We start from the raw sequence: 72,089 nt of genomic DNA on the forward strand, positions 1-72,089 counted from the left end.
TTTAATTTTTTGCTACTAAGTCAACATAGTCAGACTACAAATTAATTGATAGTGAATTAAGATTTACCTACAAGTTAGTAATTACTAATTTTCTTTTTCGCTCAAATACAAATTTAGAAAGCTCTAGTGATAAGCATATTTGTAGAGTTAAAGAAATTTATAGTGTCTAAAAAATAATAAACATTTTAGTCAGGTTTTATGAATATACAAGAAAGTTTAAGATATTAATTAAACTCTAAACAAATTATTATCAAAAAAAAATGTTTAATAGTCTAACATTATTTTTTTTGGAAGCCTACTTATATCTACAAAAATGTCAGCAATTACTTTTAGGTTTAAACAATATAAATTTTATTTAACTAGGTAAAGTTATATTTTAATTACATTTATTAAAAAAATAGAAACTGTATTTTTAGAATTAAGTATTTTCAACAAATTTTAAGCATAATCTAAGGCTTATATTATGTGTTCTTTAGCACTATTAGTGGTTTAGAAACAGCTAAATTTTAAAATTATTGTACATATTTTTCAATTTTGACTACTCAGAAGAAAATTTTATATCTAAGTAAAAAGTTATATGCGTCTCACAAAAACAATTTAGTAGCAAAAAAATATTTTAAAGCTTTGTTTACAACAAAACTTGTTCAAAAAAGAAATCACAGATTACCTATTTGATAAATGTCGCATACTAAAGATACCTTTAACGTCTCTTCTCGTAAATAAAACAAATATATAGCTAAACTATTCATGCATTGTTCTTTGGCGTTAGAAAACATTTTTATTTCAATTTTTTTATTTTGCTGTGACAAAGTGATTCTAATACAGAACCTCAATTAATGTTAAATAAAAATAAACCAAAAATACTCTAGTTAATCAAACATTGTAGTTTGAATTTAGATTGAAGTTTTACAAATAACTTGATATTAAACATATATTTGATTAACATTTTTTGATATATGTTTTTTTTTAATTTTCGATGAACTTTGACGAAATAAAATCTTTACGATAAAAACCCAATAAGAGTTATAAACACACCATATATATCAAATAAAAACACACCATTAAAATAAATAAACTTTTTAATCCTAACTATAAATAGACTTATGCAAATTAGATACTTTATTCGCGACCGGTTTCGGTGGCAAAAAATTGCGACTTTTTCAAGCAAAAATAAAATATCAAACTGCAGATACCAAGTTAGTTATATTTGTTGGAACATAAGTGACCAGTAAATATACAGTAAGTTACACAAGACACACAATTTCAAAAGCAGTAAATATATTTCGAGCAATTCTCTTCAGTAGAGTACAATGCTAACATATAACAAGATTTTACACACTTATAAAGTAACCAAGTAATCAAGTAATCATAATTATGATTATTAATCTCTTGATTATTTTATGATTACTTGATTACTTGGTTACTATATAAGTGTTAAAAATCTTGTTATTTGTTAGCATTGTACTCTACTGAAGAGAGTTGCTTATATATATTTAGTGCTTTTGAAATTGTGTGTCTTGTGTAACTTATTGTATAGTTATATCTTTGTTATTTAAAAACTTATTCATGCGTGAAATATAAACAAAAACTAAAATGTTGCATACTCAAAAATTAAAGCATGTCAGAGTATAATTAGGTAAAACAGGTACTAGTTTTTAAAAACGAATTGAGTTCATATTAATATAACGATTCAAAAAAAAAAGCTGAATTAAAAGCTTTTTTTTTTAATTTTTAAAAATATTTATACCTTAAAATTTTTCTGAATGGAATTAAGTATTGTCTAAAATTGTGATTTTAAGCCAAGAGTCAACAAAACATTAATAAAACTCAAAGTCGCTGAAGATTTGTGTTAAGTTAACGTAACAGTCAAAGTTTAAACGGATTTAAGAACTATCTAATAAATCTAAAAATTTATCTAAGTTGAGTTAAGAAATATCTAAAAAAAATATATAAATTTAAACCAAATATCAACAAAAACTCAATGAAAAAGTTAAAAAAAACCTATTTTGTACTAAAATTATAATCTGGTTTAAGTTTTGTCCGCTTTCCAGTTTAACATAAAAATTTGTTTCTGTGCCTACATGAGTTCATTAATTCCGTTCTTTTGTTGATGCAATTTGTACCAGATTCAAGTATTAATAAAGCTTCTTTTAAGCACAATCTGCAAGTCATTATTCCTGGTTTAGATTTTTTTCCCTTTGTATTATTTTCCAGCTTATTTTGTAGCTTTTGTTTTCATTTTTTAATTTATGGGTTAATTTTGAAAGTTCAGTTGTTTGCTTATACTGGAAACAGTTTTTGTCATTTGGATTACTTTTTATTGTTGTATTGTGTGTTGATATTTTAACTAATTACCACTTAGTCCAATGTATATTTTTGATGAATTATCTGTTTCTGTTGTTGCCTAGTAAATTGCATTTTCTGCCCTATATTCTCCTACTTCCAGGGGGCAAGTTTTTTTTTCTTTCTGCAGTTGCACGATTTTATCTTTGTTTACTTTATTGTTGTTTTTTTTTTTTGTTGTGGTTTTCTATTCTTGTTTCAATGTTTGCCATGCAGCTGTAGTTTAAATTTATATTGTTTTTGTTTCAATATTTTATTAACTTACTATTTTCTTCAAAGTGCTTGTTCATAGTTTTAGAAACTTTTTATCTATGTTTGTTTTCACAGAATTCAAAATTGGGGGTTGAACTGTATAACTTTTCTTTTTCGGTTTTTTTTTTAATTTTTGCATTCTTCTGTATAGTTAATTTCATAAATGTATCCGTTATCCTACAAAATAAGTTACATAAATTCAAAATCAAACCACCCACCAACCATACTCAAACAAATCCTAAAAATGGTAGAGACCAGACTTTCTAATAATTTAAGTAACAAAAACCTGTTCAACAACATAAAAAAAGAACTATAATGATGCTTTAAAGTTAAACGGTCAAATTTTAGACAATACTTAATTCCATTCAGATAAATTTCATGGCATAAATATTTTTAAAATTAAAAAAAAAAAAAGCTTTTAATTCAGCTTTTTTTTTGAATCTTTATACTAACATTAATTCAATTCGTTTTTAAAAACTAGTACCTGTTTTACCTAATTATACTCTGACATGCTTAAGTTTTTAAATGTGCAACATTTTAGTTTTTGTTTATATTTTTCACGCATGAATAAGTTTTTAAATAACATAGATATAACTAACATTGTTATTTACAGTTTAATATTTTATTTTTGCTCGAAAAGGTAGCAATTTTTTGCCATCGAAACCGGTCGCAAATAAAATTTTAATTTGCATAACTTTGTTTAAATAAGCTCTTTACATCCCAGTAAATTGAGCATTCTGTTTTAGTTCAAGAAAATAACTATATAAATCCTAGCTATAAAAATTAATAAGTTTTATTTAGACTAGTATTTAGATTTAAAAGTTAGAACAATAAAAGTTTAAATGTGTTTTAAAACAAAAAATTAATGAAAAATTTTCGTTGTAACTTCGCAGAGTTTATTTGGTTAACTACATTTAGACTTATATAACACCTAAGTTAAAAAATTATACATTTTTTTTGTTTATACACTTTGAAAGTAATTATTCGTTTATTTATATTGTTAATATTGCTGTTGTTACTATTATGTGGTTTTTGTCAAACTAGTCAAGCTAAGTTTTTAATTCTTTACTTATTTCAATACTAAAAATAATTTTAGTTATTTGTTTTGCTTTAGAGATATCAAACTTTTATTTAGATTAAAGATGAACTCAACTACTTGAGGTTACACTTTAAGATATTAGAATATTATACAATTTAATCAAACTAATTTTCTACGGTTTTTTTAAGGCATCTACTAATTATTTTATTTGTAAATATTATTGTTATTATTTAGTTATTTTAAACAATAAGCTTGTATTAAAACGTCAGACTAAACTGTTAGTATTTGTGCAGTTATCAGAACTTGAAATTTAACGAGTTCAAAATTTTGTTCATTGCAAAATTGTTAATGTTATATATGTCAGATTAAAATAAAACAATCATTCATTTACTTTTTAATTGAATGATTTGTAAAAGCTAATTGAATTAGTAATAGTTTCAAAATTTAAAGAAAGCTATACAAATAATTGTGCAAGACCAGCTAAGAAAGTAATAAAATTTCTATAAAAAAAGTGTTCCAAGAAGGAAACCTTAAATCATCTAAGGTGAGTAGTACTCGAGAATTTAAATTCTATATAGACCTACATAATTTAAAAAAAATCTAATTTTATTTGTTCATACATTACTTTTTTGGGAACGGGTCAAAGTTGCACAAAGATAAAGACAAAGTTGCACGAGGTTACTAAATTGCATGAATGTACTTTTACACGAAGACAAATTTGCACGGGGGCACTAAGTTACACGAGGAAAAAAAATTGCACAAATACACTTTTGCACGAGTTACTTTTTTGCACAAGAGTATAAAGGAAAAATAGAAATATGAATTAAAAGATAAATTTATAAAAGAAAAAAAAGAAAAAAAGTTACTTAGGTTAAGGGTTAGGAGTAACAGTGATAGAAAAAAGAAATTAGAAAAGTAATTAACAAAAAAAATTAAAAACTAAAAATAAAAAAAAAAGCTACCGACCGTAAGTTACCGACCGAGGGTAAGGGTTAAGGGTAACATTAATAGTAAAAAAAAAAAAACTAAATTAAAAAATACAATAGAATTAAAAAAAAAAAAAATAAAAAAAAATTCAACTCGTGCAAAAATGTCTACGTGCAAAAATGTTTTCGTGCGAAAGTATCTTCATGCAATTCATTGCACTCGTGTAATTTTGTCCCCTCGCGCAATTATGTACGCTCGTGCAAATTTAACAGCTACACTACATTTTGAGTTGTGGTACTTTAAAACATTTTTTAAGAATTTGAATTGCCGGAGCTGAGTTTTTCGAAATTAAATTGTCGTGCACCAAAAATTTTTACTAAACATAATCAATTTATGTCATATACTGTTTTTAATGTGTCTGTACACAATTTAATATTTTATGAAGAAACAGTCGTAACAGAAAATCATATTTACATTACACTAAATATAAAATAATTATTATAGGCTTCTTCTCTTTAACAAAAAACCAAGTCCTAAGTAAAATTTGAGTAAAATGTTCTAAATTAATTTTTTTTTTAACTCTTAAAACTTTTTTAATAAAATCAGGTCATTAAAAAAATTGGTTCTAGAAATAAAATTGAGAAAATAACTGGTCTGAGATATTTAAAAATTTATAACTCTCCTGAGTTTTTATAACAAAACTTAACTGGTTTGAGTCATACTAAGCTTTATTAGATACTCGTAATATCCTGAGTTTCCTAAGTGTGTGGCAACCCTGGTATTAGTTAAAGATATTTCCTAAAATGAGCATCAGTGTACGTACATCAATTTGCATACAAGATAACCTGTTTGTACTGAAAGTTTAACGTTAAAAATAAAAAATGTATTTTGCAAAAAAATGTTTTACCTAATGTCATATTGTTATTTTGTATGAAAAGATTGTGTGCACAGTTAAAAATAATAAGCATCCGTCTACATCAATGTGCACAAAATAATTGTTTGAAAGATTAAAAACGTATTCTGAATCTGAACCAAAAAATTGTAAAGTTAAAAAAAAAGTTTGCATTATCTAATTTCAGTGTAATGCGACAATGTTCATATACATTAGAATTAATTAGACTTGAAGCCATTTCAATACATTCAAACAAACCAAATTTATGCAAAAGAAAGATATTTGATTACACCCTAGCCTTATTTAGTTAAGACCAGTTTGTGCTGTTTTTTAAAGCTTTGTTGATTACATTTTGGTTGATTACATTTATGTTTACTTAATTGATCAGTTAATTAGTTTGAAAAAAAAAATACTTTGTATATATACTTGTTGTGTTTTATTTTATTGTTTCAATTGTAGTTTCCCTGAAGAGAAATCGACGAAAAATATTGGAAGAAAAAAAATTTGAGTGTTCTTTTATTCATTAAAAAATTATAAAATAAAGTCTGATGTTTAAATTATTAAAAAGTTGTAACCTTATGTCTTTTTCTTAAATGTTTGAGTTGTGTCTGTACAAGCACTAAAACAAACTAAAAGTGAAAAACATTTATAATAGAAAACTATGCTATTTGATCTACTTAAGTCTAAATTTTTAACTTCTAATAATTTTTTTTACCCTCTTCTCAACACGAACTGTGACTTCACATAAAGCTTTAAAATTCTTGCACTCTAATTTTTTGTAACTGTTTAAGTAAATGAAAAGGTAAATGTAAAGAATTTTTCGTTACAAATGTTCTTAATACTTTGCTGTATTATTAATTTACGTCTTTTACATAAATTTTCACAAAATTATGAATAAAAACATTTCCAAAAACTTTCAACTGCAGCCGACCCGTTTTAAATAGTGGCTTCTTTCAAATATTCGTAAGTTTTGGGTAATACCCTTTTTGTTTTAAGTTTATTGTTACATACATGTTATGTAAACAAATCACAATATTGTTACATTTATCCTACTAACTAAAAATTTTAAGTAAATGAGGTTGTTAGTAGACTGTATAGATTTTGATAATAAATCCCATAATTTTTATCCAAGCTTATTGTTTAAGATAAAGTTTTAATCATTTGAATGTCTAGATATCATAAGAAAATACTCAAGTTATGAAGAGGGGACCATAAATTTCCCTTCCAAATCAATTCCCACCCAATAAATTGAAAATAGGATTAAAAAAAAAATATATGTTAAGAAATATTCCCAACCAAAAATAAGGGTTAGGGGTAACAGTGATATTAAATAAAATTATAAAAATGAATAAGTAAATTAACAAAAACAAATATAATTGAAGTTGATTTGGGTGAGAATTTAGAATAAACTGATGAATAGATAACAGAATTATATATTTTGATTGACCAAGTTTGTCTTAAACTAAGGATGAGCAACGTACCACACAGGTCTGATGTGGCTTGCCAACAGAAGTCTCTGGTCCATCCAATATTTTTGTATTTTATAATCATGTTCAAACAAAACATATTTTCCTTTCTAATAAAATATATTGTTAAATGTGCTCTAAATTTGGTTTTAGTTCACATTAGTGCATCTTAAATGTTTTTTTCATTGCAATGTTGTTTCTAAAACCATGTTTTTAAATCCTTAAATTAATAATAGTATTTAATTCTGTGGCTTGCAAAGTTAATATTTCCTTCTAATTTAATACTTACATTTGAAGCTAGTTTAAAGATAAAAATCAGTCCTATTGTAATAAAAAATGTTTATCTTAGAGAAAAATTAAAGGTTTTGTAATCTCACTGGGCTATTTTTAGGCCATGTTTATCATGTAGTGGCAATGGTGGTGTAGAGTGCAACAACTACCCCAGAGATTATTATTATATACTCTTATACTTTAATCTATATTGAAATTAAACTACTATTTTTAAAAAGCAAGATCACTTGAGGTCCTTTTTGTTATAACCACTTAGTAATGAAATGCACCCTCCTTATGATTTTTACAGTTGAACAATAATAATTGTTAAATAAATAATAATATTAATAAATTTATAAGTTTACACAAGTATTAATAAATCTATTTATCACATATGTAGTACTATATATGTTCACACTATTTGTTATGATGTACGCTAAAAGTTAAAAAAACTTTAGCTTAAAAGAATCTGAAAAAATGTGTTCATAGTGAAATATTTAATGATATTATTATTATTATTAAACAGAGTGAAGGTACAAAAAATTGTATATTATTTTAATTATTTAATTCAATATTCAATATTATTTTTGATGGCAAAGAAAATTGAGCAATAAGTCTAAGGCATAGTGGACCAGAATTGCGCTGAACTTTATACAACCTAAGAAACTTATGTAATTATATCTTATCTAATATGTAATTTTTAATGTATTTCAAGTTAAACAAAAAATGTTTCAAACTTTAAATCAAAGTTTTAAAGTATTTTGGCTAGTAGAGCTAGAAAAAGGTATATAACAAAAAAGTTAAAAATACAAAGTATTACTAATTTTATAACAAAACTTTTCTTTTGGTTGTACAAAACATTTGTGTCATTTTAAAAACTTTGTGTCTAACAAGATATAATTTGTTGTTAAATATGAAAAAAAAAATTATCATGTTTAAGGTCAACAAAAAATAAACAATAAAAGTAGAAAAATTTGTAACAAAATATTAAACTATCAAATGCATTATGTTTAATGATGTTTAAGTTTATAATTCTTATTTCAAGCAATCAAACATACAATATTTATTAAAAATACAAGTAAATAAACAATTAATTTATAATAAAATGAGTTAACTAAAAATAAATAAATTACTAATTAGTGAATTATCATCAAATTATAGATTTTTTTATTTTCAATATTTTGTATTTATTTTCAGTTTTTAAAGACACAAAAGTTTGTAAAAATCTTTCTAGTGTCACTGTAATGAAACTACTGTATTTTTGTTGTTGTTCCATTGTTTTAAATATAAAATATCTAGAGTAAGATTTCCAATTTTGATATGGAAGCCCACTTGACCATAACTTAATGAGCCAATCAGAACGAGGCATGAAAGTACTGACGAAATTCCATCAAAAAACATGAAAAACATATAGATTTGTGCTATTAGTTGTGTTTGTGTAGCTGTGTGAAAGATTCACTGAAAGAATTCTGATCTAGTACTTTATTTGATTGTATGTTTATTGTAGGTATTGTTTAAATATAATGTTAATATTTAAACTGTATGTTTAATTGCTTTAAATAATTGAGTTAGATTTTAAGGGTAGTTGTCAAATTTACACAAGTGTACAATTTTGCACGGGTTGAATATTTTTTTTTTATTTATTAGTTTAATTTTTATTTTTTTGTTTCTATCAACGTTACCCCTAACCCTTACCCCCCTCAATCAAAAACTTTTTTTTAAATTCTTATATTTATATTTTTTTACTATCACTGCTACCCCTAACCCTTACCCTAGGTCAGAAGTTATTTTTTTTAATAATTTTTATTAGTTTTTTTTTTTAATTTTTACTATCACTGTTACCCCTAATTGTTACCCTTGATCAGTTCATTTATTCCTTTTTTTTTTCTTTTAATTTATCTTTTTTTTTCGTTTATTTACTCTTGTGCTAAAATGACCCTTGGTGTAAAATTGTCTTGTGCAAATTTGTCTTCTTGCAAAAATATCTTCCCTTTTAGTCCTTTTGTGGAATTTAGTAACTTTGTGTAATTTTGACCCGTTCCTAGTTTTAATGTTTAATAGTTTGTTAAGCCTTTTATAGTTATTGCTCACTAAAAGTTTTTATTTAAACGTTAGTTAATAGTATTAGGTCTTTTGGTATATTTTTAAATATTTTACAGTTCTTTAAGTGTTTTATAGTTTGCTGCACTAAAACTTGGTTTTTTCAAAGTGATTTAAAAAAGTTTTAAAGATTACTTATATTTTTGAAATATATATTTTGTAATAATGTTTTGTGATTATTTTAAAAATTAGATACGTTGTTCAAATTGTTATGTCGAATTTATATAATGTATTCTCTAATAGAATCTAGTAATTATAAGATTGTAATTAAAATAGGTTTGATTTAATTATGATGAGTAGTACCAATAAATTAAGTACCAACATCCATACCTTACCTCGCAAACTGGCATAACTTCTGTTGTGTAAACAGTTAAAAAATAGTTTTAAACATTAAATGTGCTAGGCTCTTGGCTTTTTATGTACTAAGTTTAAAAATAAAAATCAATTTTTCTATGTTGAGTTGCTGATTCACTGGGGATCCTTAAAACTAAGCTGTCTAAGAGGTTTTGTCCACGTTGAGATTCTGTTTTGATAAAACTACTCTAAAAACTAAATGGTGTATTATAGTTTATGTTTACCCACTAGGGTGCATCTAATGTCCCTCAAAAATGAAAATTTGGTAGTAGAGCAAAGTTTAACTTTTTGTGCGTTGCAAATCACATAATTAGACAGCACAAAAAAAGGCTTCTTACCTTTTACCTTATATTTACATGAAAACAACCCATGATTTGAAGAAAGTTTCATTGAGGTATTTTTAGATTATCTGTATTTTTTTATAATTTTTTGTTATTTTTAAGTTTTTTTGGAGAAGTCAAGAAATTCCTCCAAGAAACTTTCTTAAAATTGTCTGAAAGCGCGTAGAATGTGTTTTTGTGTGACAATTGCTCCATGTAAAAAATTTATTAGCCAAAAACTCAAAGGTTGAAATTCTAAGGTCCCATACAGTATACAAAGGGGTTGTTTTCAGAAAAATGTAAATAGCATGACTGTAGTAAATGGTAGGAAATTATTTTTTTTGTGCTGTCTATTTACGTGATTTTCCATTTACAAAAAAATGGACTAAGCCAAATTCCGATGTTGGGGCAGTAGATGCATCCTATTACCAACTTCATAAGATTTCAGCAAATAAGGTGTTGCTCTGCTACAGTTAACCTTCCTTATTTGGTGAATAGAGATAGCTTTAAGTGAAAAGTAAACTGAAATTAAGTCACCTGACAAACAAAAACGGAAAAAGAGACCCACTTACAAACTGGAAAGCTTGATTACCTGTACCATGACTGCTGGTATGGACCCTAAACACATAAGTGATGTAGGAAAAAATTGCTTTCCAACCTTGCACCTCTAAAAGCAAACTTAGATCTGAAAGTAATCACAAATCTTCTCTTTGCCAATGATGCTGCACTCTTCCCACTATGTAAAAGTTTTAAGAAGATTTATTAAAATATCAAAGAAAAAGTAAATTTTAAGTAGAATAGTTTTTTTTCGTTTTTGTTAAGTTAGGAACCTATTGAGCTAACCTCTTATATTTTTAAAGATACTTAAAATTTGTTATACGAAATAGCCAAGATGAAAGTCTACAATAAAAAGATTCATTTGTAAAAAAACAACTTGAATTCTATATGGCCTTAAAATAAGGTTTTAAGTGTTAAATGCTTAAAGCTTTACATTTTAAATCTAAATAAAGTTTTACAGTATTAAATTAAGTATTTTAGGTTAAATTTGTTTTAATTAAATTAACTTTTTATACTAATAAATTGCATAATGGAATCTACATCTGAAAACTTTCTTCTGGTTGAAGGTAAGTTAAGTTTTCATTTTTAGGTTATTCTCTACAAATATACTTTATGATTTTTCTTTATACGATACTAAAGTTATAAACTTATGTAAATCTAAAATTTTAAATTCAAGTTTTAATATGAATTTTAACCAATTCTGATATGTTTTAAACCATATTTAATCAAAAGTACTTTATAATGCTTTTATTCTTAGATATATCAAACCAAGCTAATTTACTTTTGGTAAATCTAAAAGAAATTATTGAAAAGCTGCAATCTGATAACTTTTACTTTCAAACTCAAGTGGAACATTTGCAAATTGAAAACAAACAACTGACAATATCAAACAAAAAACTTGTCAATGAAGTAAATGGTTTAAAAGAAAATTTGAAAGTAAAAAAAGTTGTGTGAGTTTAAGTCAAACATTAGACTGTTTGTAATTAATTTAATTGTATTTTTTTCATTTTGAATATTTTAAGGATTAGTTAAAGTTTAGTTAAAGAAAGGGGTTGATCATGCCAATTCGACCGAATCAACCCTTTTGTTAAATTTGAGCTTGTCTCACGGCAAACGAAAGTCCGGACTTGTTCTGCAGACTTTTGCCGATTTTGTTGATTGGTTTAGTTAAAGATTAATTCTTTTCAAGGCGTATGGGCTAACAGTTATAAAAAAAGTTTCAAATCATCCACAAGTGTTTCTTTGTGAAAAAGTTTCTCTCTGAAACCTACCAATTTAATATAGCTTCTTATAGTCTGAATTAAGCTATTATTGCAGCAACGCTTACAAAACTAATAATAAGAAGAACCAAACTGAGTTTAATAAAGTCGAATGTTTATCTACTGGCGATGAAATTGTTAGAAATAGTAATAAATTTGTAAATTGCAAAAGCAGTAAGTTGAACGTTTTAATTTTTGTAAACTTGTTTTATTTTATAGTTTAAGATTATAAGTATATAATAAAATTCGTTCTATTTTACCAAGCACAGTCGTAGGTTTCGTTTTAAGAATTTGTAATTTAGAAATTATTTTGAAGTTAAATTTACTAATGTTTTAGTTATTTTTGCCCTGTATGTTTATACACAAAACAATCTTTAAAATAGCACATGAAGCACTTATAAAATTGTTTATACTTTTATGTTATTTAAAGTTTGTGTTGCAGGTATTTATGCTCCTGGTAATGGCATAGATAACAAACTTAATGGTCTTGTGATAAATAAAACAATTGAAAAAACTTGTTTTGATAAAACACATCCAATTGAAGACAATGGCTGTTTTAAGAAAAATGAAGGTAAAAAGATTTTAGTTTACTAATGAAGGTAATAAGGTTAAAGAAATGTATTTTTTCAACAAGTATTTACCTGTTTATAAATATTTATTATCCTGTTCAGATCTTGCCAAATCTCTGAGTAATGATGAAGAAGTTCAGCAAGTTCAGTTTGGTGATCAAATTGGCAGCTCTTCTAGTTCTAAAAGTATATTTTTTCTTTAATAATTTAATTAGTTATTTAATTTAAGTTTGAATAAAATAAATTGGATATTTGCTGAAAAAAATTATATAGTTGAAATTCAAAACTTGTTACTTATTTAATTATTAAGAAAAAGGGACTTAAGAGGAAAAATTTTAAACTTATACTTTTAATTTTTTATTTGTTGAGTTGAAGTATGGCAAAAAAGTTTTATAAAATTTAAAATAAATTTCTCGACCAAAGTGTATTTGTATTAGTATATTTTTCAATTTTTTTTGACTTTTATCAAAAAAAGTAAATATTGAACAGAAAGTTGGAATACTAGATTAAATAACAAACTTTGATTTATCAGTATGTATTAAGTTAAGTAATTTATAATCATAAGAAATTTAATATTTTGCATACAGAAAAGTTATTCACTCATCAAGTTACTCATGAAAGTTATTCGAGCAAGCAAGGCTTTATAAAACACACAAAAACTAGTGACAGTTCAACTAAATGTGAAGTCTGTTTGAAAGTGTTTCGTAACAAAACAAGCCTTAAAATGCATTACAGAACTCATACTGGAGAAAAACCGTTTTCTTGCCAGACTTGTGGTAGAAGGTTTGCTCACAAAAAAAACTTAGTCAGACATCAAGCTACTCACAGTGACAATAGACCGTTTAAATGCAGTATTTGTACTGAAGGAAAATTTTTCAAAACTGTAGAAGGTTTGAGGCAGCACATGATATTTCATTATGAGCCGAAATTTTCTTGTATCTATTGCGATTATAAATGTCACACAAGAAGCAGTTTGAGGTCTCACGAAAAGAACAACCATACAAAAACTTAAACTTGTATCACATATTTCAAACGGTAGATTACATATAAGTTAAACACTCATTCTGATTTAATTAAGCTGAAATTTGTTATTGTTTAGTTAAATAAAACTTGTTATACAGTAAAATTGTTTAAGTTTTTTGCTAAGTTTATGGCTGTTAACTTGATTTAACTAAATAGTTTATTGTTTGACAACTTTTTTTTAGTTAAGTTTTAAGCGAAAGGTGTTTATAGATATACTTATGAATAATTTTATTAAAATCCTGTGTTACAATTTTTTATTTATTTTTTGTTTCGTTTTAAATTTTTTCTTTTTTTGTAAGTGTTTAGTTATTGGTTTTATGAATAGTTATCAAGATTTGTAAGTTATTTTTTTTTGTAATACATTAGAAGAATTTTAGTAAAGACTTTAGTTATTGATTAATTTTATTTTTTATTGTAATACAGTAAATATTGTTTGTAATTTGTTGTACTAAGTTACACTTCCATACTGAAATAATCTTTTCTGTACGTGTTTAATAAGATATATGTTAATTTTGTGAACAAAATACAATTTTTAATCTATTATATGCTTAACTAAGTGTAATATACGTTTGTTTTATTTTATTTTTAAATCATTAGTTCAAATTTACATTTTTTACTTTGCTTATACAGTAGCAAAGTATTTAGTTTAAGTTGTGAGCATGTTAATATGTAGGTTAAGGCTTTGAATTTCTTTCAAATTTAGTATCGTAGTTGTTAATTTGTTTTCAGCTTACATTGAAATAAAGTTTTAACTGTAAAAAATGTTGGGTGTCGATACTAAATGTTTTGTTAGTTTTTTATAATGTTGCTTGTTATTTTTTTGTTTAAACTTATAAATTTTGTTCAGGTGTTTTATATTTACAAATTATATACATGATGGAATTTGTACTTAAAGATTTACTTTTAAATCTTCTCTCTTTTGGTTAGTATAAATAAACTGCTTTAGTTAAGTTTTTTTTTTCAAACCAAAGTTATTGATTTAAAATTTGCCTAAAAATTACTTAAAACTATATTTTTATACAAGATTTCAGTTTAAATAAATTTCTGTTTAATTTTTGAAACGCTAACAAAATATACAGGAAATGAAGTTCTAACACACGGATGTGCGGAGATTCAAAGTAAATCTCTCCGAAAAACTAAATGCAGGCGGAGTTTGAAATTTACGGAGGAATCAATATTTCTAAAAGTAAATTTTATTTTTGTTTAGTTTTAATGAATCTGCCAAATAACTTTACAGAATATTAATATTCCAAAACAAAAATACGTAACTTATTTAAATTAAACATAAAGTTATTTATAATATTTTGTGAAGGAGTTTAATAAATATCAAATATTTATTTAATAACTGTAAACAATGATCAACTATTTGTGAGGTAAATTTTTTCTTGTATGTTCAAAAAAATAAGTTACAAAGTTATAAAAAGTTTACTTTGAAATTTATAAGCATTCGTTACTAAAACGATGCTTTTAACTTCTTTCAGTTCAACAAGACCAATTTTATATTTATTACGTTTACTTATCAGTTAATATTTAGCTTCGTAATAATCCATGAAATTCATAGTCAAATAATTGAAACAAAAGCATTAAAAATTCATAAATCAACAACTTATTTTTTTATAAACTTCATTTTCAAATTAGGTAGAACAAACTGACTAAAAATGCATTTTGCCACAATTAAATACGTCATAAGAGTTTTAAATACAGAAAAGTATTTTTTACATTAAAGTACATATCCTACGAAATATTTTAAATATTTTCATATTTAACAATTTCATATAACACTTTGATAACACTTTTTTTCACTTCTCAGCATTTTTATTTTATTTTTTAAAGTACATGTATGAACATTATACCATCTTCTTTAAAGTAGAAAGAAAACCCTTAAAATGTTTAATGTTTCATAATTTTTTTAATATTTTAGTTATTTATTTGAACTAGTGTTATTTTATTGAAGATTATGAGTAAACAGAGCTTGGTTTAGTTTACTAACAATTTAAACTTAATTATACTTTTTTTATTTTAAAACATTTATGAAACATTAAAATGAAAAAAAAAATTGATTTGGAATACCAAAAAAAAAGTTGATATTTTACCTAGTAAGTTAACAATAAGTAAATATTTAAAGTGATCGATTATTTTCAATATTCTTATCAAATTAGAGCTGCAGCAAAAAAAAAAAGTATTTAAGTTTTTTAAAAGTTTTTTTTTTCTTCTTAAATTCATGTTCTAAACTATTTTTGAAACCTTAACTAGTAATTAAGGGCATAGCGGGTCCAAAAATTTTTTTTTACAAATAATAACTTTGGCTCTTATATAAAGCTTTAAGTAAAAACTATATTGCAGTGTTTATAGAGTTTAAAATTCTTTCTTAACTTTTGAGATATTGTAATTTTTATAAAAAGTTTCTGGTTCAAACCTATGGATCGCAAAATTTCTGGCTAAATTGTTTGGAAATTTAAAAAAGTTATTAAAAATCTATCTTAACATTTAATTTTCGAGCAAGACACCTCAAACTTTTAGGAAACGTTGCTTTTAAAGTTTAAAAGAATTTTTCAAAATTTTTATAAGATTTTTTTTGAGATTTTAAAATATTAAATTTAAGAGTTTTAGATTACAGGTGTTGTTTTAATAAAACTTTAATTTTCAAAATTAAGTACACCAACTTTGGTTCCTTATATCTCAAAAGCTACTTTAAACTTTTTTAAACGCTTTTAAATATCTTATCGTTCAGATAAAACTCTACAACATTTGATCAACTTGTCAAAGTGAATCCCCATACCTATGCCATTATTTTTTTTTATTCAAACACTAAAATCCAACAGTTTGTAAAGAAATTATGTTTTGTAAAAAGATGTGCGACTGATGTTCAAACAAAACCACTCTGACAAAATCCAAGGTGTTGAAATCCATGGAGACAAAACTTGAAAATCCCTCAACTGAAGCAAATAATAGGTTTTAAGTTTTTATAGTGTACTTTGGCAAGTTTTGGATATTCAAATGAAAATAAAAAAACAACTCAGATTATGTTAATTTAGAATTTGTCATCATGATTATTATTTATTTAAATAATATTAATAAAAAATCTTAATGGTACTTTAAACTCTAAAGCAGGGTTTCCCGAACTTTTTTTTTCAAATTGCCATCTTTAAATAGGATATTGCCCCTTCAACAAGACTACCATTTAAAACATCTAAGGCCTTTTTTGCACTTCATCTGCAACTCAAAAATATGTAGTGTAAGTTTCAAAATTACTAATAAATTCACCTAAAACCTTTTTTTTTTGTTCTTCATCTGCAACTCAAGAATATCTAGTGTAAGTTTATCAAAAATTAAAAATCGTCCCCCCACCAACAAATATATTATATAAATTTATATAAATTTAGTTATATGTGCAATTTATCGCTCAGTGCAAAAGTGACAGGGTGCGATTATGTCCGATTTTGTCTGATTTTGTGCGAAACGACCTGTGGTATATCATTTTTAAAAAGAAGTCTTTTTTTTGTTTAGTTTATTACATATATCTTAGCTACTAATCAAATGATTTTTATTTACTTAGAAGTACTTTGTATTTTAAATCTGATGTGTTGAAAAGTACATCATAGTAGATTAAGCAATGAGACACACAAAAATATCAAACTTTACTTCTTTTTGTAAAAATAAAATAACTTAAAATTAATAAATTGTCATTAAGCAAAAAAGTACTTTATAAAGATTTTAAAATAACTTTAACGACAGGTTTTACATTTTTAGTACTATATAAAAAATTATAAGTGTTCAAGACTAGTTTTTACAAAGCTTGTTTTTATATTTTACCTAACTAATGGTAGTGCTAGTTTATAGTGATTAAAAATTTTCAGAATAACATCTTGTAGAACTATTGAAACAGTATCTTACTAAATATTTGCGATAATATCACGTTTCTTTACATAATAGTGCAACATTTTTGATTTTTAACTTAATAAGGAAGTTATGAAATTTTGTATCGTGAATGTAAACTTTCCTTGCAATAATAAATTATCATTTGCTTTATTTTTTTGTGTTAGTAATTAGTTTTTTTGTAAGTAAGATTTGTTTTGTTTTTATGAATTTAGTTTAAATTTATTAGTTGTGCAAAAATTTTAATATTTTAACACTAAAATGATATAATTATATTCTAACTAGGATTTTTCAATTTTACACGTAGTAAACGATAAATTGTTTATATAGTTTTTTTATTAGTACATGCTTTTAAATTATAACTTAGCTAAGTTTTAAAAAGTACTAAATAATTAGTTACTGTGTCAGTTTAATAAAACTGAAATGCAATTTAAAGGTGAAATAATTATATAAAATTAAATAACATAAGATTAATAAGAAAAGTACAACTATTTTTTATAAACTATTTATTTCTATATTTTTAATGTAGATTTAGTATATTTTACAGTTTTTTTCTGTAAACATGAAACTTCTTTTCATCTACGCCTTTATTTTGTTATCAGTTAGAGCTAAAAAAGTACAAAGTAAGCTAAAATTGTATAGTTTAAAAAAAGTTTTATTTATTTATTGAACTTTCTAAAAAATTCATACTATCTAGTGATCAATTTCAATATTCAAGATTTATTTTAGTTTAAACTGTTTTTATAAAACTAATCTAATATATACTTAAAATCAACAATTTGATGGAATGTTTTTTAATCGAAATTGCATTGCAAAATAAAAATTTACATCATTAAACAACGAATATAAAAACTAGTATATTTAAACTATCACTGTTACAGATTGTCCGAATTTAGAGGAAATTTCTAATGGTAATATACAATGTACTCTTGATAACAAAGTTGGAAGCGAATGTACTTATTCTTGTATTCCAGGTAAGTAAATATTTATCTTTATTTTACTTAAATACTTATATAAGGGAATGCTTTGTTATTTGCTTACAAAAACTGAACAAACAAAACATTTTACAATTTGAAATCTAAATATGTTTTAACCTAAATGTAATTAGTAAGTTCGTGTTTTTAAAATAGATAATATGTGTATTTTAAGTTAAAAAAAGTAGTATTTTATTTTTTAACCCTAACGGCAGTCTACTACTAAAAAATAACGCAACTTTGACACTTATAGTCTTTTTAGTCATATTCTTTTAAAAGTTGTTACAATTCGTTAAAAATGTTTAAGATATATCTTCTCAAAAACAAACTTTATACACTTTTATTAATCAATTACTCTTACTAGGCTTCGAAATAGACGACACTTGTTTAACAATTAATTACTGTATAAATGATGGATTTGACAATGGAATGTGGAAACTAATCGCTCCAAAGTGTGTACCAAAAAAGAAACAAAAATTTTAGTGCTGAGTTTGTTGTAACTTTGAAAGTAAGTTTAACTAATAATAATAGATAAAGGTTTTAATCTCGTTCACAAACCCTCATATGATATATAAAGTTTTTGTATTAGTTATACTATTTGTATTACTTAACAATAGTATTGCACCCATAATCTAAGTCACTTAAACAGAGGACTTAAGAAAAAATTGAACAAGATAAACACATAAAGAAATAATTTTCAAAACTCAATTAATAGACAGGGTTGCCACTCGGTCAGGAAAAGTCAGGAAATCAGAAAAAGTCAGGAAAAATTAAAAAAAAATGACAAAAGTCAGGAAAACTCAGGAAAAAATGGGGGGTTTTGAATAAAAGTCAGGAAAAGTCAGGAAATTTGATAAAATTTAAAAAAAAAGTCACATTTTGTCAGTTTAAATTTACAAATTTCCTTGTTTTCCAAAGCCTTCAAATGGTAAAAATTAATTAAAAGTCCTTTAAAGTCAGAAAAAAATTCCAAAATTTTCCTAGAAACTTACAAAAATATTTATTATTTTTGGAATGCCTTCACCTCGTCAAAATAAGTAAAATATCGTTTATAAAACTGCAAAAATTTTCTATTAACATATTGATCAAGTACCCTACTTGAACAAGCAGATTTTGTAAGCTTTTTAGTATTGATGATCTGTAGCAAGTACACTTCCATAGTGAAACTGTGATATATACACATAAGTTTATCTAGCATAATTTTAGAATCAAAGTGTTTTTTGTTTAAGTAAATAATTGAGTTCTTTATAACTAAGCAGTTAGTTTAGTATTTTATGTAACAAGTTAATGTGTATACTTTACCTCTTTATATTTTTTTCAAATTTGTTTAATTTTATAAAATAAGTTATAAGAGAGATATTAGTGGCTGATTGGCCATCGAAATTTGACCAAACATAAAAAAAGAAATTCATGTTTGGAAGTTAGGTCCAAAGAGTAAATGCCATGACAGCAGATGTTATCGAGTCGTAAGGGATGCAGTGGCTGATTATCTTGTCTTAGTGAAGATGCATTTCTTTAGTTATGTAGCATCTCTCATGCAACCTTTTTTGACACTATACCAGATTACTCAGCCTATTGTTGCCTTTATGTATGAGGACATTTCGTGCTTGGTGATTAAATTGCTGTGTATCTTTATGAAAGACGGGGTAGTTTCGAACCTCAGCCTTCCCAAGTTATTCAAGATTGAATTGAATGATCAAGCTTCCCTGAAACCTGCCTTTGATCTTGGTTGTGCAGCAACCAATTTGCTTTCAAGTTTGATGAAAAAAAAAGCTAGTTGAGGAACAAAATACCTTAAATTTTAATAAAGAATGTAGAGTATTTGTTACAAAAGCTGTTGAAAGTCTCCGCAGCAGAAGGTTTGTTTATCTAGATACATTTATGCTAGGAAATGCTAAAAAATTGTGTCTTTTTTCAGACAAGCTGTGTTTATAAGGTAATAATACAAGTATTTTGCTGATAGAGCTGTTTATTACAAACATCAATCATACACAGATGGTTCAATAAATGTACTGATAGTTTGATGACTGTAGTTATTAACCTGTATTAAAATTAGATTGAAAGCTTTATATAGTTTCAAGTGTTAGATTATGTATTTTAGAATAAGTTTAATTTAAGAATTTGATTTAGAAAAATCAGGAAAATTTTGGTAAAAAGTCAGGAAAAGTCAGGAGATTTTTCTCAGCTTGATCCGTGGCAACCATGAATAGAGTATGTTCTATATATTCTTCTTAAAGTAGAAATAAAGAGTTTAAATGTAAACTAATTTTTTTGTATTTAGTTTAACTTTCATCATTAAATTATGAAATACATTTTGTGTTTATATTTTGAATTATATTTTTAAGATGTTTATTGAATTTACAACTAGTATTTATTGTTCAAATATCAACAACCAAAATTTGTTGTATGCATGTACAAACATTTTTAAATTTATATCTGATTGAAAAATAAAAAGCTATCCTTCTAATCATTGAAAGGTTTTACGATTTAATAAATAACTTTATGGTTTAAAACAAAATATATAACATAAACTATCTGAACAAATGAAGTAAATCCTAACTCAGCTACAGTGTAGATTTTTACTTATTCTTATTAGATGTGTGTTTTCCAAAAATATTTTTTGTAAAAAAGTTAATTATGTTATTAGTTTTACGGAAACCTTTTGTCGTTACACTTAAAACTTCTAGTTCTCTTTAGAGTAATAAAGCGTTTTTTGTTTGACTAAACGTAGAAAATTGTTTAACTATTTACGGTATAGTTTTTAGTCATATTTATTTTGAATGTTTACTTTTATAGAATGTTGTGTTTATTTCGTATAGTAAGTTAAACTAAATATATAGAAATATATAAGTGTGTATATATATAAACTTACTATACGAATTAAACCATAGTTTATGTAAAGGCATACATTTATTAGAAATTAAGACAAATATCATACCTTACATATTAAAAACTAAAACAAAACTATATGTGTAAAGACAACAAGTTTCCCTTTAACTAATAAAATAGATTTCTGTTATCCGGAAAGGCGTTTTAGTAAAAAACATAATCTATGTAAATAAGTAATAATCTGCACTGTAGCTGAACTTGGATTCAGTTCTGTTATTCAGACTATTTTAGTAATAGTTAGTTTAGTTTTTTTAATCGTTAAATTAATTTGGTATATCTTATAAAGTTTTCTGCTGAGGTTAAAAAAAGGTTTAAAATTTACTTTAGATATAACATAACAAAAGTTTGTAAACTCATAGAATAACTTTTATTTGTTGATAATTGAACACTAAATACTACTTTATAAGTCAAAACTCCTAAAATTCTAAAGTCTATTAGTTCAAAATATAAATACAAATTTTATTTATAAACTTCATACTACAATTTTAAATAAGCAAAGTTGTATAAATATATGCTTTTTTACTTTTACAGAATGTCAATCACTACAAAAACCAGGTATGAGTAGAAAATCAGGAGTTTACAGTTTCCTAGTTGGTAAAAAAAATGTTAAACTGTTTTGTGAAATGAGATCAGCTAATGGAGGATGGACTGTAAGTATTTATAACGTTATAAAAGTTTTTAAACAACTCAAAAATGAAAACCTTTATAAATTTTATTCTAGCTTTTTAGCCAAATAATTTGCTATCTGATGTCTTAACAACTATGTTACTTAAACACTAGAACTAGTTTGAATATGAATACAATATATGTATATAACTTTGTGTTATTTTTTCGTTGCTTAATTTTGCTACTAAATAACATATAAACCAGTGGCGTGTCTAGACTATTTTCATTTGGGTTGTATATATTTTTTTGTTCAATATTAGAGTCTTTTCTGTAGTATATTTTGTTAGTAATCTTTAAAATACTACATCAAAATTTAAATTATCTCAGGTACAAAAAATTCTTCAAACTTTAAAAAGTTTTGAAGTACCAGTAAAACAGGTTAAAAAATCTGTATAAGTAATCGAGTTTTTTTAATTTTCATTGAATAGTTCAAATATAAACTTAAGTCGTCTTATTATTGACAATGTGAAATTTTTGCCTAACATTGTGAAGCTAACATATATAACGAAATCTTTAACACATATAAAACTTAAAACGAAGTTCTAGTCAAAATTAGAAACCAATAATAGATAAACTCATTCAATAATATGTAAATAAATTATATAGCTTTATGTTATATGTTTTGGTTTTAAGAAAACAAATAGACATATCTCAACTGCTGGAGGAGAAGTAATATATTTATTCTTTCAAAAATTTATTTTGCAAACTAAGTTTCGGTCAAAAAAGAGGTCTTTGACCGAAACTTAGTTTGCAAAATAAATTTTTGAAAGAATAAATATATAGCTTTATATGATTAGAATAAATAGTTTAGAAAAAAAACTTAAATTAAAAACTATTTGTATGTTTTAAAACAAACTTAAAAAAGACGTGAGCATTTGTTTATCACTTAGGTGGAAAAAATTGTACATTTAAGGTTTTTCTAATGTTCTAAAAACAAAAACAACATATGGTTTGGTAAAACTTTCTCAGTTAAAAATTAAACCTTCGGAGTTGTAAAATAATTCAAAAATTACTTTTTAAACACTTTTCGTTGGCTAGTTTTGAATTAAAATTTTCCTTTTTCAAATGTGCTCCGTTCATAATTATATAAAGTTTATTAGTACCTACCTTTTTTCCACAAAACAACTTATAAAACTAATTCATTTCAACGTAGTTCATTAAAAATACTGACTAAGTTTTATTTGATATCGAAAAATTAAATAAAGATTTGAGCTTTTAGTAGAAGTAAACTACTAAAAAAAGTCAAATAAATTGATTTTTTATTACGTTTAATCTAACTTTTCTAAAGGGTCGAATGGGTAACAGAGAACTATTAGAAACACGACCTATAAATAAACAACTAAAATTGCTCTAATTTACCCAATTTTAATTTAGAGAAGGGTAATGAAATTTTTTGGTTTATTATGATAAAATTACCTATAATTTATTTACAATTAAATGAACTTATTTGCAATCGAAAAGAATAAAACTGTTTTGAATAAAAAATATTGAGTTGAATTTTTATATTTTTCCACCTATAAGTTGTTACATCTTGTTTATTAAATAGACCAAATAAGTTGACGAAGAGTTTGTTAGAAAAATCAAACATTAAAGTACGCATTTAATATTTTTCTTGTATGTATAGTGTTTAAATTGTAGTATAGAAAAAAAAGTCTTTACAGTTTTTTAGTGTTTTATGTACCCGCAATATAATCAATTAATTTTATATTTTTAAAGGTGATTCATAATAGGTTTGATGGATCTGTTGACTTTGCAAGAAATTGGACATCTTACGAAAACTTCTTTGGAGATATTAATGGAGAGTTCTGGTTAGGTAAGAATTTTAATTAGTTATAGAGACCAAATCTAATGAATACAATATAATACAAAAACATTAAGCTAGCATTTTCACTTAAACTAAACAGGTTTGAAAACAATCAACAAAATAACCAGCGATGGAAGAAACTACCAGCTCAGAATTGAGATGACAAGTTTCAGAGGAGAAGAAAAATATGCTGAGTATAAGTTAGTTTGTTTTAGAAAAGTATTTATTTTCTCATCAGTAGAAACAAAGTAATTTCTGTTTTTTTTTTCAACTGAAAGTCAATATATATAGCACTCTATTTTAAAAACAGTTTATTTTTTGTTTTTTTAGTTAAGATCAAAATGAAAAAAAAGAAAATCTAATATATAGATTATTTGTCCACAACCACCTTAACGTAAGTAAATTTTAACACTTTTTTAACATATACTGTTGTCTTTGAATACGCTTTTAAGTAATGATTTACACTAAGTAGTTCTAAGTTGACAACTTTAAATAAAACATTAAACTTGTTAAACAAGTAATAATTTTAAATAATAACTTCTGTGTAAAAACTAAATAGTATATTAAAAACAACAATATAATTTGTAATAAAACTACTTAAGTAATGTTCGTCTTGTTGCTTAAAATAATTAAAATAATATGAGTTTAATTGTTGAAACTAGACAACCCATTAAAAATATAGTTTTATTCAATTTTAAAAATAGTACGAAAGAATTGAATAATGGAAGATAAAATACTTGATACCTGTTTTAAAGCCTAGTTTCTAATGTAAATATTTTATAAAACAGTTTAATAACTATTTGATTTAATTTTTGAATAATTATTTTTTTAGAAACTTCAAAATAGCTGATGGTTTAAACAACTATAGACTTACATTTGATATGAACTCCTTCTTCGGTAGCGTAGGTAGTATTAGAAGAAGTATTTAGTTTTAATCTATCATTATTAAAATTACAGTTTACTATTATTTCTAACTCGCGATCATATTATACTCAATCATATTAAATTCAATTACATCAAGGTCGATCATACTATACTCAATCAAATTAAACTAGGTCATATCAAACTCGATTTTCTTTTAAACTTGCTAATTTTAGACTCGTTCCTTTAAAATAGATCGTATTAAATTCGTTCTTTTGAAAATTTATTGTTTCGGTAAACTTTCCTTTTTTATCAAAGTTTTTGTTTATATTAACGAAATTGCTTCTGCTAATTTACAAACTATTGAAGTTTTGAATGCTAAAATTACAAGATTAAATGAAATACGAGTTTTGTTTAATATCTAGAGGCTTTTAAAAGTTTTGCTGTATTGAATTAATTTTGTACACTTCTTCGCGACATATTTCAAGATTCTTGTTTTTATAGTTCACATAAAACTGCCTACGTCATTTCAATTCACTAAAACATTACATTAACAAAGTGAAATTTTAACACCTCTTTAAATTTACTGTAAAGTATTATTTCTGCGCTGTTTATCATTTCTATTTTTTGATACTACTAATGCTCAAACTATTGACTTTTATCAAAGTTAACATTTGCACTTAAAACTAAACATCTGCAGAAAGTAAAACTTTTCAAGTATAACCAAAATTAAAATCTAAGCTTAAATAAAATTTTGAAGCTTGATCTTATCAAACTGGTTACAATTAAAATGAAATAGTCATTTAATTTTAAAAATATTAAAGTTTTAAATTGAAACAATACATCAATGTTTAATTTATATAAGTAAACCAAGGGCGTGTTTTGACTAATTTCCTGTTTCCTGTACGACCCCTGAGAAACTTATTAAATAAAAAAGCGATTGAGTATAGTTTTAATTTAAATAGTTTACTAATGTTCATATCCAGTTGTTAACTTTTTGCTATCAACTAAAACTTTTTTTTTTAATTTGATTTAGTTTAATCAATGAAAGCAAGCTAATGACGTAGTTTTATTTTTTTGTATAAAAAAATGTATAAAGTATATAAAACTTTACATTTAATAAAACTATTTATTTAAAAATGAAACTTAAGGTTAGGTGTTTTAAAAATTATTTCTGAATGAATTAACGCTCAAAGTGTTTGCTTTATTAAATTGCATTTTCGTAATTATATATTCTGGGTTGCCACTCGGTCAGGAAATCAGGAAATGTCAGGAAAAATTTAAAAAAATTACAAAATTCAGGAAAAAATAGGGGGTTTTGCAAAAAAGTCAGGATAAGTCAGGAAATTTGATTGAATTTAAAAAAAAGTCAGATTTTGTCAGTTTAAATTTACAAAATTCCTTGTTTTCCATAGCCTTCAAATGGTGAAAATTAATTAAAAATCTATCAAAGTCAGAAAAAAATTCCAAAATTTTCTTAGAAAATTATAAAAATATTTAGTTTTATTTCCAATGCCTTCTTCATCTGGTATAAATTAGTAAAATATCCTTTATAAAAATGCTAAAATTTTCTATTAACATAATGAACAAGTACCCTACTTGAACAAGCAGATTTTGTAAGCTTTTTAGTATTGATGATCTGTAGCAAGGACACTTCCATAGTGAAACTGTGATATATACACCAAAGTTTATCTAGCATAATTTTAGAATCAAAGTGTTTTTTGTTTAAGTAAATAATTGAGTTCTTTATAACTAAGCAATTAGTTTAGTATTTTATGTAACAAGTTAATGTGTATATTGAAGCGGAATGCAGACCAGATGAAGGAAACTATATCTTCATTGGATGAAGAGGTTGAAGTGCTAATAAAAAAACAGAAAATAAATATTAGTACATACATTAAAAAAAAACAGTATTTGATTAAGTTCTTTATTGTTTTAATGTTTTATCTGTAAAAATTCGTTATTGTTTTAAGGTTTGAGCTGTGAAAGTTTCTTATTGATTTAAGGTTTTAGTTGTAAAAGTTCCTTATATATCGTTTTGTTTATTTAGATACATTTATGCTAGGAAATTCTAAAAAATTGTGTTTTTTAATGTTTTAAGGTTTCAACTGTAAAAATTTGTTAATGTTTTAAGATTTTAGTTGTGAAAGTTAATTCAAGGTTTTAATTGTAAATGTTCCTTATATGTTGTTTGTTTATCTAGATACATTTATGCTAGGAAATGCTAAAAAATTGTGTCTTTTTTCAGACAAACTGTGTTTATAAGGTAATTATACAAGTATTTTGCTGATAGAGCTGTTTATTACAAACATCAATCATACACAGATCGTTTAAGTGATGTACTGGAAGTTTGATGATAGAATACAGCAAAAAACTGTTGTTTTTAACCTGTATTAAAATTAGATTGAAAGATTTATATAGTTTCAAGTGTTAGATTATGTATTTTAGAATGAGTTTAATTTAAGAGTTTGAAATAGAAAAGTCAGGAAAATTTTGGTAAAAAGTCACGAAATGTCAGGAAATTTTTCTCAGCTTGATCAGTGGCAACCATGTATTTTTTTATATAGTTTATACACTTTTAGTTTGACAATGTAACTGAATTTCATAGCATTAATATTTTTTTCTCTTTTAAAGACAATTTAATTACTAATTTTGATTAATACTATGTTTTTAGTCTCTTACGTATAAAAGTTTTTGTTACACATGTTATCTTCAGATTGTAAGCCAAAATTTTCACATTGACAACATTAACATGACTTAGGATTAAAATTTACTTGTATTACTAAAAATTAAAGAACTGGGTTTAGCAATCTGTTTTACAAATATTTTGAACTGTTTAGAGTTTAAACATTTTTATCTACCTGAGAAAGTTTTAGAAAATTATGTATTTTTCTTAATTGTTTTGTTAACAGCTACAATGTATAATTATCTATTCATTTAATAAAAAAATTGCTACCCCACGGAAAAAAACTCTAGACACGCCACTGAAGTAAACCATTTTTTTATGAGGCCAAAGAAATAGTTTATTAAGTAAGTTACTTATTGCCTTAACTTATTGGTAAATTTTTGTTTAGTTTATTTCTTAAAACTTGGTTTTCAAAGCGCGTAATTCACTGTTGGTTTTAAAAACTTTTTTTTTATGGTGAAAAATACAATTTAAAAACAAGTTATATGTGTACTCTTTAAACACTTTTTATTGTTTTTTATGCGTACAATTTATAACAAGAAATAATACCAAATTGTTTTCAACATATTAAATAATACAAAATCTTAAATGTACTATCATTCCATACCTAATGAATATTATACTTTTTTAAAAGATAACAATAAAATTGATATTAATATAATCAAGTTTTAAAGGATTAAGTTTATATGATCGAGTTTGATACGATCAAGTTTAAATTATATCAGCTTCGTTGGTTACTGTTTTATTGTTATTTGACTAGGTCGGTGTTCTACCAACCACAAAAGTTATATAAATTAGATTTAATTAATCTTTTATTAATTTTTTATCAAATATCCTGTTAAAAATTTTTAATTGTTAGCTAAACTTATAAATATTCATCTAAAATTAAGTGATGAACCATTTTTATAATTTTCTTTAAGAATAATTTTATTAAAACATGGTTAACAGAATTTATTTACTTTTAAAACTTCTATGATTGTGTGTTAAGTGTTATTTAAAAACAGTTCAACAATAAACCAATACTATATACACGAAAAAAGATTTTGATACGGTATAGATACAACTTATATTCATAACGACTTAAAACATTTTACAACACGGTTAACAATTTTTTACTTAACAGTCTATGATGCACTCAGAAACCACCACAACAGACCTTTTAGTACCTTTATATGTGGACAATAACCCAGATGATATAAATTGTGCTTCTTTCTACGGTGGAAATGGAGGCAACTGGTACCACTACTGTCTCGATCAGAACTTGAGCGGCAAATACGAAGTGGGTGGAAGTAGAGGTCAGGAGTATATGTTCTGGTATTACTTCGACAAGTACCCTTTTACGGCTCTAAAGAAGATGAGGTGGATGATTCGTGAAGTTGTTTAAAATATTTTATTTGCCTTTTGATAGTTTATGCTTTCGCTGCATTTTTTACTTCAGTTAGGTACTGCTTACTGGTTTAAAATTTCAGCATTTAGTTTAGTAGACATAGTAGAAACTTAAAATAAATACTTTTACTACTACTGACATTTTGGAAACGATTTAAACTCTATTTTGACGAACGCCTTAAACATAATTGACGTTTACAAACAAAATATTCTTGAAACAGATTTTAAATTAGTCTTTGTTTGGTTGCAGGCTCTTTTATACTTTTTTCAGTTTTTCTATTATTAATCATGTAAATAAAAGTTTTTTTTTGCACTATTGGTGTCATTTGTATATACTTGAGTGAGCGAATAAAAATGTTTGTTTTTATATAGATTTAATTATGTAAAGAAAAAACAAATAGACTAATTTGGATCAGGGTTTCTCAAAGTGGGCCAAGTGGCCCCCTTGGGGGCTATTAGGTAAATTTAGGGGTGGAATGAGCAGTAAAGGGGTAACAGGGAAGCTGTGAGATCATAATTTGATACTTACACTAAACATTCTGGAGTTGATGATGATGATGAAGAGTAGAAAAAGAGTTAGGCGGTTTTAGTTGTAGTTTTAAAACTAGATATCAGGTGCGTGGGAAGGGACCCTGGCGCATGCGTGCCTCCTGAAAAAAAAAGAGTGTATTATCATTTTATTATTTAATTTCTGTGCTTAATTTGTTTTATTTTTCAACGATGCTTATGTAATATTCGGAAAGTTAAATGATTTTTTTCTAATACCAAGTACACAGATCCAGTGCGTAAACATCATTGTGTACCGGTTTTGATGAAAGACTCCGAATAGAAATTTTTTTAATTGAAAAAATTCTTAAGAGTTAAAATCTAAAAGGTGCACAGATTTGGTAGTGTACCGTGGTAGTATAATAGAAATGATATATTTTTTATAAGCAAAATGCTAACATTCCTCATCCTGATTGCTCATGATCACCCTAAAAATGCTTATCGTCCTGATAGTGTCGAACCTAAAAACCTAAAATAAAAGGTTTTTTTTTGTTCAATCTTTTTTTTAAACTAATTTTTAGTTCAACTAAAGTTTTTTTAACGAAAAAATGTAGCTCATTTAAAAACTAATATATGTACATTACTTACTTAATTCAAATACTTTTCTTTCGGTTAACTTAAAAATTAAATGTTTCATAATTTTAGAAAACTGTAAAACAAAACATGACATCTGTGTTTCGTATTAAAACATTAGATTTAGTTACTAAACCTTATAAACTAAATGTTACTATAGACCGGATTTCAAACTGTAGAAAATAAAAACGCTGATAACCGAGGCTTGATTGATTAAAGTAGTACAACCTTTTAGGTGGTTATAAGCAAAAATTGTATTTAACCATATGTGAATATTATTTAAAGATAGTTGTAATGAAGTATTTGACTGACTAAAGATTTTGGTATCATCTGCAAATAAGCTTAACTCACTTTTAATATCAATGTTTGAACAAATATCATTAATATAAATTAAAAAAAGAAGGGCACTAATTACACCACCTTGTGGTACTCCACTGTAGATTGTTAAAGAGTCAGAAAGCGTATTATTGATGAATATTCTTTGTGATCTATTATTTAAAACGTTATCAAACCAATCAATTAAGTTTTCATGTAGCCCATACTGTTTTAAAATTTTTAATAATTTTTTTTGTGATACTGAATCAAAGGCTTTTTGAATATCCGTATAAATTACTTTAGTAAATTCATTTTTGAGATAAGGAACTAACCAAGAATGTAAGCATGTTAACAGCTGAATGGTTGATTAGCGGTTTGGGACAAAACCAAACTGTTTGTTACTTAATAATTTGTTATCAAAGAGGTGATTGAGAATTTATCAAAGAGGAAATTGAGAACAGATACAATATGTTCATAAATTCTTGAACAACCACTTGTTAGAGATATTGGTCTGTAATTTAACGTATCGTGTATATGAATGGAATAATAAAAGATGTTTTCCATTGGTTTGGAACATCAGATAGTTGTAGAGAGCAATTAAATATTAAGGATAGTGGAAAAATTATTGATTGGATAACATGCTTGATATAATAGGGTGGAATGTGTTTCTGGCGTTCTAATGGTTTTATATTTTAGGTGATTAATTGAACTTTTAATGTTTTCATAGGTTATGAAAAAATTTTGCATTTTACTACAATTCTTTTGGGGTAGCTTAAAAAACTAGTAACTCTCATCTTTTTTAAAAACTTTTTAGAAATTTATGTTAATAAGCGTAGCTATTTCAAAATCTGAGGTTACTGTTTTGTTTTTATCATTATCATATAAGAGATGTATGGAATTATTTAACTTAAGTTTAGATTTCACGTAGCTATAAAACTTTTTTTAAATTTGGGTTTTATCAGAATTTGTTTTCATATTCAAATTGATCATAGAAATGCTGGAGATTTTCTGAATTTTTAAATAAAGAGGTCCAATTACTTTTTGACAGGAAATCATTGATGCTTTCAAAATCTGCTCTTTTTTAGTCATATGAGACTTTTTTAGCAATAGGTACTATTTTATTTTCAATTTTTATTTTTAGTGAAAGCAAGTTATGGTCACAAGTGTTTGTTAATGGAAAATTAATTGAGTTTGATATGATTCTATCTAGACCAAAATGATTGCAAATTATGAGATCGAGAATGTTACCATTCTTATGGGTTGGATTTTCAATTACTTGGGTTAAAAAATTGTCTGTACTAAAATAAGTAAACACTAATGGGGTTTATTGAAATCTGTGCTAGGAATTCTCCAATCTATGTTTGGCATATTAAGTCACCAAGAACATAAAAAGAACACTCTTTTGGATAAACCATTTTAATTACATTTTGAACAGTCAGTGCGCATCTCGCAGACAGTGGAGGAAGGTAGACACAACAAAATCTTAATTTCATCTTTTTTTAAAATTACATCTACACATAGGTATTCAAAATTGATGTTGCTAGTAGAGATAGAATCGTTTTTAACTTTAAGCGAATTTTTGAAAAGGATAGCAACACCTCCACCCCTACTAGACCTATCATTTCGGTAAATATTATAGTTAGAAGGACACACTGTGGCATCGTTGACCTTATTAGTCAACCATGTTTCAGGTAAAAAAATAAATCAATATTATTCAAATTTATTTAGTTCTCTAAAATATAAAATTTATTTAAAACAAGTCTTATATTAGTGTAACCAACTTTTAAATAAGTGTTGTTACAATTTATTAGGAAAACTTGTTAGCGTTAAAATAAATCCTATCAGTTAATAAATTTATATCTGTTGAATCACTATTTCCTCCCGTATTCCCAGATATCCTGGGATCGGTAACGAAAGGGCTGTCTTGTTAAATCAACTATCTTGTTGTTCCTTATAACATATTTTATGTTCAACTTTTGTTCATCAGCGTTGGCTTGCTTTATTTTAACTTCTTTTCTTAATCCTCTGAATGCTTCAATTTCCAAGAAAGTTCTGTCAGGGTTGATGTATACTTTTGATTCAATTTCACCATTAAACATTTTCAAATCTCTCAGCCTTAACAGTCTGTGTTTAAATGCTAAATTGTTTAATTTGATTAAAATGGGTCTGATTTTGTTATCTGCAATTTTACCAACTCTATAAAGTGACTTAAACTCTTCTTTTTTCATTTTATTTTCTCCTAATACTTGTTGAATAATTTTTAGATCATTTTTGCAATTTTCTAGTGCACTATTAGTTGGATATTTACTTTCTGGAATGTTAAATATTATAACATTTAAAGCCTTTTTTTCTTTTAAGTTTTGTTCATTTTCAGTCTCTATTTTTTCTGCTACTTAATTTAATTTGGTACTAATGTTTGTGATAATTTCTGTTGGTTCACTTTTCTGCATAGCATTCGCATATTTTGAGAATTTAGTATCAAACTTGTCAAATTTAGAATAAAATTCAGACTTAAATTCAGAGAAACTTTTTTGTAATTCTGTAATTCTATTTTCTATATTGTCTATTCTCTTACTATTCATCAAACTTTTGTTACAGCTGAATTCATCTTTTTGTATCTGATCAATGTTATTATCAATGATTTTACTTTTTTCATTATAATCTTCCTTCAATTTCAGCAACTCAGCTTGAAAACAACTAAATTCATTGTCCTTCTTACTTCCAATTACAATCAGTTTTTCTTTCAGCTGTTTTCGAATTTTAGAGAACTCAACCTATGCTTTAATTTCAGCTTCAACAGACATTTACTTTTTTTAAATTACAAAATTTGATTCAGTATATTAATATAAATATAACTAAAAAAGTTGTTGTATATCAGCTTGAATGGACAATTATGTTTTTAAACGTTTTAAACAAATGTATAAAAAATTATTAACCTATGTTTTATTGAGCAATATAGCAATTCTTCATCTGTAATAAAAATATTGCATTTTAAAAGAGCAAATGTGAATTATAAGACGAGGTGTGAGAACTATAATACGTTAGTTTGGAGTTATTGCGAGAACGAAAAAAAAAAGTCGCTTAAGTCAGTTTCAACAACACACATAATTATTACGAGCGTGAACTTGGCTTGAATGGCTTTTTTTTGTAATTTTATTTTTTAACCATACTTTAAAAGCAGTTATTTTCAATTTCTTTAATGCTAGCTTGGAGCTTTTTTTAAATTCTAAAGAACGTTTATTTGCTTAGCTTTTCACAACAATTTTCATCGATTTAGGGTTTTAGTTTTGTAGTGGGGCCTCTTTAAAAATTTAATGTTTTTAAGCATTTTTTACTTTTCAACGTTTTTCTCCAAAAATTTTTTTTTTTTTAAATTCTTTATTATTAACATACTTATTAAATTGAGTTTTTAGACGTTATTAGTTTTTCTTTCCAAAAAAAAAAATTTATAGCATATGCTTTAATAAATTTTTCAGAAAAGTTCCAAATTTGCACGGTTTTAGTTCTTTTTTTACATAGTTTTACAGCAAAAGTAAATTATTTAAAAAAAAATTTTTAATTTTAACAAACTTAAATAATTAAGTTTTATAACGTTATTAAATTTTTTCCAACTTATTATTATTTTTCAAATATATGACCCATTTAAGTTTTACCTAAACTCTTAGTACTTGATCAAGAAATCCCAAAAATTACGTAAACAAAAAATTCAGGTAAAACTTGTATGTGTCATATATTTGAAAAATAATAATAAGCTTGGGAAAAAAATAATAACGTTATAAAACTTAATTATATAAGTTTGTTAAAAATAAAATTTATATAAAAAATGATTTACTTTTGCTGTAAAACTATGTAAAAAAAAAGAATCAAAACCGTGCAAATCTGAAAAATATATAAAAGCATATGTTATATGAAAAAAAAATTTAGAAAAAAAAAATAATAACGTCTTGAAACTCAATTCAATAAGTATGTTAATAATGAAAAAAAAACGTTGCAAAATAAAAAAAGCTAAAAAACGTTAAATTTCTAAAGGGGCCCACTAAAAAACTAAAACCCGAATTCGATAAAAATTATTGTGAAAAGCTGAGCAAATAAACGTTTTTTAGAATTTAAAAAAAGCTTCAAGTTAGCATTATAGAAATTGAAAATAACTGGTTTTAAAGTTTGGTTAAAAAATAAAATTACAAAAAAAGCCATTCAAGCCAAGTTCACACTCGTTAATTATTTTCAGTAACTACAGACTGATCAGAAAAAACTCTTTAGGCAAGATATAAAGTAGCAAAATTATTTACTAAAAAAAGATACCGTTGATAGTTGAAAACTTATTTAAATAACTTGTGTTTGCGTTAGTAAAATATTTTTGTTTATTTCTTCAATATCAAAAAGAAGTCGTGTTTAGAAAATGTCTGAAGATCATAAAGCCGCATAAACCAAATCAGGACTTAAATCAATTTGTTAATATGCGATAACTGATACAACAGGTATTGCTAATCTTAAAATACTTATTACAGGTGGTTTTACGAATTTTGACAAATTAGAAGAACTTTTAGGTTTAGTTCCAATACAAAGCACAACAATAGGTGAAGAAATTTTAAAAGCAACTGTGCAATGCACCAATATAAAGATTTTAAAAGTACAACTTTTTGCTTCTATTTTTAGTGTATAATTAAGTTAAAGATAAAAAAAATGTACTGAATAATATATAAAAATTATTTTAAAAATAGTATGATATTATAAGTTCAATTTTTTTATTTTACTAAAATAAAATAGAAAGTTTTAATGTAAGTGAGTCAGCACTTTATTGAAATGTTATGATAGATACAACAAATTATTCTAAAACATATGTAATTTAGAGCTTTTATTCCTTGTTTAAATTTAAATTATTACGTAATGAAAGACGGTTTTGAAGTCTACCGCTATAAAAAATTAAAATAAATAGTAACAGTAAGTTTAAAAATATTTTTTTAATTTTAAGTTTTTTTTTGACTTATTATATTAAAAATCAACTGAATAGTTTTATTAAATATTTAAATACATAGTACTAAAAACGTTTATTTCAGAGCATTGTAACAATACTTCAGTCAACTTTTATCAATTACTTACGTTAACAACTAAAAATAATATTAATGAGAAAAGAAGCAGTTTATTTTGAGTCATAATTTTTTATGCAAAAGTTCATATTTAACGATTAAACAAACTATATTTAATCAGCATTTAAAGCTAACAATCTTAAATAAAGCCATTTAAATAAGTTAAATAGACAATAAAAAAGTTTTTTTGAAATTGCAATCAGCAACAACAATTAGCTATAAAATAACAACTATTAGTTATAATTCTATTGTTCATTGTGAACATTTTTTAAATAAGTTCTTTCAAAAACAAAAAAAGTTTTTAGTTGCTCAATATGCAATAAATACTTTTGTGTCTGAAACTTCGATAAATTTTTATTTATATTACTATTATTACTTATTTGATTTAATATCATTTGGTAACCCTGAAGCTTTGAGTTGTGTTTGCATAAAACGATGATGTAGTATAATCACATAAAAAGATTTTTTAACATGATGAAACTTATATTTTTTGAAAAGTGTTTTTAAACTATTTTTTTTTACTGTCAATATTTCCCATGAATATTACTTTTTAAGCACTGCTAAATACTTTTGCTAGATTACAAAAATTTGCAATTTGTAATATGTTTATTAACTACCAAATATTTGATTAACCAACAGAATTGTTTTTTATAAAGAATAAAAAAGTTTAAGTATCAACTTTTCAAAACGTAAGCTCAGAGGAAAGTAATTTTAGAAAGTAGTACTGAAAATAATTAGATATTATGTAACATATAGAGGAATTTTTCAAATAAAAATTAACGATTTCAGACATCAAAAACATCAAAAGCAAAGTTTCGCCTTATTAAAGTAATATTAAATTGCTACTATCGATACAAAAAGAAAACCACAAAAATCCTAATCTGCTTATTTTTACTTTATCTGTGGTACAATAAAAAGCTTTAAAATATAATATTACTTGCTTTTAAGTCTGGTAGCAAAAAAATGTGTTCTTTAAGTGTTTAAATCAGGGTTTCCCAAACTCATTTACTAAATCGCCCCTTTTTCAGTAATTTGAAAAAAAATCGCCCCCCCACAATTTTAAAAAGTATTTTTTCTTTTGAGTACAAACTTTTGAGCTAAAAAAAGTTGTGTTCGAAATGTAATTTAGCCTGGTACTTCTTATGCACGCACTTTTGTGTTCAAAGTAGTTTACAAGGCTTGAGAAAATAATTTACAGTTATTTTCTTAGAAGCCCAGTAAAGTGTATTAAAATACTTAATTATTAAAAAGCCTTGTGTAATCTGTAATCAATCTTGTTTAAATATGAACTGTTGTGGAGCTGGTGAAACTTTAAGGCCAGTGGTGGACAACTTTTGTAGTCAGCAATTCATATTTACTAAAATATCTTTTCTAGTTTCAACTCGTTAAAAAAAGGTAAATGCGGGCTGCATGATTTAAAAAAATAACAAATAAGAAAATTAAAAAACGCGAGCAAAATTGTAATAAAATGATTTAGTATTATTGTGATCTAGAAAATACTATTGTGAACTGAAAGCGAAATGAAAGCGTATTTCAAAATGTTTAGTATCAAAAAACTAAATTTTATTTATTTTGCACAAGTAGTTTTCAATTTACTTAGCGGGTCGAAATTCAACTGGATCTGCGACTCGATCTGAGCCGTACGTTACCCATCTGAAATTTTAACTGAAACCTGACATTATAATAATATCACATATAACAAATTTTGGACATTTAGAAGTTAATACTAAGTAACTTATTTAAGCCGCACAAAATACTTAAATTATTTTATAAATAGGCATATTTTAAAATAACTATACCAGAGATTAAAAAACTATAAAATAATGAACACATGGTTGCCACTGGTCAAACTGAGAAAAAATTCTTGACTTTTCCTGACTTTTTCCTGACTTTTTACCAAAATTTTCCTGACTTTTATAAACCAAACTCTTAAACTAAACTTATTCTAAAATACATAATCTAACACTTGAAATTATATAAAGCTTTCAATCTAATTTTTATACAGGTTAAAAACAACAGTTTTTTGCTGAATTCTATCATTAAACTTCCAGTACTTAAGTGAAGTAATTTAAAAAAAAGACATAAAAAAGTAAACTATTTATCTGTTGTATAAAATATTTCCTCTAATCATTTAGTATAAAATTTGTAACAAATAAATATACTCTTATTTAAAAACTTAAGTTACTCTACAAAAAAATACAAATAATGTGTAAACTTAATCTTGGCATATACCTCTCTTAAAACTTATTTCATAAATTTAAACAACTTTAAAAAATTATAAAGAGATAAAGTATACACATCAACTTGATCCATAAAATACTAAACTAACTGCTTAAATATAAAGAACTTAACTATTTACTTAAACAAAAAACTTTTAGATTCTAAAATTATGCTAGATAAACTTTTGTGTATATATCAGTTTCACTATGGAAGTGTCCTTGCTACAGATTATCAATACTAAAAAGCTTACAAAATCTGCTTGTTAAAGTAGGGTACTTGTTCAACATGTTAATAGAAATTTTTTGCAGTTTTATAAAGGATATTTTATTTCGAAAGCAAAATTATTGGATTCTATTAGCAAATTTCTATCGTGACGTAACTATAGTGGTAGGATGGAGCTGATTTTCATTTCTACTGATACTGACGTCGTTCCAAGGACGCATACAAATTTTCATCAACAATAATCGAGTTACTTTGCTGAAATCGTGTTCCAATTTTATTTTTACAATTTCCACTGTGAGGAGTTTTTTATCTTAACTTATACCAGGTGAAGGCATTGGAAATAAAATTAAATATTTTTGTAAATTTCTAGGAAAATTTTGGAATTTTTTTCTGACTTCAAAGGACTTTTAATTAATTTTTACCGTTTGAAGGCTTTGGAAAACAAGGAATTTTGTAAAATTAAAATGACATAATCTGACTTTTTTTAATTTTATCAAATTTCTTGACTTTTCCTGACTTTTTTCAAAACCCCCCTTTTTTTCCTGATTTTTCCTGATTTTTTTCTTTTTTTTTAATTTCTCTTGACTTTTCCTGATTTCCTGACTTTTCCTGACCGAGTGCCAACCCTGTGAACAGTTTATTTTACACATAATAAAATAAAAATTAAAAAATAGTTTCTGATCTAGTTTAAGGAAGTTTGACCGACTGGTTGATTATCTTACATGAAAAGTGATTTCATCAACAGCTTCAATTAATGCAGTAAATTTATTAATTTCAATGCTAAGATATATTGTAAGCAAGTTAGTTGTAAAATTAAAAATTTAATTTCAAACTTTTTAAACTATTTGTTTTATAGTACAACACCATGTAATAGTATTTGACTTGGAATAATCTTTAGGGAACTAAACCTTAATTCTAACAATTTTTTTCTTTATTAAAATTCAAAAATAAAAAATCCAATGTTTTACAGTTAATTCTGAGAACAGAAAGTAATCAATAAAAAAAAAACTTTTAACTAGGTTAAAATTTTTTTTATAACTGTAGCAGTCTTTCTGATGGCTTATTTAGTTCTGTTTAAATTTTTTTTCTAGCTATTAGCCTCTAATAATTTAACAGAGGAAAACAAGCTAGTGTTGAAGTATTAAAATAAACTAAGTATGTTCTAATTCAGGGGTCGGCAGGCAGTTGGTACTCGCGGGCCAATTTTCAAGATTCCAAAATCTTCACGGGCCGCAGTTTTAGTTTTAGTGACACTAATAAAAAACTTTTGTTTCTATTCAGTTTATTATTTTTAATTACTTTTAGCTACACATAGAATACCTATTGAAATTATACACATTTAATGAAGTAATATTTTCATAGACTAATATACTCAAGACTTAACAAACTATGTACTGTCTTTAAAAGTTAGTAAGAATAACTTGAAATGTTTCTTATTTTACTTACAACCTAACTCTCTATAAAAACCAAGCTTGAAAACCATCTATAAGTCACTTTTATGTATTGTTTATAATGTCAAGCATTTATTCATATTTAAAAAAATTTAAACTCTTAAAAGTAGTTTTTGCATTTTAAAAAATTTGCACTTTTTAAAAAGTTCAGTAACTAGTTTTAATTTAATAAATTTAGAACTTATATGTTATGTAAAGAAGTATAAAAAAAATTAACGCAATAAATGCTTAAATACTTTAGTAAAATACCCTATTAAAAATTAATTAGAAAAAGTCTGAATTACATAAAACCAGCCTGAGTTTATTAAAAGTTAAAAAAGCCAAAAATTTGCTTTGAAGAAACAAAAGCTTTAATACTTAACTAAAGTATCATCATACAAAAGTACAAAATATTCAAAACGACAAGTAAAAAATTATAGTTAATCAACTTCACTACAGTCATAAATTCTATTCTGAGAATTCAAAATGTTTTAAATAAAAATTGTACACTTGCACCTAAGTTTTCTTAAATGTTTGAATAGGTTTAACCAAGTGTGAGTTTTTCAAATAGTTTGTTTTGCAACCCTGTTTTAAATAAAACTCACGAAATAACGAAATAACGAAGTTTTTTGACAGCGAAATAAATACATAAAGCAAAAAAAAATATTGTTGTAAGTCAGCTTGAATGGACAGTTAAGTTTCTTAAATATTGTTGACAAAAGTAAAAATTTATTAAGCTATAAATGAACTTATTTTTTATTAATAATTGTAGCAATTATTTATTGCTTTATCTGCAATGAAAATATTGCCTACAAAAAAGAGTAAAATAAAAATATAAGACGATTTATAAGAATCACAAAACGTTAATTAGTAGTTGTTGCGAGAACCGAAAAAAACAAATCGCTCAAGTCAGTTTTAAGAAAGCACATGATTATCTTCAGTAACTACATACTAAAGAGAAAAAATTGTCAAGGTAAGTTATTAAGAAGCAAAAGTAAATACTTAAAAGGAGACACAGTTCAGATTTCAAAACTTTTTTAAAGAACTTGTGTTGGTGGTAGTAAAAGTATTTTGTTAATTTCTTCAGTGACAAAAAAAACGCAATTTCTGATATTTCAAAGTCAAATAAATCAAATTGGAACTTTAATCAATCTATTAAGATGAAAGCAACAACAAATGCTGCTCATCTAAATATTTATTTCAGGTATATTTACTAACTCATGTCCTATTTAAAATTGTGGTTTAAAAATAAGCATCTCTGTACAATGGTGTGGTTAAAAATAAATTTAAAATACGCACAAAACTTCTCAAAAAATATCAAAACGTATGAAACTAAAATGAAATAAACACTATTACTTATTATTGTGTTATTTCAAATATTTTTGTGTACACTCAAATATAACAAGTAGTGTTAAAACATTTATAAGAGAAACTTAGGTATAAACTACATGTCAAACAAAATACTATGGTAATTTCTGTATAAGGTTTACATATATTTATAAAGAAGGTTAAGAACATTATACTGCGAAATCATATGAATCTGATTACTTACAAGGGGTGTTAAAGATAAGAAAATTGAAACAGTTGGTCATTATACTTAAAATTACCATTATAACATATTTTGTAAAAAAATAGTTTTATTATGGTGTTTACACATAACATATGTCAAACCTAAAATATTTGTGCTATTTTTAACTCTTAGAAAGAATGTAATCAGTTCAGGGTTGCCAAAGGTTTTTAAGAATTTTTTTCCAGGTATTCTGAATTTCTTCTATCTTTTGAAAAGTGCAAGTTTTGTAATCTAATTTTAGTATGAAATTAAGTTTAAAGTAAAAAAAACTGTCTAAAATATTATAGCAATATTAAAAAGAAACTGTTAGTCGATTTTAAATGTGTGTTTTAATAAGTTAAATTGTTGAGAAATCTTTTGTATAAAGTCGAAGTTTCATTATTTTACATGTAAAAATTGTTTGAAACTCAAGGTGTTTTCGAAAATTCTCAAGTTCCAGATTTTTTTTGCCTAAACTGTCAAATTTCAAGTTTTTTTTCAAAATTCAAGATTTTTGGGCAACAATGATTGTTTACATTTATATGTAAATAATAAAAATAATACTTCCATTTATAGCAGCTGCAAGACTTAAAACTTAACATATATCATAATTAAAACCAAAACTGTGAAATGAACAAAACATACATCATAAGTTTACTATGCCAGTCTTCAAAGCAAAACATCCTGCCTAAGTGATCAAAAAACTATCCTTACATTTAAAAATAAAACTAACAATTTAAGTCAAAAACTGAAAAATGCCTAAACTGGGCTGATATTTGAAAAGTTTATAAACTAGTCTGACTTAGTCTGAGTGTGTGGCAATGTTTTGTTTATTTGCTTAAATTTAAACTATTTTGATTTATAATAAACAGACTCAACAAATTTATTATCCCTAAATCTTGTTTGTATTAAATAGGTAATTCTAAAAAAGAACATCTGTGTATATAAGTTTGCAATGCAAAGAAATTAACTTAAGTTTCCAAAAAGCTTTGTTTGTAAAATAAAAATGTATACTGAACAAAAATAATGTGATTATGTTATATTAATTGTTTTAAATGTGTCTGTACACTTTTAGATATTTTATGTAAAAACAATTATAATCGAAAATTATGCTTAAACTGAACTAAATCTAACTTAAATAATGTTTTCAAAGTGGTTTAAAAATAAACTTCACTGTACATTAGTGTGCATAGGAATTAACTTAAAGTACGCAGAAAACTTATACAACATTCAAAATATGTTGAAATCTAAATAAAACAAACCTTATTTCTATTTATTATATTACTTTTAATGTTTTTATGTACACTTAAATACAGTGATAAAATATAATAGGTATAAGTTACGTATTAAACGAAATGTATAAACTTTAAAGAAATGACATTTTTGTCAGTTACTGTGCATTACTTTTGTAAACAAGGGAAAACATTTGCATTTTGTTCACTTACTTAATAGGTGTTATATAAATAACTGAGTCCAAGTATTTTTAAGACTGTTTTTTCACATCATAATTTGTTATGGTAAGAAGAAAGTTATTATAAAACACAGCTCGAAGGCTAATCTGTCTTTTTACTTGTTTAATCCAAAGGAGTGAAGCTTTTTAATTGATTCAAAATGTTATACAGGGAGTTTAAATGAAACTAATCAAATCTAAACAAATTACAGCATTTTTACTATAAAAAGTTATACTTAGAATATATTTTTGTTTAGCGGGCCACATTTACATGCTCGCAGGCCACAGAATCTTCTTTCGCGGGCCGCATCCCATTCAAAAAATAAACGTGCTCGCGGGCCGCAGATATACTCTTCAAGGGCCGCAATTGGCCCGCGGGCCGCAGTTTGCCGACCCCTGTTCTAATTGCTAATATATGTTGAATTAAGATAATACAGAAAACAGTTGTTTATATAATAATAATTTTTTTAACAATAATAAATAAAGTTAGAAAATAAAATTGAGTTTAAGAAACTTTTAAATGAAAACGTAGAAGTCATTTGAAATAGAGACCTCAACTTTATACTCTTTTAAAACCAAAAAATTCTTTATAGACATAAAAACTTTAATGGTTACCAGAATTTTACAATCAGATAATAGTTATATAGTGATATAAGTTATATACAGATTAAACAAGTAATAACAAAAACCTGTCTTTCAAACATATATTTTAATCACTATGCTATAAAAACTTTTAGTGTAATGTAAAACGACGAATATGAACTACAAAATTAACAAGGTCAAAATAAAACTATTAACAACTTTAAAACATAAACCATTTAATAAATATAGTAGACTTCCGCTTGAGTTCGCACTTTGAAAAAAATCAAAAAGTGCAAACTCAGAAAATTATTACAATTTTTTTTTTACAAAATGACAAATTTCAATATGTTATATGCAATAATGTTAAGATTAAACATGAAATCCACTTCAATATAAAACAAACTTTCATTAAAAAAAAAGATCTATACAAGATATTAAATATTATATATATTTTGTTTTATAAATATTTAGTTTGTAATAGACTTTACTTAAGTTAAATTTAAGAAAATATAAATTTGCATTTTTTTGGGTAAAAAAGACGAACTCAAGAGGAAGCCTACCATAATTAATATTTATTAGGCATTATGCAAACCTGTTGTAGAATAAATAGCTTAATAAAGTTATTATTTTAAAAAGACTACTTAAATACAATACAAACCGGGCTAAATAAGAAATATTTCAAAAGATCAAATAAAATTAAAAAAATTTCAAAAAATAATGTCTGCTACTGAAGTCTAATATTATGTGAAGGATAAGGTTCATGACTGCTTGCAAGTTTTTCTAATCTGATTCTTAATCAGTAAAATAGAGCCTTAAGTCACCTCTTCTATAAATATCTAGATTAGATCTTTTGCTCAAGATTCTGATAACTTAACTGAAAGCTTTCTCAACAACATAGCTAGAAGGAAAAGCTATAAACAACAGTCTAAATTCCTCTCAAATGATTGGATACTTTTGCCTTAGTTTTTGTTGAGTCCAAAAGCTTTCATATCGTTCTTTGGAAGAACTTACTTTAAGTTCAAGGTCAGTTTGTAAGTCGTTTACTTCAAAAGTATCTGCCTCGAAGGGATCCATATTTTTATCTATATGATAGCTTTTTTGTGTCAAATCTAAATTTTACTACTTAATATGTTAAAATTGTTAAAAATTCCAGATTTTTCTAAGTTATTTTTTTGCCTAAATTGTTAAATTTCAGAATTTTCCAGGTTTCTAGGTAAATTGGCAACTCTGTATAGTTTTATTTCTTAGTCTAACTTAGTGACTTTTCAAAAAAAAAAAAAACTGGAAATATCATGAGGTGATAGTTAATAATAAATAACATAGATTTTTACAAACCATTTATGATCCCAAATAACATATATGTCAGGTTATAAAATAGTGAGAGGGATTTAAATCGTTTATGATCTATGTAATTGTTAAATAAGGAAATATTTACTTGAAAGTAGGAGTCATAAGCACTTGATTTTTTTTTTCTATCTGTTACATAAATAAAAGAAACTTTTTTGTTTAAGTTTCACCTCAGGGTCAAATAATTAATAGCAAACTAAAATTAGTAAAATAGAAAGAAAAAAAGTAAAAATCTTATGACAGCCCAAAATTTTAAAATCGCCCCCTTTACGCCCCCTTACTAGTTATCGCCCACCCTTTCGCCCCCTTACTAATTATCGCCCCCCAAATTACTAAAATCGCCCCCAGGGGGGCGATATCGCCCACTTTGGGAAACCCTGGTTTAAATAGTATTTTATTTGTATTAAGAAACCATACCTAAATAAAAAAGGAGTGTGTTAATAGTATAAATAATATAAACATGTTTAAACATAGGTATATATTAAATATACCACCTTCTTTCAAAATAATTAAATAAATAGTATAAAAAACATATCAAATGTTGTATTCATAAACGTAAGTTTCAAAAAACTTATATAATTTACATGAAAGTATATTTTTACTCTAGGAAGTTAAATATGTATAAAAACATAAGAAAAAGTTAAAATTTTGTATTTAGAGACGTAGATTTCAACAACGTTATATTTTAGTTTTAAGTACCTCAAATCTTCCCTTGGTTGTGTGTTGATCTTCGTGATATTGTACTTTAGGCAGTATAACGAATACTAATAAATTTGTAGATATTTTTGTTAAATAAAAAAAAAATTTAAAACGAACAAAGTTATATAAAACAAAATTTACTTGAAAGTGCATTTTTATTCCTAGAAGTTTAAAATATTAACATCAATTTTTACTACAAAAACTTTCAAACTCCAAATAAGTTTTTAACTTTTGTTTGCTTTTTCTAACCTTTTTATAAACCATTAAAAAACATGCTAGTTTTACGAATAGATCGAAATTTGTAAGCTTTTAGTATTGTAAAGTCTAGACATCTAATTACTAAGATATTCGAATCTAATAAAACTAAATTATACAATTGTATCCATCAGCTTAATCCTATTATCTGATACCACAACATGAAACGCCACAAAAATTCTAGCGAAGCGAAAATATGTAATGCAAGGATTAACCTTACCATGGCTAAAGAAAAAAAGTGAAACTTTATTATAAAAAGCTCCTCGTTTGCAGTTTTATCTAAAAAAGCTAGCAACAGGGAATGGCAGCGTTTGAAACGGTTTTAGTTTATTATCTATTTTCACTTTCAACTGCGCCAGTGGTCAGCAAAACTGCCTCGCGACCTGCAGGACTGTCTGCGACGACCAAGTCCCATTGGGCCCCGTCTCAAGAGGCAAGAAGGGGCCCAAGGGGGAAAAAGTATTCAAGTACTTTTTATCGAAATTTTATTTCAGTAATCGTTATTATAAAATTAATATTTTAAATTATAAAAACTAATTAATGTACAAACTTGAAATTTTAACAATCAGTTGTCTAATTTAATTTAGGTTTTGGGTAACTTATGCTACTTACAAATATACATTGTGGATTTTTAAAACACTGATTAATATTTTTTCAATCCTAATAAATAAATAAACTTCTTTTTTTACAGAAAATATACAAAATAATTTATATAAAATATAATAATTTTTTACTAATTGTTATCGTTTTAGTTAACACAACTTTTTGTTTATTTTAATTCATATTTTGAACAAGTAATAACTGTTTAAAGTGTATAAGAAACCAGTTACATAAGATTATTTTGAATTTTTTCAATAACATAAATACTTTAAGATTGTATGTTAGTCTTTTAAATCATAATAAATTAAAAACAAATTAGGAAAAGTATAGAAGTTTAATTGCATACAGTGTAAAAAGGTTATTATATTCATTGTAAATACTAAAAAAAAAGTTATTCTAATTTTATGCAAATTTTTATACATATTTTTGAACGATTTCATGTCGACTAAAACAGGACATCTGGAAGAGTTAGTGACGTAACGTGAAATTTCTGGAATTTTAAAAATAGTTTGAAATATATACTCGATATAATTTTTAGGGTGGGTGAGGTGTTTTACGAAATCAATAACAACAATACGAAGAAAGCAGAGCTGAAAGAAAAATCGGACAACCGCGCGCGAAGCGCGCTGTTATGCTTATTTTGCGAAGCAAAGCCGAAAAAAGCAAAGCTTTTGAGGCATGGAAGTTAAAGCAAGATCGCGCGCGAAGCGTGCCTTTTTTGCGTAGCTAAACCGAAAGAAATCGAGATTTCTGAGGCAGGAATTAAAGTTAATGAAATAAGTTTTGTTTAATTTAAAATACTATTTTTTCTTCCTAGTAGAGTAATTATCTTTTAATGCTTAGTTGAAACGGCAGTTTTTAAAGCAGGAATTTAAGTTTATAAGGCAGGAATTTAGGTTAACGAATTTAGATTTGTTTAAAGTTAAAATTAGTGGAGTAAATACGTTTTAATACTTGGTTTAAACGGCAGTTTTTTTAAAATTTGAAGTATTTTGTAAGAGTATTTGAAAAATAGTATAAAGTTTAATAATTTCTAATATTTGTAACATTTTAATTATAATTTTATTTACTTTATTATTTATTATTAATTATTATTTTTTAGTATTTGCTTTATTTGGCTAGCACAAAAGCGCGCGGTGTGCGATACTCTTTGCTACTTATTACAAACTATTTTCTTACTTATGCAATTCTTTTTGTTTTATACTTAAATGAATGAATTTATTATTTTTTTCTTCTTTTTACATTATCTGTTTTAAATATCTGTAATCCTTAGTTTAAACATAAGTTTTCTAAAATCTTAAGAGTTTTTAATGGTATTTCAAAATTATCATAAATTTGAAAAATTTCTAATTAGTAACTTTTTTTTAGATTAATTTTTAGATCACATTAATCAAATAAACTAAATAGCAACAGAACAACTTTAAAGATGAAACTAGTTCTAAGTAAACCTTGAACTTTGCACAAGCAATTGATAACCAGTCTACACATCTAAAACAACTTATAAACTATAAGCACGCTACAGTTTCTCAACAATTAAGTCTTTGATGAATAATCCTGAATCGTTGTAGAAATCTATGAAAGCTACGTTTTGTTGCTCTTCCAACGGCCATTCTCTACCGACACGTGTTTTTGCAAAATTTTTGAGAGCTTCTTTTGTTCTTCTGGTAGTTTTCAAAAGTAGGAGGTTTGTTCACGGCGCGCATTATCTTTGCGTATATTTCGTCAGGTTCTGTATGGTGGTTATAAATTATTTCTTAGCTATTTAAGTTTTTTTCATAAGTACGCTGTCTTAGTGATAATTCGATTTTTTACTTTTAAATTTTGAGCTTTTTCAATTTTGTTTCTGTTTTTCAACATTCTATTTGTAATGAAGTCGACAAAACTAAAGCATAACTTGTTTTTTATTTAAATCAGTTTAATCTCTATAACAAAACTATGTCTATTAAAAAAATGCTCAAAGGTAGAGAAAACTGCAGCAAGTAATAAAGTCTGTAATAAAGTGATAACAAGCGAACAGATAATTCTAATTTATCACTATATCTGCTAGACAGAACAAAATAACCTCACTTTTATCAAATTTTAAGCGAGCTTTCTGAGGCAGGAATTTAGGTTGACTAATTTAGGTTTGTTTTAAATTAAAATACTATTTTTTCTTTCTAGTAGAGTAATTATGTTTATAAACTTAGTTTAAACGGCAGTTTTTAAAAACTTGAAGTATTTTTTAAGAATATTTGAAAAATAGTACAAAATTTAAAAATTCTAATATTGTTACACTTTAATTATAACTTTATATACTTTATTATTTATTATAAATTATTATCTATTAATATTTGCTTTATTTTGCTAGCACAAAAGCGCGCTCTGCGCGCGGTGTGCGATACTCTAAGATACTTTACACAAACTATTTTCTTACTTATGTAGTTTATTTAGTTATTTTTGTTTTATAGTTAAATGAATAGATATATATTTTTTTTTATTCTTATTATCATTATCTGTTTCAAACTAATTTGTTCTAATCCTTAGTTTAAACATAAGTTTTCTAAAATTATAAGAGTTTTTAATAGCATTTCAAAATTTTCATAAAATTGAAAAGTTTCTTACTAATAATTTTTTTTATTCTTTTGGTAACCAGCATATTATTCTCATGGGCTTCCGGGGAACCTAACAACAGTGGTGATCAGAATTGCGCGGTTCTGTACACAAGTTCCAAGAACGTCCTATGTAGTGATTTAGGGGATTCTGATCGAGTTATTTGAAATGAATAACAGTCATTTTTTTGGTTGAAACAAAACTTTCATCTTTGAAAAATTAATAACTAATTGTATTGTTGTTAATTATTATTCCGCAATTCAATTAGTTTTTACTGTCTTTTTTTGCCATACACCGTTTTTATCATTTTACCAAAAAAAATATCAAAATTTTAATTTTGATAAAACTTTACTTAAAAGCGACAAAGAATTGATTTATTTCAATATAAACATGTGTAAAAGCTATTTATAGACTATTAATAACATTTTTTTCACTTTACTTTGTGTGTATTCGGTAATTCATGCTTGAATATAATATTTTTTTTTCATAGAAGTTAAAAAACAAACCAAATTTGTTTGAATTTGAGATATCAACTTAATTGTAAAAACTCTTTATCTAACCAAATTTAAATTAGCTAAAAACCAAGTATAACTTTTAAAAACTAAGTCTTGACTACTCTCAATTATCAATCTATTTAAAAGTTATACACTAGAAAAAATATTTGCCAAGCTAAAGATTCAATTTAAAAATTATACTTGTAAATAAATATTAACAGATTTGGTGTTTTAAAGTCAGTATTTTTGTTTTTAATTAATTAGTAGTATAAATATATCAACTATGTTTAAAACAAATTAGTGTGCCATTAAAATATCTTATCTGTTGGTTGAATTTAAAATGTACAAGTTTATAAAAAAAATATGTTTTAAATTTTTAGTTATTTTTTCCACAATTTCACTAAAACGAGCATAAAATTGTAAAAAAGACTATTGCCGAAGCTAACAGAGAAATATTTTTAAAATTAAAAAAAAAAAATCTAACTAATGTCCATATTTCAAGGCGTTCTACTTTTAAAAGATATTTTTAATTTAAATCCGATACAATTTTATTGCGTAATTTTGAGCTTCATCTATTCCTGAATATAAAATTTTGTTTTTTATCACTATACAGTTATGGCTAAATTCCTAATTATTGATCTGTTTAAAATAAACCTTTTAATCTTCATATGTTTAATAATACCCAACGAGCTATAACAACAGTGAAGCAGTTGTAATACAACAAACAATCATCGGCCGACTATTCTTATTTTAGTTCATTTGTTTAATGCACTCTAATATTTGTCTAGTCACTAATAGCGTAGTAATATAAACTTTGAAATAATAACTCAAAGTCAAGTGTATTACTAAAGCTAGAAGTGTTGTTTTAAAAATTTCACAACACAAAATATTTCAATTCTTAATTTAGAAATCTACAACCATCTAAATTTAGCTTGCTTTACACGTAATACTAACATTTAAAAAACAACAACTAAAGTTTTGTTATGCCTAGTTGCACTTTATCGACTGTGTATAAAACAGCTTGTAGTGAACATTGACATTTTTTTTGTACATTGACCTTTTGTTTGTAAAGAATATATTTTTAAAAGTATATTGTTTAAAAGAAATTCGAAAATTGACCAGCTGTTATAGTTTGCTTTTTAGTTTATCAAAAACTTTTTGGTTGAGGTTTTTTTAGCAGCACTTTATTATAACATACATTTAAAAAAATTATTCGTAAAGTAATCAATTATACATCAAATCAAGTATGTAAATCAATCAAAGATTGCAGTAAGACAAACTAAAACTTATTAAAACCGTTTTTGAAATATAAAATTATACTATTTTTACTTACCAATTGCAACTATTTAGGGTAAGCCCTACATTCTTAGTTGCAAAAGGTATATAAGTACGTTTAAAACTCTTCTTATAATAGTAAATAATACTTTTTCTAATAGCTTAGTAAAATTAAACATAATATCTAAGATATGACCTATCATACTTTAACACCAAACTCAAACGTGTTTGTATACCACCGACTTTTAGAAAAAAATGAATTCAATTTAATTGTTCAGAATAAAAAGAAAAACAAACAGTTCAGTTTGAAAATTGTTTTTCTGTGTATTTTATGGTAAGTTTTTTTTTGTCAATTTGCCTATTTCAAGCAGTTTTTTTTTACTATTTAATAGAACTACTTATTGAAGAACTGATTTCTAAACCTAAAACTTTTAAAGATTACGGATTCATAAACATATTTCTTGAACTTTATTTCGGTTATCTTTAGCAAAACTTAGATGTTCTTTTTGCCATTTTTAAAATACTCTAGACTGCATAGCACAATCTTTTATATTTATCTGTAACATTTTCAAAGTAGGTACAACAACTTTGATATACTTTTTCTGCTAAATAAATCGAAAGATTAGATTTTATTTACGCAAATTTATCCTTTCGATACATATAAAGTTTGATTACGATATAAAATCTTTTGTAAGACGTTAAGAAGTAAAACCATCTAAGATTTAAACTGTACTTTTTTAAAACAAGTTATTCTTGTGCATATTATTTTCTATAATTAGTATGAAAATGTTTTTTCATATCAAAAAACAAATTTATTTCTAAAGTAACCAAAGTTAATACAGTACATATTTGATCAATACTTCTGTTTTAGAAACGAATAACAAAGTAATTTTTTCATAACATTTTACTTTCTTTTAAGCAACATGTATAAATAAATCTACTTTTATCAGTTGTAAATAAAACGAAAACATACTATTTAACTTAAGCACCAAACACCTATTTTTTACCATCAAATAAATCTAAACTTTAAAATAATATCTCAGTAAAACATCTAAATAAACATCAGGTACGTTGCAAGCGCGTGTTCAAATTTAGCAGCAAAAATGACGCTGAATATTTTCAACCACCCTACCACGCTTGCACTGACGCACACTTTAGCCGCTGTGTTGCTGCTACCTATCGTTATTTCAGCATTAAATGTTAGGTTAAATTAAATTGTTATAACGATTTTGTTTATTAGACGTATTGTATGTTTATGTTTACAAAAAAAAAAAACCAACTGAAATTCTACTGCTACAAATAAATTGATTCGTATAATTATTAAGTAGAAGTATGTTTAATTCGATACAATACATAATCATAAGCCGCAACTTTTTAACTTTTTAACATTTTTGTTCAGTGTTATTCAAAGAGGAGATTTCCTTGAATATAATGATAATAAATAATGATCGTTATAAAGCAGGTATTTTATAAATAGAGGACAAAATATAAAAAAAAAACTATAAATTACAATAATAAATAAATAAATTATAAATGGCACATTGAAAACATATTTGCCAGCCTTTGTATTTATCATAATTTGCATTTTAAGAGCATACATGTGAAAAAATAAAAATTAATAGACCACAGTTTACTCATAGGCATAAAAAATACAATTGTGTACTTTTATTTCATGAAAGCATAAGCTTAGATTTCTGCTTCAGTCGTTTTTTAGCTAAAAAACTCCTCACGAGTCAGAAGTTTTTGGTTGGTAGGCCAAATTTGGTCCGCGGGCTGCAGTTTTGCGAACCCTACCAAAAAGTATGTATACAAAAGTAGTTGAAACTGTAAAAAACAACCAAAATTATAACGCTTCATCTATCACTGAATAAATGATTAAAAAAGTCCATGTTTCTTTATATAAAGCTAATTTGTTTAAAGTAATTTTTTAGTTTTTCTACAACGTTGGTTTTTAATAATAACTATTACTCTTACTGATATTGTTCCGCGGTACAGTTTCAATATTAAAACTTTAAAAGAATTTTTTAACAAAACAATATTTCTTTAAGTATTACATCTTAGGGTCGCTAAAAAATCTTTAGAGTGTTTAAAAAAGTTTAATTATATCCAATGATAGTTATGTATTCCTTTTTTTTTAGGAACAATTAAACATTCTAATAGTACAGCTGTACATATATAGCATAAAATTTGAATTAAAGTCTTTTACAACTGATTATATTATATACAGATAGATGAAAAACACAATGTAGAAAGAAAATACTTATGGAAGTACATAGCTTCTCTTGGATTAATAAAATTTTTTGCAATTACATTTTCACAATTCAGTGTTTCTAAAATCCCTCTTTCTTATTCAAACACAAGTACCGTTTTTAATTAAGAACCAGTTTTTTATTATCAAGTTTATTTGAATTTAAGACTTCAATATACAAATGTAAGTTTATAAAGTTTTAGTTTTTTACTTTAGTTTTAATACTTACTTGCTTATTGATAGCTTGTTTTACAATTTTTTAAAGATTTTTGAGTTCAAAAGTACTATTTTCGTGCACTAATAGTATGTGTTACATCTATTAAGCTAGAATAAACTTTGAAATAGCGTTGTTTTTACTATAACTTTTGTTAATACTGTACAGCTGTGGATTGTACAAACAAAATAAATTGATTTATATCTTAAAAATTTTCATAAAAGACTAACGTTTAAACCTTTGTTAAATCTAGTCACTAAGACTTTTTTACCTTTCCTTTAAAACAAGTTATCGTCAAAATACTTTATTATAAGAAAGCATTTACTTTTGTATTATCTATAAATTTTAAAAGTTCAATTAACTTTTATTTGAATTTTTTTTTTATAAAACTTACGAATGTATATCATTTTCTTCAAAACTTTAAACATTTTTAAATCTTAACTTATACGAATTTCAACTAAATAAACTTTCAATATTTGAAAATGTACTGCTTTTTATAGTTAAAGCATCAATGCCTATTTGGACAGTGATACTTACTCAGTTAATTATGAAGAAATCACACTCCTTAAAAGTAAGTTTTTTAAAATTTAAGTTATAAGTTTGTTTTGTAATTAGTTTTGTAGACTAAATATTTTTGAAGCTTTTTTTTATACTTCAATTAAGTTGTTTCAAATTTTTTGTGTACATTTATAACATATACTTAAAGCCTAAAAACTCATAGACACTTTGTTCAAACTTGTAAAAGAACAATAAACAAAAACTTATATTCTATACACAAAAAGGATACTGTTTTTATAAACAGTTAGGTTAAATAAAATCACTTTTACAAATAAAAAGTAAGTTAAAAAATCATATTAACTTTTCAGCATCCAAATGTTTTTAAATTAAAATATCTAGAAAACTTGTAAAAAAGGGACTGCTACTTAGTTGGTAAATATTCTTAACTCTAAAGAGCACAAACTATTTGTAATTAAATTTTTCTGTTATCTTAATATTTTTTTATTTAGAATTTATTAAAGATAAATTATAGTAGACAAAGAATAAACATGATTTACTGAATTCACAGTACTTATCACTAAAACTTACATGATTTACACATTTTAGTTAAACATACCAAAGATAGTTAAAAAAGTTTTATAGTTTGAGTAATTAAGGTTATTTTGTACAATTATTTTAAAGTAAATTTTATGTTATTTTTTAACAGGTATACATTTCATTGGTACCAATAGTACTAGGAATATGTTTGGCAAGTATTACTGAGATTTTATTTGACTTGCAAGGTCTTTTATTTGCTTTGTTTTCCTGTATTGTATTTGCCACTCAAAACATCTACTGCAAAAAAGTTTGTCATTTTAAATTATTACAAACATCTTTTTTTATAACGTGCTTTCAAGATTAAAAAATATATATAGCCTTTCTTACACAAACCATCAAAGATTTGAATATAAAACTTTAATTAACGTTTGTTTTACTTTTAGAGGATATTTTATTAATTATACTATAATCAAAATAACAGTTTATGAATGAAACAAATATGCATCAGTTGATTTTGTTGAAGAAAATTAGCGAAGTTTGTCTTATTTTCACTTTTCCAACCTGGATTGTTGTTGATGCCTTGACTTTAAGCTATTCAACATTCCAGCAAGTTTGTTTTTACTCGTAATAACAAAGTTTCCTTATCGAAATTTTTCTTAATTTTCAACAAAGCTAAACTAAGTGAAAACGTTTAAATTACTATGAGTCTTAAAAAAAAAATAAAGTTACAGAAGTCTTTAGAAATAAGAATACGAAAAAAGTTTTCTAATAAAATAATTATTTTTTTAAAGTAAAACACTCCTTTATGCTTTATTTAATTTTATGTATGTATATGATTTTGCACAATTTGATAAAAATCAAAGTATTAAACAGATAGAGAACCCGGAATGGCTTACAGTTCTCATAATTGCCGATGCTTTGAGCAATTTCACGCAAAGTTTGCTTTCAACTTACATTGTAAAGATGGTTTGTCTTTAACTTTTTGTTTTTGATTAATTTTAATAGGTATTTACCAGCTAAAACGGATAAAGTTTAAGTTGTACACTTATCTAATTTTTTCTGTTTATAAAATATATAAACAGACAATCAAATTCAAATTCATATAGTTATTTTGAAATTTTTAACTTAAACTGATGAACTAGATTAAATATAAGTTAATCATAGCAAGACGTCGTTGGAAAACCAGTTTTATACCCAACTTTCAGTATATATATTTTTCTATTACCTATAACTACTTTTTTGTCTTTCGTTTTAAGTATCCAAAATAACATAACTTTTGTAAATAACAATTCTGCTGCAAACAAGTGCATCTGCAATAAACACATTGCACAAACTACAAGTGCATCTGCAATAAACACATTACACGAACTATTAACTTACTTAAGTTCAATTGGGTGTTGTAACAGTTTATTAATACGTTCAAGTGGTTGTTACAGCTAGACTTGTTAAACCTATGAACTTGCATACTTGTCTACACGTTTTTGCTTAAATTAAAGCGGTAATGTTATTTATTGTAACACGTATTCAGTTTTATTAGCTTTAAACTGTTTTTTTGAAGACATTTGATGATTAATGGTTAACTTTTGTTCTTGATTAGATAATTATTTTAATGCAATTTATTTTGTAACAGATATTTACAATGACAATCTTATAAACAAAAATCATAGAAATTAAATTGTAATTATTCATTGTCGCAACTTTAATTCGTATAAATTTAAACGCAAAAGAAAAAGTAATTTACTACGTTATTAGTTAGTTTTTTGAACTAGGAGTTTTATTCTGCACAATTCTAATTAAAACGAATATAGTACCATATAATATAAAAAAAACATAAGAAACTTACCAACAGCTGACTCCACTGTCATGCAGTGTAGCGAACGCCACAAAAAGAGTGATCGTCATATTTGCATCAGTACTATGCATGAAAAATCCAGTAACTATTTACAACGTACTCGGAATGTTCATCGCTATTACCGGCGTTTTTTGCTACTCAAAGGTTTTATCTCATACTTTTAATTCTTATTTTTTCATTCTTGAAAAAAACTGTATAAAAATATTAGTTATAAACTGATAAGGTTTGTAGATTGTGCAGAAACTAAATGTAATTATTTCATTTTATTTTTTGGTGTGTATTACTTACTTAAAAACCGTTTTTATGTGAGAACAACATTTAAAAAACAACAACTAAAGCTTACATATTAGCTTTTTAAATATTTACTAAAATAACTAAATATAATTTCTACTGTTTTTGTTAGTTTATAAATGTTTGTTAGCTTCCGATTTCTTACATAAAAAATGTTAAAAGTTTTAAAAATTTTAAGAAATTGCTACTTATGATTGAAATATCAAGCAATTCTATTTTATATTTACCGTATCAGCAATAATGACTTTTTTATTTTTGTTCATCAAAACTGAAGCACACCTATTGGTTTTTACATTAAAACAATTTCAGTTAAAAAGCAGCGAAAACAAACAGCGTTCTTTGGAAAAAAGAAACAATAGTTTGGAGTCCTTGCTTATCGATAACAACTTTACTGTAAATATTAAGAGTAAAACAAAATTCAATGAAAAGAAAGAAAAACCTTTCAGATACCTTAGAAATGTTTGAATATATTACGATAATAAGTTTTTTGATCACTAAGTAAACATTTTTAAACATATGTTTGATGAAAAAACAAAAACCAATTAAAAACATTTAATACAAACCAAAATAGTCATTCTTTTAAGAGTTTTACTTGTAATTTAGCAAGCACACTTACTTTAACTTTTGTTTAATGTAAATTGTTTTCTTAATGAAAAATCCTAAATAACTTTATTGTTTATTTAATCAGACATTTAACAACTGTTCTTATATTTCTACTAAAATTAAATGTTGGACTTATTAAATTCTGTAAACTTGTGCTTTACGAAACTTTTAAAACTTTTGTTAACTGCTTATTTTATTAAAGTAGCAAAAAGAATTAAATTAATAATATAAATCATTTTAAAAGAAGCTACAAAGAGCTTGTACATGAAATTTTGTTTAAATCTAAACAACTTTCTAATTTTGAACTTATGATTTAAAGTTGTTTTGAAGTTTATCAAAAGCATTTATATCTTAGATAAAACAATTTGTTAAGACTTTTTTTATAACAAAGTGTGTGAACTGTTTTTTTAGTAAAGTAGATAATCTTGTATTTAAAACTTGTTTTAGTTTTATTATTACTTATTACACACAAACTTACAATGTAAACAAACTTTTAAATAAAGTTGTTTTATTTAAAGTTGTATATCAAGTTCTTTTTTTTTATACAATCGGTGATGTTATGGTATCTGAAGTATAGTTTTTTGAAAATTAATCTTTAACTTTATAATAATTTCATGTAAAGATACTATAGTAGTTATTTACAAAATCCCTTAACCTTACTTTAAAGGTAAGCTCTTTTTAAATGCATGTTTAATTGTCATCTTTGATTACAATACTTTATATTACAACGTTTTTATTAATACTAATTATCTAAAAAAATTTCCTAAGCTAGTATTTGATTTTAAGATTTGAAAAAAAAACTCTTAACAAACTCTTAATCTTTTTGATTTCTTAATAGTATAATTTTAGTTGAATCATATTGGAATAATTTCTCAAAATTTACTTTCAAGTCAATTTATAATAGAGTCTATAGTATTTGTTCTTAAATAGCAATGCAAAGTTTTTTTTTTGTTCTGTCATTATTTATAAACTATTAATATTTTAACCCAGATTGTATTTATGAAATTTATGTAGACCCTACTATAAAGTTTTAATAAGATTTTTTACAAAAATTAAACGGGTTAAAACTCGGTTTTTGTAATATTTTTTCTTTAGTTTTAAACATTACGAAATAAAAGTTTTTTTAATGCTTACTTTGAAAACTGCGTACGCTTAAATAAAGATTTATGAACATGTTTTTTAATCTAATATGTAAATTTTATAGTTTCTCATTACTATGAGTTTACTATTAAAAAATACTGTTATAATTTAAATTCAAAGAATTTTTACACAAAATATATTGTTTAAGTATAACTGTGACGAAAATGTTGAAGTATTTGATGTTAATAGTATGTTTTAAAACGTATTTTGTATAGCATATTGTGTTTTTATTAACACTTGCACTACTTAAAATAAAACACTAAAAATATATTTAAATTTTTATATCTATGGTATTTATACTAAAAGTTAAAGTTTTAAATTCAAGATAAGGCCGATTTATATTATTAATCAAAATATTGTGTTTGTGATATATAAAAAAATATTTAAACTTATACAAAAGAGCACAGTATTAAAGTGTTTGTTACATATGTCAATTATCATGTGCTTAGATCATTGTGTGTGATCAATTATATATCTTAGATATCATTTTATATTCACTAAGTGTATATAAAAAAGGTTATAATAAATTAAAAGAAATATTTGTTTGTAATATCTTTTAAAAAGCTTGTTCTACAACTTGAGTTTTGAAAAAAACGAATACAAACTTTATGTAAGTTTTTAAATTTTATTCACTTTCTTTGAGAAAAAACTTGTTCATGATAATATACCAGTTTTTCTTAATAGTACTTAATTTATTCAAAACAATATTTCTTATATACTAAAATAGATTATTTTTCTATTACCTTACAACCATATACAGTAACAATATTTTAATGTATTAAATTAACGTGAGCCACTACTAGTAAATTATATTAAAATTGTGTTACTTAAAATTTTTTAGCTTATTTCCTGTAAATTATAACTGCACTTAATAAAATTCATTGATCACTATTTTTCGGTATAGTTTTTTGTTCACACCTCTTAGATTTACTTTAAACTTATTTACTTGGTTATAATTTAAATTCTTACTGCCACCGTATCGGTTAAATAAAGATAATTCGCAGATAATGACTAAATAGTTATATTTCTTTTAATGCTAACTATACTTACTTCTAGATTTTAGAATAATTCTTCATCAAGTTTTGATACACTTTTAAATTACATAAACTTAATTAAAGAAATTATGACAAGCTTCAAAAATAATTTTTCTAATATAGTTTAGAATTTGCAAAGTTTTTTTTTATATTAGACTTTTAATTCAATAATAAACAAGTTAGAATGTTGTTAAAAACTAAAATTACTTTTAGATGTCTTTTAGGTACGGAAAGCTTGCCGTGTATAAACTTTATGATAAACTATTATTAATTTTATAAAATATTTAAGATCATTGTATTCTTGTTTGTAGTAAAACACCATGAAAGTTTCAATGCTGTTTTTATTAGAAGAAAATGATTATGTCAGAAATTAAAAACGTTTCAAATGCAAAATAATAGTTATATTTATGCGCGTTTGGTTTTTAACAAGCAGTTCTTTTTTATTTTGTTTTGAAACTTATGGTTGTACTTGCTGTATAAATTACAATAAAACTTATTTTAAAATTAAGCTTAAGTACAATATTCCATCTAAATTTTAGTGATACATTACAGTCTTTTAAGTATTATCTTGTATTTTTAATATTCTGCAACAACTATAATGTTTTTTAAAGCTCAAAGTAAATTAACTTTTAAATTAGGTAAAATATCACGTTTATATAGTGTAGATTACCCAAAAATGTATATTTTTGACTACATGTTTAATTTATATATTGATAATGTAATAAATACAAAAAAAAAATACTGAAAAAACAACAGAACCTAAGTGTCATAAGGTTTCCATAACTTATAGTTTTTTATCGTATCAGTAATAGTCAAGTAACAATTACTAAAGCAAGATAATATCATTTTGTACAATTTAATATTAAATATTTTTATTAAGAGATAGCTCAATACTATCAGAACTAAACTTCTCTTTGTATATACATACTAGACCAGGGGTCGGCAAGCAGTTGGTGCTTGCGGGCCAAAATTCAAGTTCCCAAAATCTTCGCGGGCCGCAGTTTTAGTTTTAGTGACGTATGAATATTATTTTGGTTTTAGTTTTAGTCACTCTACAGAAAATTTTACTCTTTATCACTTTATTATTTATAAATGACTTCTAGCTACACATAGTTTAAATTTAACTGAAAAATATTCATTGGAATAAATTTACATTGACTAATATACTTAAGTTAAAATAAAATACTAACTTTCTTAAACACTTAAGAAGCTAAACTTAATGTTTTTTTTATTATACTTACAACCTAACTATCTTTAATAACCGGGCTTGAAAAACATTTTTGAGACACTTTTATACATTTTTTCTAATATGAACTACTTTTTCATATTTTAAAAGTATTAACATTTGAAAATAATTTTTTGCTTCTAAAATTTTTCGTTTTCAGTTTTTAAAAAAACTAGTAGTTAGCTAATTAAGTAAAACTTATACTCTGTTTTATAGAAAAGCTAAAACAACTTCTTTAAATAATTAACGGCCAAATACTTAAATAAAATACATTATTAGTAATTATTTAGTTTTTTACTTGGTTGCCACTTTAAAAGCAAAAAATATCTGAGTTATATCAAACCAGCTGAAATTTATTAAAGTTATAAAAGTTAAAAGTTTACTGTTAATCAAGATTAAGTACCTAACTAAAATATCATCATTAGAAAAAACACAATATTTAAGAAGACAAAAAATATCAATTAGTGAGCTACACTACAGACATAAAAATATAATAATATTTCGAAGTTTTATTTAGAGTGTTTGAAATAGATGCTTAAAACACCCCTGAGTTGTAAAAAATATCTTTAATAGGTTTAAAATAGTCTGAGTTTTTTTAATTTTTAAACTAGCCTGTGTGTTTGGCAACGCTATTTAAAATAAATTCAGAAAATAAAGAAATAACAAAGTTTATTAACAGTAAACTTAAAATATAGCAAAAAAAAATCATTATAAGTCAGCTTGAATGGACAATTAAGTTACTTAAATGTTTTTAACTAAAATATAAAATTTTATTAAGCCATAAAGGAAGTAGAAAAAATTTATTAAGCATTATCTCCAAGAATTAAAAAAGGTTAGTTAGGAGTTTTCTGAGAAAGAAAAAATTAAAAATCGCTCAAGTCAGTTCCAACAAAGCGCATGATTATTTTCAGTAACTACAGGCTGATCAGTTAAATTTTTTAAGGCAAGTTATAAAGTAGCAAAATTAACTAATAAAAAGAAGTTTCCCTTTAGTATTAAAAACTTTTTTATAGAACTTGGGTAGCAAAATATTTTTGTTTAATTTTTCAATGACAACAAGAAGTTGTGTTTAGAAAATGTCTTAAGATTATAAAGCCGCATAAATCAAATTAGGACTTTTATAATCTGTTAAAATGAGAGAACTAATACAACAAAAATTGTTCATTTAATTTTAGATTCTACTAAAACACCTACGTTCTACTAGAGGTTTCTTTACTAATTTTGAAATTTTAGAAAATTTTCTAGGTTTAGTTCAATGCTAAAAACAACAATAGGCAAATACATTTTAAAAGCAAAGGTGCGATGCACAAATATAAAATTTTTCAAAGTACATTTTTTGCTTCTATTATAAGTATAATATGAAACTAAATAACATAACAACAATTAAAAATACTTTCAAGCTATTTTAGATGTGTTTTTTAATAAAAAATATTTGTATGGTAGATTTTATGTGTCAAAACGAAAATTCACTATTTTAAATGTATAAAACGTTTAAAATTCAAGGTTTTTCTAGATTTTTTAAAGCATAAATTGTCAAATTCAAAGCTTTTCCGGGTTTCAAGTTTTTTAGCAACACTGATTGTTCACACCAATGTGTATACAATTAGTTAAATAATATGTTTTTACTTTAAATTATGTCAGCAGCAAGATTTTGAATTTAACATGTATTATAATAAAAACAAACACTGTATATCGTACAAAACATATACCATTAGTTTAATTTGCCATTCTTTAAAGCAAAAACGCCAGCTTTAGTGACAAAAAACTAGCCTGATATTTTAGTATACAAAAGAAAATTCAATCCAAAACTAAAAAAATTAATAAATTGGCCTTAGATTTGAAGTCTTTAAATAGTCATAGTCTGAGTGTTTTGCAATGTTTAGTTGTTTATTTGCTTGAATTTGAAGTATTTTGATTAACAATTTATAAACTTGATAAATTTACCATACACAAATCTAGTTTGTATTAAATAGCTATTTTCAAAAAACAGCAACTGTGTATATCAGTATGCAACGAATAAAAATTAACTTAGTATGCAAAAAAAAAAATTTTGTAAAGCAAAAATGTCACCAGACAAAAACTATTTTAGTTTATGTCTTATATGTTGTTTATAATGTGGTTGTACACAATTAGATATTACATGTACAAACAACAGTCTTAGAAAGTTATGCATATTCTAAACTTAATATAACTTAGTTAATTGTTAAAAAACTGTTTAAAACATGAGCACCTTTGTACATAGGAATTTATTAAAAGTGCACAGAGACTTCTAAAAAATTTAACCTTGTCAAAATCAAAATAAACTTTATTTTTTAAAACTATGTAGTTTTAAATATTTGTATGCTGTCTCAAATATAACATTTAGTAAAAAAAACATCTATAAAGTAGACTTATGAATAAAAGACTTGAAAAAAATATCTAAACTGTAAATAAATGACATCGTAGTTAGTTACTGTTCATTATTTTTGTCCAAAATGGAAAACATTTGTATGTAGTTTATTTACTTAATACGTATTATATAAAGAACTTACTAAAACCAAGCACTCTTAACACTGTTTTTCAGATAATAACTTGCTGTTGTAAGATGAAAATTATTATAAAACTGAAAAAAAACCCTGACGGAATGCTAATCTGTCTTTTTCACATTTTTAAGCTAAAGTAAAAAAAGTCTTTTAATTCTTTTAAAATGTTATACAGGGGCTAAAACGAGATTAAACAAATTAAACCAAACAACAAAAAAAAATCTTAAAATTTATTTTTGCTCAGCAGGCCACATTTACATGCTCGCGGGCCGCAAAATTTTCTTTCGAGGGCCGCATTCAATTCAAAAAAATAACGTGCTCGCGGGCCGTAGATTTATCCTTTGAGGGCGGCATTTGGCCCGCGGGCCGCAGTTTGCCGACCCCTGTACTAGACTAACATTAATCTAAAAATACGAACATATTGACGGTTTTAAGTCATACCTAATCTCATAGTCATAACGCACAAATCTGTTTTAAAACAGTTTATGAAAAAGATAATCTTTTTTTCTGTAAGTTTATAAACGACAAAAAACTTTTTAATTAGTTAAAATAAGTTTTCTTTTTTTTGATTTAAATTTTACTAAGTGTACTATGTATTTTTTCTTTAAATTTTTCGGTTATTGAACTTAAAAAAATATCATAATTATTCGAACTGACTTATAACTTAACTTAAGTTAGACCAAAACTGCATATAAAATAATTATTTAGTTATTCTATAAATGGTGTAATTAAAATGAAGCAAGGTATAAACAAGTTTAACAAAAACAATTATTTCCTGTCACAAGAATGAAGTTGAAGTTCTTCAAAAACTAATGTTTGTTACTTACACAACTATAAAGTATATAGAAAGATGCAATACACCACAAGTTTTACTTTACGTATATTTTTAAAAGACAGTCCAATGGTAAAACAGTTAGTTATTAAAATCAAATACAGCACTCAACAACGTATAATATCTATACATTAGTTCAAATTATTTTTTCAACTATTTTTATCTACCTAGAGCAGGGTTTCCCAAAGTGGGCGATATCGCCCCCCTGGGGGCGATTTTAGTAAGTCGGGGGGCGATAATTAGTAAGGGGGCGAAAGGGTGGGCGATAACTAGTAAGGGGGCGAAAAGGGGCGATTATGAAATTTTGGGCTGTCATAAAATTTTTAACTTTTAAATTGCTAATTTACTAATTTTAGCTTGCTAGTAAATATTTGACCCTGAAGTAAAACTTAAACAAAACAAGTTTATTTTATTTATGTAAAATATAGAGAAAAAAATCAAGTACTTATGACTCCTACTTTCAAGTAAATTACATATTTTCATTCATATATTTTCTTATTTAACAATTACATAGATCATAGACGATCGGAATCCCTCTCACCATTTTATAACCTGACATGTATGTTATTTGGGATCATAAATTGTTCATAAAAATCTATGTTATATATTATTAAGTTTCTAGGTAAATTGGCAACCCTGTATAGTTTTATTTCTAAGTCTAACTTAGTGACTTTTCAAAAAACAATTGGAAATATCATGAGGTGATAGTTATATCACCTCATGATATTTCCAATTGTATTTTGAAAAGTGACTGACCTTAAACTAAAAGTGAATTTTTCAAAAGAACGAAATGAAAGCTTTTGGACTCAACAAAAACTAAGGCAAAAGTATCCAATCATTTGAGAGTAATATAGATTATTGTTTATAGTTTTTCCTTCTAGCTATGTTGTTGAGAAAGCTTTCAGATCAGTTATCAACATCTTGAGCAAAAGATCTAATCTAGATATTTGTAAAGGAGGCTTTTTTTTACTGATTAACAATCAGATTAGAAAAACTTGCAAGCAGTCATGAACCTCATCCTACACATTATATTAGACTTCAGTAGCAGATATTATTTTATGAAATTTTTTTGTTTTATTTAATCTTTTAAAATACTTTTTATTTAACCTGGTTTGTATTGTATTTAAATAGTCTTTTTATAATAAAATTTTATTAAGTTATTTGTTCTACAACAGGTTTGCATAATGCCTAATAAATATTAATTACGGTAGACTTCCTCTTGAGTTCGCACTTTTTGCCCAAAAAATTGCAAATTCATGTTTTCTAAAATTTAACTTAAATAAAGTCTATCACTAACTAAGTATTAATAAAACAAAAAAATCATAATATTTAATATCTTATATAGATCTACTTTTTTAATGAATTTTTGTTTTATGTTTTAGTTGATTTTATGTTTTTGCATAACGTTATTGCATATAACATATTCAAGTTTATCATTTTGTAAAAAAAAGGTAATAATTTTTGAGTTTGCACTTTTTTATTTCGTTCAAAGTGCCAACTCAAGCGGAAGTCTACTGTATTTATTAAATCATTTATGTTTTAAATCTGTTATTAATTTTATTTTGACCTGGTTATTTTCGTAGTTTATATTTCGTATTACATTACATTGAAAGTTTTTATAGCATAGTGATTAAAGTGTTTGTTTGAAAGAAATTTATTTGAATTATTTTTGTTATTACTTGTTTAATCTGTATAAATAAATAAACCTTGATAACCATTTAAGTTTTTATTTTAAGTTTTTTTTTTGGTTTTAAAAGAGTATAGATTTAAGGTCTCTATTTGAAATTACTTCAAATTTTTCATTTAAAAGATTCTTTAACTCAAACTTGATTTGTTATTGTTAAAAAACCTATACATTAAAGAATTTTAAACTATTAATACAAATGTTTTTTGTTTTATCTTAATTTTTAATATATTAGCACTTAGAATGTGTTGTTTATTTTTTTAGTTAAACACTAGCTTTTCGTTTTTCACTCTTTTCTTCTGGTAAATTATTATAGGCTAATGACTAGAGAAAAAATAAATTTAAACAGTATTAAATAAGCCATTAAAAGACTGCTGCAGTTACAAAACAAAATTTTAAGCTAATTAAAAGAATTTTTTAATCGATTGCTTTCTGTTCACAAAATTAACTGTAAAACTTTTGATTTTTTTTTGAATTTAAACTAAAAAAAAAGAAAATGTTAAAACTAATTTTTAGTTTCCTAAAGGTTATTCCAAGTCAAATACTGTTTAATAGTATTCTATTACAAAACATGTAGTTTAAAAAGTTTAAAATTAAGTTTTTAACTTTACAACTAACTTACTTATAATATATCTTAGCATTGAAATTAATAACTTTACTACATTATCTGAAGCTGTTGATGAAACCACTTTTCATGTGAGATAATCAACCAGTCGGTCAAACTTCCTTAAACTAGATCAGAAATTATGTTTTATTATTTATTTTATTATGTGTAAAATAAACTGTTCATTTTTTTATAGTTTCTTAATCTCTGGTATAGTAATTTTAGAATATGCCTATTTATAAAATAATTTTAGTACTTTGTGCGGTCTAAACAAGTTACTTAGTATTAACTTCTAAATGTCCGAAATTCGTTATTTGAGAGATTATTATAATGTCAGGTTTAAATTAAGATTTCAGATGGTTAACGTACGGTTAAGATCCAGTCAAATATCGACATGCTAAGTAACTTGGAAGCTACTTGTGCAAAAGAAACAAAATTTATTTTTTTGATAATAAATATTTTGAAATACACTTTCAATTTGGTTTTCAGTTCACAATAGTATTTCCTAGATCACAATAATACTAAATAGTTTTATTACAATTTCGTTCGAGTTTTTTAATTTTCTTATATGTTATTTTTTTAAGTTATGCAGCCCGCAATTACATTTTTTAAACGAGTTGAAACTAGAAAAGATTTTTTAGTAAATATAAATTGATGAGTACAAAAGTTGTCCACCACTACCCTAAAAGTTTCATTAGTTTCAAAACAGTTCATATCTAAACAGGATTAATTATAGGTTACACAAGGCTTTTTAATAATTAAATATTATAATACACTTAACTGGGCTTATAAGAAAACAAATGTAACTTATTTTCTCAAGCCCTGTAAACTACTTTGAACACAGCTCAAAAGTGCATGCATAAGAAGTACCAGACTAAATTACATTTCGAACACAACTTTTTCGGCTCAAAAGTTTCTACTCAAGAGAAAAACTACTTTGTAAAATCGTGGGGGGCGATTATTTTCCGAATTTCTAAAAAGGGGGCGATTTAGAAAATGAGTTTGGGAAACCCTGACCTAGAGTGTCTAAATATTTTAATGTTTTGAATGACATAATCATGCCATAAATTTTATTAAAACTAATTTTTTCATGCAAAAAAGCTTTAAACGAAAATTTTTATTTACTCATGTTATCATTATTTGTTCTGAATTATTTTGTATTTGTTTGCTTAAATTGTACTGAATAAACAATTCAAACAATATGCTACTTTACAATTTTCAACAGTTAATATGAGAGTTATGTAGTAAAATGTTGTCAGTCAAACAATCTGTACATTTAAATCTATTGAATAATTTTTCTATGGACTTAATTCTTAACATACCACTGACAAGTTTTTATTGATTTTGGATAGTATTTTAAACGCATTATCGATATAATTTAGTTAAGTTTTATATCTATCTTAAAAATGTAATAAAAGCTAACATTTTTTAAATTAAAACAAGTTTAATTGTTAAGATGTTTATACAATTAACTCGTTCTGTTTTTTTTTTCGTACTATGATTGTTACCCCTAATCCTTGGACGTTTTTTTTTTTTGATTGTATATTATCTTTTTATTCATCTATTTATTTTTTTACTCTCGTGAAAAAAAGACCCTTCGTGCAAAACTAACTTGTCTCTTGAAAACAAACATGAGATAAATACTAATATATAAGATCATTTACACACTTATATTATTATTAAATATTCAGTTTGACACTTTTAGTTAAATTTAAAAATATATTGATTTAAATGACTTTTTGTTAAAAATTTTGATACCAAAAAAATTTAAAAAACTACTTATAAAAGTTATAGTAATAAATAGTGTTATTTTTACTTACGCTTGTATACACATCAACATCTATACAGTTCACCAAACTTTTAGCGTTTACTAGCGGATAATATTGTTCAACTAAATACGAAGATTATGTTTTCGTTACAAAAAAAAGACTTTTTCCAGAATATCTTATCTGTGTCGTAAAAATTCCTCAGTGTTTAATTAAAATGATAAGGGATAACTCTTTTGCTTAAAAATGTTTAATCAGTTTTAATATATCAATATAACACAGCAATTAAGTTCGTGCATCATATATCACTAAATTAGCTTTTTCAAGTTGTGAGTAGCTATTACGCTGTATGTTTTGATGACTTTACGATACAAAACTTTGTTTGTTGATTACTTTATGATAACTTTGTAACAACATAAGTTTGTAAAGTCTTATCGCTGTTAGCTTTGTACTCTACTGATAAGAAGTGCTCTAATTATGTATAGTTTACTTCAAGTGTGTGTCTTGTGTATCTTATTGTATAAAAAAATCAGATCACAAGTGTTTCGACATAAATAATACAATTGCTTTGGATTTCGATCATCTTATTTTAACTGTTATTTTTACATTAATAATAAAGATAACTCAGAGTTATAAAGTTTATCGGTACATATATTATTATTTATTGAACGATAAAAAATCGCTAAAAAAGTTTGGTCTAAGGACTTGGTGTACAAAGGAACCTTTCGGTTATCGAGTTGTAGTCAGAATTTTAAAACTAAATACTTTTACGTATTTTATTAACATAAAAATCGTTTCAAGCTAGTTGAAAAACTAAAACAAATATTTTGATTTAAAATTAACTAATTTCTAGGTTTTATTTTTAAAGTTTTAAAATGTCTTTAAATTTTGTATGGTTTTAATTCATTTAATTTTTGTAGAAAGAAAGCTTTAAAACTAAAAAAAAAACTCGATTACGTAATAAAAACGTACCATCAAAATTTAAAATAATTAATTGACAAGCATATTATAAACAGTATCTTGCATTTTGTTTAAGATTTTTTCTTTTTATAAACATCTACTACAGGTTAACAATTTTATATTAGAATATTTTTATATAAAAACAAACGTGTAAAATATTTCAACTAAACGTTTTATTAACTAAAAGTTAAATCGAAAAGTTTTTAAAATAAAGTTTAAAGCACAAATATAATATCAAAGAATTACGTTACAAAGCAATTATTCATTCTATCAGAGATATTTGGTTATATTTAAAGTGTGATTTGAATAAAACTATTCTTGTAAAGTTTAAACAGCGTTATAGAAGTTCTAATAAATAAACCATTAACGCAGCATATTTCATAACGAGGAAAAAATTTTAACTTTTAATATTAAATGTAACAGTAGTAATATACCTCATGTAGTATAAACTGTAGTACTTATAACTGGAAACTATTTTAATTAGTACAACCTTAACCAATTTATAAACAATTTTTTAGTAAAAATAGCAAAAAATATTTTTTATCAAAAATATAAATCTATTTAGGGTGAAATAGTACCAGTGCAGTTTTCATCAAAACAATCAATTGGTAAAAAAAAACGTCTTGTAACTGAAATTGAAAAGTAGAAAAATATTAGAAAGGTTCTTTTAACTATGGATTGAAAATCTAATTAATTAAAGAGAATTCAAGTCACAGCAAGTTTTAACCAATCAATAAAAGTTACAAACTAGCAACGAACAACTTTAATTATACCTATGCAACTTGAAAAACTAAAATAAGCAAAAACAAAAAAAAAATCTAATAGCTAGCTTTGAAATTATAGGTAAAAATATACTGACTTATCAAAAACATAATTGAAGTAAACTAACAGTAAAACCTTGTAAGTTAAAAGAAAAAAAACTATTAGTTGAAAGCTAGTTGATTTAATACAAAAAAGGTTTAATCAGCATACATTTTGGTAAAGTTGTAAGGCGTTATGTAGCTTAAAAATAATAAAGCTTTAAGTCGTACATAAAGTTGTTCCATAGTATACTATGTAGCACTGCTACTTTTAACTTAAAATGTTTACGAAACTGTTTTTTTTCAACAGAAAAAACAAACTAAAAACTTTATAATAAAAATTGAATTTTTTAAAACTTAAAAGCTTTTATTCACATTCTCGAACCAGTTGCTAATTAATTTATTCATTATTTTTGCTTCTAAATATCTTCTTGAAAATTCTAATACCAGCTGATGATTTCTTTGCTTTTTTATTTTCTTGATATTTCTTCAAATTTACCGAAATTAACATTACGTTATTTTATTAAATTTATTTCCTATTGACTTTCTCATGTGTTAAAACTCTAATATTTTTACATAGGTACACAATAGTAGATTTACTATATTGTAATTTACCTAAATACGTTAAGCTTAGTTGAACATAAAGTTTAAAAAACAGTTTAACAAAATATTGAAATAGTATAACTAGTTAAAAAAAAAATATTTTTAAATGCATACTACTTATATAAGTGTTTAATTAGGTATGTTAATAGTTTTCCAATTGTTTATTGACATAATTTGTAGATTGTTTAGTTACATTTAAGGTTAATCTTTAACGAACTTGTCACTTACATTCAAATGATTTTCATTATTTGGATAAACAAAAACCTCATCAGAATTGCCTGAGCTTTTTGCCTGAAAATTTATTAAGTTATTTAGAATTACAAAGTATATTTCTTCATGTTTGAGTTATAAAAAAGAAAAAAACGAAGTTTAACTTAAATCATTAACTAATATATAAGCTTTAAACAAATGCTATGATAATAGAATGTCACACTTTTGCGGGAGCCGATCATTTCTAACCCGCTATCATTTCTAACCCGTTCACTTCTAACCCGATCATTTCTAACCCGATCACTTCTAACCCGATCATTTCTAACCCGTTCACTTCTAACCCGATCACTTCTAACCCGATCATTTCTAACCCGATCACTTCTAACCCGATCACTTCTAACCCGATCACTTTTAATCCGATCATTTCTAACCCGATCGTTTCTAACCCGTTCACTTCTAACCCGATCATTTCTAACCCGATCTCTTCTAACTCGATTACTTCTAACCCGATCACTTCTAACCCGATCACTTCTAACCCGATCATTTCTAACCCGATCACTTCTAACCCGATCACTTCTAACCCGATCACTTTTAATCCGATCATTTCTAACCCGATCGTTTCTAACCCGTTCACTTCTAACCCGATCATTTCTAACCCGATCTCTTCTAACTCGATTACTTCTAACCCGATCACTTCTAACCCGATCACTTCTAACCCGATCATTTCAAACAAGATCATTTCTAACCCGATCACTTCTAACCCGATCATTTCAAACAAGATCATTTCTAACCCGATTACTTCTAACCCGATTCAACCCAATCATTTCTAACCCGATCTTTTCTAACCCGATCACTTCTAACCTGATCATTTCTAACCCATTCTACTTGTTTATTTTATTTCTTGATTTTTATATAGATTGCTTCAAAAACTAACTAGTCTTATAAAATTATTAAAGATTTTTTTTTAAGTTTCTTTAAAACATTTTGATTTTAATGTGTTACGTAAAAAAACATTTTTAGTATGAACTTTAACTTTAGTATTAACTAAACATAAATTTTATTAACTTTTATCACCTTATTTTTTAATATTTCATCCTACACATAATTTCAATTTTTTTTCATCATTTCATATTTTTTTGTTCTTTAAATCTACTTTAACAGCCGTTTTTCGTTAATAATATACAATTCACTAAACCGTTTACTTTACAAAATTTTGAACTATTCTTTGTAGGATTTTTAAGTAAGCGTTTATAACTATATTTAAGCTGGATCCTATGATAATTCACGTGACTATAATAATTTTAACATAAGCGAATTTTAAAAAGTAAACCTTGACAATTGTAATATTCAGATACAAAAACCTTTATATTACGGTCCAAAAACTACAATGTAAGTCTGTTGTAAATATTGTATTATTGCTGACTAATGTACTAGCGATTTATAGTAGGTTATTTTTAGGTTTCATTTTAATAACTTTTATGAATTGTTATACAACTTACATAGGCCTATTAAGATAATGGAATTTAAACAAACACTATAGAAATTAAATACTTGTGTTATATTAAGTGTAAAAGCCTGAATTTTAGATATAACCTAGATATTAAAACAGTTATGTCGTATAACAAACTGCAAAAGTATATTACGTCGATTGAGCGTCTTGATTTCACATCATTAATAAACTCCTACTTAGTCCTAAATCAAAAAAGTCACTAACAATTAAACAGACATGTTTATTTGTATAACAAGTACGAGCTTAATCAAATCTCGCCCAGGTAATCTTCTTTAAAACGTTCACTTAAATCTACATAACATACAAAATGTTTTAATTATGACTTAAACTAGTACTTTAGTAGATAAAAATTCTTTAAAATTTACTTCATTATGAACAGTTGAAATAACGTAAGTATAAACGAAATAAGTACTGAAAAACATTTTGAAATAGAGTAATAAATTAATTATAGTTAAATTAAGTATAACTAGAAGCAAAAGTTTATAAAAACTACATCAAGTTTTTTGAATCCTTTAATCAATTATTTTTTCAGACGATTACTACACGCAACATATTTACTTTTTATTCATTACAGTAAAGCCAGCTTGAAATCTGTTGACTTTATTCACGATGTTTTTTTTGTACCTCTAAATTTCTAAAAACGATTTTTGCACCTTTAATTTTCTAGAAACCTATATCAGAGTTCCACAATACAAACAAATTTTATTATTTTATTATAAATTTCAAAAATATATAAATTAATCAAGTAACTTATACTCATATTTCATATTTATTTTTCGCTGAATGATTTTAAGTTCTTGTGTTTTTGGAAACCTGTATTACAGTAACTTTTAAAAGATATCAAGAAATTTTTTAAAGAAGTTTCTACTATTAATCGTGAGAAGCTGTTTTTGCAATTTTAAGTTTTGAAAACTTTTAAATTTTCATGATAAATGTAAATTTGTTTTTCTTTATATACATCATATTTTGAATTAAAAAAAATAATAATAATAAGTTTTCGACACTTAACTTTTATAGTTTAGTTTATAATGTAATATATCTTATTAAATCTTTAAATATAAATAACCATTGGCTAGAAGAATGAAAATTAAATTTAAGTTCTAGTAAATGACGGGTTCTAAATATTGAAAAACATCTACCTCTACTTTTGACTACTTAAACAGTATACACTTTCGTTTTAAGAACTTAGAACTTAATAATAATAATTTA

The 72,089-nt window shown here is 25.0% G+C and overlaps 1 protein-coding gene across 1 annotated transcript; it reads left to right on the forward strand.

Annotated features, from left to right (window-relative positions):
* The first annotated feature begins 11,050 nt into the window (after nt 1–11,050).
* Nucleotides 11,051–28,512, forward strand: LOC145838991 (fibrinogen-like protein A). The gene is made up of 8 exons (XM_082946607.1): nt 11,051–11,087; nt 12,452–12,535; nt 18,130–18,222; nt 21,643–21,761; nt 23,494–23,590; nt 23,682–23,781; nt 24,414–24,483; nt 28,252–28,512. The coding sequence occupies exons 1-8, from the start codon at nt 11,051–11,053 to the stop codon at nt 28,510–28,512; spliced, it is 861 nt and encodes a 286-aa protein (XP_082802733.1).
* The last annotated feature ends 43,577 nt before the right edge of the window (nt 28,513–72,089 follow it).

This window comes from Thalia democratica, chromosome 6 (assembly GCF_965202585.1).
Source record: "Thalia democratica chromosome 6, ktThaDemo2.hap1.1, whole genome shotgun sequence".
Lineage (NCBI taxonomy): Eukaryota > Metazoa > Chordata > Thaliacea > Salpida > Salpidae > Thalia > Thalia democratica.

Coding starts and splice junctions, on each gene's coding strand:
- LOC145838991 (XM_082946607.1), top strand. CDS start 11,051: ATGGAATCTACATCTGAAAACTTTCTTCTGGTTGAAG. Junction 18,223..21,642: donor TACTTATTCTTGTATTCCAG/GTAAGTAAATAT, acceptor TTACTTTTACAG/AATGTCAATCACTACAAAAA. Junction 23,591..23,681: donor TAATGGAGAGTTCTGGTTAG/GTAAGAATTTTA, acceptor TAAACTAAACAG/GTTTGAAAACAATCAACAAA.